This window comes from Bactrocera tryoni, chromosome 2 (assembly GCF_016617805.1).
Source record: "Bactrocera tryoni isolate S06 chromosome 2, CSIRO_BtryS06_freeze2, whole genome shotgun sequence".
Taxonomy (NCBI): Eukaryota; Metazoa; Arthropoda; class Insecta; order Diptera; family Tephritidae; genus Bactrocera; species Bactrocera tryoni.
This window is the reverse complement of record NC_052500.1, coordinates 64,555,366-64,627,454: the sequence shown is the minus strand read 5'-3', so window position 1 is coordinate 64,627,454 and position 72,089 is coordinate 64,555,366. Positions and strand designations below refer to the sequence as shown.

At 37.4% G+C, this 72,089-nt stretch overlaps 3 protein-coding genes across 13 annotated transcripts in view; 2 read left to right on the top strand and 1 right to left on the bottom strand.

Annotated features, from left to right (window-relative positions):
* The first annotated feature begins 8,992 nt into the window (after positions 1-8,992).
* Positions 8,993-9,436, top strand: LOC120768838. The gene has a single exon (XM_040095590.1). The coding sequence runs from the start codon at positions 8,993-8,995 to the stop codon at positions 9,434-9,436; it is 444 nt and encodes a 147-aa protein (XP_039951524.1).
* Positions 9,437-20,359: 10,923 nt separating this feature from the next.
* On the top strand, positions 20,360-45,025 carry LOC120767781 (rap guanine nucleotide exchange factor 2). Of its 11 annotated transcripts, none has more exons than XM_040094032.1 (8): positions 20,360-20,683; positions 31,381-32,076; positions 32,957-33,154; positions 33,223-37,024; positions 37,175-37,234; positions 40,391-40,786; positions 41,069-41,194; positions 44,250-45,025. In XM_040094032.1, the coding sequence occupies exons 2-7, from the start codon at positions 32,047-32,049 to the stop codon at positions 41,149-41,151; spliced, it is 4,569 nt and encodes a 1,522-aa protein (XP_039949966.1). In that variant the 5' UTR covers positions 20,360-20,683; positions 31,381-32,046; the 3' UTR covers positions 41,152-41,194; positions 44,250-45,025. The 11 variants fall into 11 exon arrangements, 9 of the variants coding, with proteins under 9 accessions (XP_039949966.1, XP_039949960.1, XP_039949969.1 ...); XM_040094026.1 differs by having other exon boundaries at positions 37,091-37,234; XM_040094029.1 differs by lacking the exon at positions 20,360-20,683 and adding an exon at positions 20,694-20,833 and having other exon boundaries at positions 37,091-37,234.
* Positions 45,026-55,373: 10,348 nt separating this feature from the next.
* Positions 55,374-72,089, bottom strand: part of LOC120767723 (tyrosine-protein phosphatase non-receptor type 14) — a 23,220-nt gene continuing 6,504 nt past the window's right edge. The window contains exons 2-8 of the mRNA XM_040093929.1: positions 62,825-63,265; positions 61,935-62,761; positions 58,545-60,917; positions 57,234-57,452; positions 56,875-57,051; positions 56,488-56,811; positions 55,374-56,413 (exon numbers count right to left, since the gene is read on the bottom strand). Coding sequence (XP_039949863.1) covers positions 56,285-56,413; positions 56,488-56,811; positions 56,875-57,051; positions 57,234-57,452; positions 58,545-60,917; positions 61,935-62,761; positions 62,825-63,265 — 4,490 coding nt within the window. The 3' untranslated portion in view covers positions 55,374-56,284. The remainder of the gene's footprint in view (positions 56,414-56,487; positions 56,812-56,874; positions 57,052-57,233; positions 57,453-58,544; positions 60,918-61,934; positions 62,762-62,824; positions 63,266-72,089) is intronic.

Sequence of the window (72,089 nt, the reverse complement as noted above, 5' to 3'; positions counted from 1 at the left end):
TTGGAAGGTGTATCACCAAAAGAAATTCACGAATGAATGTTAAAAGTTTATAATGATTGTTCACCTACAATAAGAACAGTAGAAAGATGGGTTGCTGAATTTAAACTTGGTCGTACAAGCCTTGAAGACGATCCACGAGAAGGACGTCAAAAAGTGCATCAACACCAGAAATCATAGCCAAAATACGGGATATGGTTTTGAAAGATCGCCGATTGACTGAGAGAGATTTAGTAGAGGCTTTACACATCTTATTAGGCAGTGTGAGCCATATTTTAAGTGAAATTTAGGGTTTTTGAAACCTGTGTGCACAATTCGTACCGCATTCGCTAATAATGAAATAAAGACACATTCGAATGCGACTTTTTCAGCAACATTTGGATCGTTTTAAAGTGGATTTTGTGCGTCAATTCATCATTATGTGTGAGACTTGGGTCTATCACCATGATCCTGAATCAAAATGAGAGGCTAAAGAGTGGTTTGACAAGCAGGTTCAAACGAGTTCGTGTCCGGTCAAAAAGGTTATGGTACCAGTTTTTTGGAATGCGAGAGAAATTTTGTTTGTGGAGTAGTTTCAAACTGGTAAAACAATTAATACTGAAAATTATTGCAAACTTTTGGACCAGTTGAAGGAAAAAATTCGTGAAAAAAGACCCGGTTTGCAAAAGAAAAAAATCCTTTTTCATCACGACAATGCACCGTGTCACAAGAGCGTTTTGACAATGGCTAAAATCCATGAATTAAAGTTCGAATTGTTGGAGCATCTACTGTATTCACCAGACTTGGCCCCCAGCGACTTCTATTTGTTTCCAGAACTCAAAAAATTTATGTGTGGCAAGCGATTTTCGTCAAATGAAGAGGTCATAACGGTTGTTGAAGTGTATTTTGCAGACCTTCCGGAATCTCACTTCAGGGATGGGATCCACAGATTGGGGGATCGTTGGAGCAAGTGTATTAATGTTCAGGGAGATTATACTGAATAATAAATTGTATTTCGAATCATAAAATGCCGTATTTTTTAATATTTCTCCATAAAAGCTTTGCTAAATACTCTTTAAATGTTAAACTGTAATTTACTATTGTTTTTTAAAAATAGATTTTAATTGTTTCATAAAAAGTGATTTTATTTATCCTACTCCCTCTTTTAATTTAAAGACTTGTGCCTACAGTCCTCTTAAAGTAAAAAAAAGTACATTCCAGATTTCCCAATTTTTTTATAGTTACAAAATAGACCAAATAGATCTTTTCGGTAAGAAGCTGCTGAAACTACAACGATGGGTTTTGGGAAGAACTTCTCAAAAAAAGTTGAATATAAAATAAGGTTCCTTTGTAAATAATTAAGGTATCTAATAAGTTTCCTCCAATATTAGATACCTTAATTATTTGCAAAGGAACCTTATACGAGTATTCTTGGGTATTAATTTTAGCTAGAAGTATAAATTTTTTACAGTATATCTAAGGGCCTTGTTAGACTTAAATAGATTGCATTATTTTAGATAATAACGAAGCTTCCTCAAAGTCCCGATATAAACCCTATAGACCATCTATTTGTTTATCCATAAGATTAGGTGAGAAAATAGGATGTATCATTTAAAAGTTTACTTATAGTTTCGCATAAGAAATGGAGGCAAAATAGTTCGAAATTTTCTCAAATAATCTTAGTTGAATATAAAAACGACACTACTTGTCAACCGCAAGATAATTTTGGAAGCAATAAATACCATATTTTCTCATGTTTTGTTATTATATACTGAACAGGCTACATAACATGCGTCACGAAGTTTTTATAATCCTGAAGGAAACGTCGGAGACTTTATAACGAATTAGCGTAAAGAGCTTTGTCGAATTAGCCAACCGTCTGGCTGTCCATTTTGCTTACGTTCTTTCAGGCGCCCTCTGAAATTACAATTAAAATTCCTCGTGTAAATAGTACTTGTATTTCACAAAAATGTATTTTGCTAAGTTTGTAGGACTATCCTTAATTACTATGCCAAATATGAGCGCGATCTGTCAACCAGTTTGTTTACAGCAGCTGATTAAGTCGGTACACCTCAGTAGAGCTTTGCGATTTTTACAATGGATGAAAATTTCGAACAAAGAATTTGTCTAAAATTTTCTATTTCTAACCAATTTTCGTGTACAGTGATTCAGTTCTATTAGAAACACAAGACTACGAGTGGTACAAATCCTTCAAAGACGGTCGAGAGATCGGAGAAGGAAAATCGTATTGTGGGAAAAAACAAGGAAACTTCAATTTTAATAGGTAATCTCCATTCATCATTCGAAAGAACATTCTTTGGCATTTATTTTTTTAAGATTATCTATTTCAAATGTTGGCCACGGCTACGGCTCAGATGGTCAATCTGTTTAGCCTAATTTTCGAAGACTTGTTCGAGCATTTCAACTGGTAACTGGCGAATTGCACGCGTGATTGTCCGCATAGACTTTAGATTTTACATATTCTCGCAGGAAAAAGTCTAACGTTGTGATATCATATGATCTTTTGACCGGCCCAAAACGTTAAATTATCTGTTCACCGAAGTGTTTTCTCAATAAATCCATTGATTGATGTGATTTGTGGGAAGTGGCGCCGTCTTATTAAAACCAAATGTCACCGAGATCACAAACTTCAATTTCAGGTATCAAATCTTCGAGCGATAACGGTCGCCATTGACGGTTAAGTTTTCATCGGTATAATTTTTGAAGAAATATGGACCGATGATTCCACCGGCCCACAAACCCCACCAAGCCGTGTTTTTCTGGATAAAATGGCAGCTCTTCAGGTTGTTCTTCGTCCCAAATGAAGCAGCTTTGTTTATTTACATATCTATTGAGCCAGAAATGGGCCTCATTGCTGACAACAATTTGGCTCGAAAACGTTGGATCTTCTTAGAACCTTTCAAGAGCACAGTGATGCCGCTTTGGAAGGTCGAGCGGCTTCAGTTCTTGCTCAAACTGAATTTCGTAAGGTTTCACTTTAAGATCTCGACGTAAAATGCGCCAAGTCGTTCTATACGTCATTCCGAATTGCTGCGAACGGCACCGAATCGATTCTCCACGGTCTTCGTGTACACATCTTCATGTACACGCTACGGCTGCCATATTTTCTTCATAGCGTGTTGGACGAATATTTTCCAGTAATAAATGCTGGGTCTCAAGATGGGTGATGGTTTTGCGAATAGTACTCTCAGTAGGCCGATTATGTTGACCAAAAGTTGAACGAAGAGCGCGAAACACATTCTTTACAGAACGTGAATTGAACTTGAATTTTGTAAACGACTTGTAAGCGTTGTTCAGGCATAAATCTTTCCATGATGAAATGTCAAACAGTACTGCAAAAAGTAACATGACAGCTGGACACGACTCACACGTGATCTGTCAAAAACAGGGTATTGAAAAAAGTACTTCTAGTTGGATCACCCGTTAGAATACCCCTTTAAGACAAACTCACAATGTGTTTGTTAGAGTCTTGAGTTCAAAGTTAGTTAACATAAAGACTGCTTTAACAATTGGTAATCCCAAAAACGTTTTTTTTTTACCAGGGAAACACATTACTATATTCATATATAAAAAAATGTGCTCCATCAGGTCTGAAAGAAACTTACTAATATCATTATGAATAATTTCAATTCTCTCAAATAATTTTTTATTTATGATTTTTCTTAATTTGCGCACTACAAAGGGAATGAAAAATGATGATGAAAACAGAAAGAAAAGATTAATTGTTGCTTTAACGAAATAAGTCACTAGAAGCCCAAGCAAGCATTTTTCTTAAATAATTATTATATAAGTTTTCATTGCAGGCGCATTTCAAAAAATATATTAACTAATCCCTTGCGCCACACCTGTAATCCGCACGCGTCCGCCTAACGCCCGCCACATGGGTACACCTGGCTTTTGGCTTTCGACAAGGCACACACACCTCACACACTGCTCCTTGCATTATGCGCGCAACCCTCAAAGCAACTTGTCGCATTACGAACGCCCGGCGGTCATATTTCTTTTAACAACTAGCAAATGCATTTCAATTTAATTCAATGTGCACACTGCACGACCCCCTTTTTTACAACCACTTGCGCATATTGCTTGCATGTGTGTATGCGTGGCTGCTTGGTTGTGGATATTACAGCAGTCAACCCACATTTGCACTCTTAAAACGACATGCGACAAGCTATGATTTTTTATGCCTTGTAAAAGAAACATTAACAAAACCAAACAACTGACAAAAAATCAACCAAAGACAACACCAAAATAATCGCAATGGTGTGGATGCGGAGGGGAAAATGAAATGTAAGTGAAATAAAGAAAGCTGAAGACAGTAGCATAAGTCGGTGAAGCCGATAGCAGGCGGCAAGTAAAGCCTATCTTAACGCTATGGGTGTAAGCGTGTAGAAAAACGGGTGTCGACGCAACTAAGCACAGTGGGCCGGTGTCGTAAGAAAATTAAATAAAATGTATATACAGGGCTTTTTCATAAAAACGACGTCATATTTTTGCCGCTCTTTTGACATTCCACTTTAGTAAGGTTTGCCATTTCATCATGGTAAGACATACGATTCAACAACGAGTCGAAATTATTGAAATTTACTACCGAAATTCGGAGTCAGTGGCCTCAACTTTTACGTAAATTTTATGGTTATCATAATGTTCCTGTCAGATCAAAAATTTAGAGTCTGTTGAAAAACTTTGAATCCACAGGCACAATAAAAAATATTTCCGTGCCAGTGAGACAAAGAAGTGCCCGTAATGTCGAGAATATTGCAGCCGCTAGCGCATCAATTGAGGAAGACCCAAATCAGTCTCTGACACGTCGTTCTCAAGCATTGGGCATCTCTATGACGTCGTTGTGGCGAATTTTGCACATCCTTACAAGATCAAATTGAGGCAAGAACTGAAGCTGCTTGATCACCAGAATCCTCGTATGTTCGTGAATTGTGCTTGAAAGTGGTGCGGAATACGGATGGAAAAATCATCTTCAATGAGCCACATCATTTCTGGCTGAATGGCTTCGTCAATAAGCAAAATATGCGTTATTGTCCAGACAGCCACTACATGAGTCATCATTGCATTCCGAAAAAAATACGGTTTGCTGCGGTTTATGGACCGGCGGCGTCATTGGGCTGTACTTCTTTCGTGATGGTCAAAACCGGCATATTACAAAGATAACCGAATATTTTAACTCGAATTGGATTGGCCTTGGACAATATGTTATTCCAACCAGATGGCGCTACAAGGCACACAGCAAATGTCATTATCGATCTATTGAAAACCAAGTTCGGTAAACCTGTTATCTCACCAAATGACTCAGTCAATTGGCCGCTGGTCGGGCGATTTGACGCCGTTATACTATTTCTAATGGGACTGCGTTAAGTCTATAGTCTATGCCATACAAGTAATCGATGATTGATGATATCGGCCGATTTATACTTTCACAAGTCCAACTATTTGCAGTACAAACACCTGATCATAAACTATATTCTCAATTTACCCTGGCCTGGCTTACGTTTTCGCTTGTACCGAATAAAAAATTGGATAAGACTGTATGTAAGATACACAGGAATTTTCATTATAAAATCGTTCAAAAATGTTTGTAAAACTATTCTGAGGTCAAGACATCTTTGAGAACTAACATCATGAGAGTCAAAACAGATTAAACAAATCTAGTATCGAAGATGACAAGAGAAATCGTCATCGAGAATATATTACGAAGATTTTCAGTATCTTTTCTGGATCAACTTCACACAATTTGATTGATTTTATGCGTATTAAGCTGAGTGACTTAAGCCAAAAGTTCGGTTTGTCAAAAAAGTGATGTTTACTAACCAAACCCAAACTATGTTAGTATAACACCAGAGTTTTCTCCCTCTGATATTTTCCAGTTACCCAAGCTAAGTCTTCATGGACTGCATTTTGAGTCGAGTGCAACCATAAAAAACGGTGTACGAACTTGGAACTAAAATAATCCCATCAATGAACACTACAAGTCTTTCCTAAGTTAAATTAAACATTGATAGTTATTTTTCAGTCAAAAAATGTCCAATTTGCAAACTCAACCAAATTTAAGTAAATCACTTTCGCATGGAGAATCCTTCAGCATTTCCAGGACCATCTGGTGAAAAAATCTAATTCTCTAGTGTTCTAAACATAATAGTATCCAAGTGTGCTAACTTTACGCGCTAACTATCGAACTAGTATCTTCAAAGTATGTTTCAGAATTGCTATTTCATAAATACTTTACAAAAAAAGCTCTGAACTTTAGGTTGGAAAACTATAAATATTCCTGGGAAATATCCCACTTGAACGACTAGAGACGCCTGTGCGTTGTGATGTTCAGAGCTCCGAAATATGGATCAATGAGACCGTCGCATAGCGAAAAAGCACCTTGAGTATACAAATAGTTGGTTCAATAAGAGGTGTCCAGTTAGAAATTCTATCAATGCGAAGAGATGAACTTTGGTAAGAGCTAGTAATTTAATAAACCTCAGAGTTTTCACTTGTTCTGATTGCGGAGCAACGCTTGCTAAGCTTGCGCGAGGTCATAGAGCTAAAGCAGATTGCAAGAACACAATGGAATACTGGCTCGTCTTCATCCTGATAGAATGTTTCTACAACAGTTTTTGGGTAGGAGTTTCTTGCACATTCATTAGCTTTACAGTTTCCGCCAATTTAGCCAGGCACCCAGACGAGTCTAATATGGAAGGACCTTGATGCTATTGCTAATACGAGGTCATACTCTCCTTACTAGCTGTGAGCGCATTGTCAACGAGCTCTTATTAACACAGCCTAAGAGGGCTTGGAATTATGATTTTAGATAGGCTTGGCCAGTAGGCGTCTCTTTAAAACCAAACAAAAATCAGGAATCTCATCTATTCTGTTGGTGTTCCCAATATTTATACTGGGGTCCAAATATTTGGTACCTAAGGTGGAATACTCTAAAGGCATTATTCGTGCAAAGTGTTATCCCGTTATATTAATTGCTTCTTGATTTGTACACTGGAAAAAAAAGAAGTGCGATGGAATTTAAAATTGTGTTATGTGGAAAGTGAGCGTGGTTGTAGTCCGACTGTTACATGAGAATGTTAGATGAGTATTCCTACAGAATTTGGTTGAAATCGGTCGAGCAGGAATATGTGATTTTTTTTCAAAATGGGCGGTTCCATCCCCATCGTTCAATTTTGACCCCAGCTCCATTAAAAACCACAATATTTACAGGGTTTGTCCGGAAAATAATAGGACTGAGTCGATTTAAAAAAAAATATTGAACTAATCGTTACAATTCTTTAAAAACTTTCAAAATAGGATAAGCATTGAAGGCGTCACGGAAGGATTCTCCGGAATAGCCTTAAGAGCCGAAGTGCATGCTGCTTGGATCCCCTTCCGTCGGGTTTTTCAGGCAAGGAAACAAAAAAAGTCCGTAGGCCACATTTGGGCTGTAGGTCGCCTGCGGATGCGTTGGGATGCCGTCTTTGGTTAGGTAGCTGTTCAAGAAAGGCGACGGCTTGTCCGAGAAGAACAAATTCATAGTACACGATATCTTTGAAGACAATGAGCATCGTTTTCACTTTGGATTTGCTACTTCTTCCGGTCTTCATCAGCGACCTCTTCCTGGACCCCCAAAAGTCCTGGTGCTACCGAAACACACCACTTCTTGATAAAGCAACATCTGGGTAAGCCTGTTTAATCATATCAAACGTCTCTGAATTTAATCGCGTACCTCTGCTCTAACGAACGCTGCGTTTTCGGCTTGCACCACTCACAGAAACACAGTCGTGTGAGAATGTTTGTCCTAACTCTCCACGAGCTCGGAGAAAACTGACCAGCCGCTCGTTCGTTAGTTAAGAACGCCCTCTACCGAATCCAATCGGTGCGCGCACGCTCCGAAGTACAGTCGCGGCGGAAAAATATCAGTCCTATTACTTTCCCGACAAACCCTGTGCGGTGGTAGAATTTAGTTGTTGTATCTTTAGTGGATTAGGAGATATATACATTGAACTTATTAGAGAAGAACATCAAACTTAGAGGAAGATACGGACAGACAGAAAGTCAAACGGATTTCAACTGTTCTCTTCATTCTGATCTTTTATATATGTAGGGGATCCCGGGCCAGGGAATCCCGGACCAGCGCGATATTTTTTTCCCTAGTATAGGTGGACAGCTGCAACCAACTGTCATCGGCTCGTCTCATACTAAGCTCAGTTTCTATATAGCACTCGAGCTGTGAACACGTGTTATAACCTTTCTGCGACAACAAAAAGAAATTCGACACTCCGAAAGTTTTTTTTCAACTCTGTGTACAGTTGATTTTTTTCACATTTTCCAATAAATTCATCCAGGTAAATATGTTTGTAATATTAGATGAGCCTTTAGCCTTCGACACACAAAAGAAATTTTGCACGAATTTACATTGTGTTCATTATCCACCGCCATTTTGCAAATATGAGCGTTTGGGGAATCTCGAGCCAGTACAGTATAGTTTTCTACATTTGACATGCTAACTTCATATATTTGACGTGTATAAGTGATTTTTCGTGCAGAATTTCAACAACACAATAGTTTTTCAACATTTCCTGATAGTTTCGTGCTCCGAAAAATTTTGTTTAGTCATTATGCCGCGGTACTATCCCAAACAAGAGAAAATTGTTGATTTCGACAACATTTTGGAGGCGATCAAGTCGGTGAAAATACATCACAACAGCGTTCGACAATCTGCGACGGCACACAAAATTCCGAGGGCCAACTTGATGCGTTATATTGCAGCATTTGATGGTGCGAGCATCGACGTCACTACTGCCAATGCCGATGTAATGAAGAATTTGCTGGCTGAAAGCACGACGATGGGCACAAAAACAGTGAGTTCTGCTGGTTTCTTTCTTTTTCTTTCATCGAATAATAAATAATTTTTTTTTTTTTATTTCAGATCTTCAACATCGAACAAGAGAAGGCGCTGATAAGCTAAATTCTCCAGGCCAGCGACATCAACTATGGAATTAGTTTGATGGAGCTTCGTAAGCTCGCGTATGAATTTGCTCGGAAAGTTGGCGCGTCGTATCCGGATCCATGGAACGACAATCAACAGGCGAGTAAGGATTGGCAGTTGGCGTTCATGAAACGCCACAAAAATTTGTCACTGCGAACACCAGAGCAAGTAAGCCAGAGTCGTGCGAAGCGATTCAACAAAGAGAATGTCGATGCATTCTTTGTTAACCTTTCATCCGTTCTCGGTAAGACGCCGTTTGAACCTCACCGAATATGGAACATGGATGAAACCGGGTGGCCGACCGTGCCAACCAGACCTGTCAAAACCATGGCGCGCAAAGGACAAAAGCAGGTCGGCTCATCAACATCTGCCGAAAAAGGCACCAATGTGTCTTTGGCCTTGGCCGTCAGCGCTAGTGGCCAGTCTATACCGCCATTCTTCCTCTTTCCCGAGTCAACATGAAAGAGATTTTACATGACTCATGCGAGTCATGGCGCTGTTGGTGTTGCGAACGGTTCTGGTTACATGAACTCTGACGTATTCCCTCAATTCATGCGTCATTTCATCAAGCGCACCGGTGCTAATGCCGATTCGCCAACCATGTTGCTGCTGGACAACCACGGTTCGCATTTATCGATCGAGGCGATAGATTTGGCGTTGGATCATGGCATCACGTTGCTGTCTTTTCCGCCGAAATGCACGCACAAAATGCAGCCGCTAGATGTTGCGGTATTTGCACCATTTAAAGGCATGATGACCGTGAAGCATGATGCATGGAAAAAGTCCAACATTGATGTCACTTTCGATCTGCATCATGTGCCGCTCCTTGTCGATCAGTGCCTCGATGTTATGTTAACGCCGAAAACCATCAAATCCGCCTTCCGAACAACTGGCATCTACCCGTTCAACCCGCAAATTTTCACTGAAGTTGACTTTGTCGCTTCGGAACTGAGCGGCGAAAATTTGTTCGGTGACGAAGAGAAAGACGCCGACAATCAACGTCGAGTTCTTGCCTCTGGTGATGACATTGTGACTGCTGCGAATGTGGAGGTGTCAACGTCGGCGGCATCCACAAGTGCCCCAGCTTCAACAAGTGGTGCTGCATCATCGTCGTTGTCTCTTGTTTCGGCTCCACAGCTCCGTGATGCATTGAAATCGGTTGGCCCGTTGAAATTGGGCACACCTGCGCCGAAATCAAAACGTGGCCGCAAGACAATGGAGTCAACGATTTTGACATCGCCTGATTTTGACATCGCCTGAGATCTGCGTGACAAAGCCGAAAAAAAGCGGCAAAAATTGACGAAGGCAGCCGATGAACCAGCAGCCAAGAAGCAAAAAGGCCGAAGACGCCACGGAAGAGAAGCCCATCTCCGACCGAAACCGACATCGAAGAGGACTTCGCTTTTTGCACGATTTGCAAGAAAAAGATGCCGAAGCACGAGAATCGTCAAAACACGGCCCATTGCATCGTTTGTGATCGAGGGGTTCACTTGAAATGTGCCGGACCGAACCCGAACACTTACACCTGCATCCACTGCGAGTCGGAATAATTTTTTCGCCAATTCCTATTTTTCTTATTATTTATGAATCTCTTTTTCATTTCCATTGATAAATACACGTTTTTCATCGGTAACAATCATGTTTTAATCGATTTACAGACTGGCCCGACCTTTTTGCGCCAATGGCTATAACTTTTAAATTTTTGTAGAATTTTATCAAACAAATGTTATCAAAAGGAAGGTTACGACTCGCACTACAAATCCATGCTTTGGAATTTTCACAAAAAATAACTTTTATGTGACTTTTTAACCGAAATCAAAACGTGGCCCAACATTCCCTATATATAACCCGATATATATCTCGTTTAGTTTAAAGTGATACGTAGATAGTAGTTTTCGTATTTTAGTCAAGGAGTGTTGGGGTTAAGCCACAACCATTTACTAAAATGACAAAAATAGATGGACATGACCCTCAAATACCCCACAGATCTCTTAGCACATTAGTCACAAATTTTTCCTTCAGATTTTTTGTGTAGTGTTTTTAGAATAAACTTCAGAAAGACTTCTTAAGTTTAGTTTGAGGTATCCCTAATACTAATGAGCTTCTTATGCTCCTCATTTAGATAGTTTGTCTTAACCTGATTTATCATTGAATACACTATTTTGGTTTGAAAATTAGTAGCGTTCCTTGAAACCTCGTGTGCAATTCTACACTCCTAAAAGTATATACCTGAATAGTTCAGCCCCCACTGAACGTACTTTGTACTCCACCATTTCATAAAATAACCCATTATTTTATTCACCACTTCACTTGCCGCACTCACCACACTGTGCCATTGTAACTCACAAACTCTGCGAGCTATTAAAGCTCGACGGATTGGTCATGTTTGCGGTGTATGCCATCTACATTTCAAGCTCACTCTGTCTGATTAAGACACGGTGTCGAAACAAACCAGCCATCACAAGCCAATGCAACAGCGTCGTAATACTATTTTAACACCTATGGGAATTTTACTACCCCCAAATGGTAATGGAAATGAAAGAAGAGATGCTGACTTGTGCCCTTCTTATGAACATACATAACAAATGTGCAAATGTAGAAGTGTAGATATGTGAGTGAGTGCCGCACCTTTTGGCAGACGCTGGGGTACATTTGCACTTGGCCATGCCTGCATGCTTGTCGTGGTTTTGGCTTTCGTACACAACGAGGCTAAAGGTTAAATTTCACCTAAGTAGCGTATATCGACACACATTTACGAGTATTTAAGATTATGTGGCGATGCGTTCAAATGGCATAGTCTTCGCATATGTTAGTCACATTTTGAGTGCATAGCAAAAAGAATTGGTTATGGTAGTTTTACACATGTCACATACACACAAACGCACGCAGTGGCATCATCGCATAAGCACAGCCTTTAAGCTTAACGAGGCAGCACAGGACATGCAACCACCCCTGCTGCGCCGTGTCGCAGAGTCACCCACTCACACTCCTACATCTATTTGCACCACATGCTCGTTCCTTTTGCTATTACCCTCCCCATTACATGTTAGCCCAATGTAAAGCCTCATCAATAACACCCGCATATGCAGAGCTTAAAGTCAACGCCCTTCCCTCACAAACCTTCTTCCAGCAACCGTTCCGAAATGCACTATTTGACCAGCAAAGCACTTCAGCGCCCTAACATTTTGTACGACTTTATTTTTGTTTGTTGTCTTGTTAGCTGCCATATTTGGAATTGGAACATATTTTTATCCTTTTGCCCTCTGGAGACTCACTATTTTCAATAAAAAATTTGTTTTCTTACCCCCAAATGCATTTCTTTTATTCGTTTGTTGCATTACATTGTTTTATTTTTATTTGAATGCTTATTTGTGTTTGCTATACACATAGACATCCATACAAATAGACTACGGGCTTTGGTGGCAGCTAGTAAGGCAGCCTTTTAGGCTTTGCGGCTGATTGGCAGCATGTACCCTTGTTTGTATTTTGTTGTTGTTTATTTTTCTATTGAATGCAAACAAGTATTTATGTATTTCCATACTTAATGTGACTGCGGTTGCCATTTTGCTTTAACATCTTTAGCATCAAAAGCCTTGAAGTTGACAAGCTTCTATTGGATTAAGGTTATCACAATTGAAGGTGGCGCATTTCTTTAGAGTCCTTTAAATATTTGTAAATTCTGTTTTTTCAGTTTCTTTAAAACTTCTTTTCCAATAAGAATATTAACAAAATAAAGTCTTAAACTCAGAAAAAATCAATAACCACTAAACTATGTCGTCTATAAATATGCAATACTCAGATTTTTAACTGCTTGTTTTACCATTTCTTGATTTCCTGATAGGTATAAAATCTCAATGTCTCAAGCAAAATAAGCAACAAGTAAGGAAGGGCTAAGTTCGGGTGTCACCGAACATTTTATACTCTCGCATGATAAAGTGATAATCTAGATTTCATTATACGTCATTTACATATTTTTTTATTTTGCTGTAAAATTAATTAGATTAGTAGTTCCTGAGATATGGTTTTTGGTCCATAAGTGGGCGACGCCACGCCCATTTTCAATTTTTAAAAAAAGTCTGGGTGCAGCTCCCTTCTGCCATTTCTTCCGTAAAATTTAGAGTTTCTGACGTTTTTTGTTAGTCGGTTAACGCACTTTTAGTGATTTTCAACATAACCTTTGTATGGGAGGTGGACGTGGTTATTATCCGATTTCTTCCATTTTTGAACTGTATATGGAAATGCCTGAAGGAAATGACTCTATAGAGTTTGGTTGACATAGCTATAGTAGCTTCCGAGATATGTACAAAAAACTTAGTAGGGGGCGGGGCACGCCCACTTTTCCAAAAAAATACGTCCAACTATGCCCCTTTGTGCCAAGTTTCACTTTAATATCTTCATTTATGGCTTAGTTATGACACTTTATAGGTTTTCGGTCTTCGCCATTTTCGCCATTTTGTGGGCGTGGCAGTGGGCCGATTTTGACCATCTTCGAAATTAACCTTCTTATGGAGCCAAGAAATATGTGTACTAAGTTTCATCATGATATCTCAATTTTTACGCAAGTTACAGCTTGCACGGACGGGCAGACAAACATCCGGATTTCAACTCTACTCGTCACCCTGATCACTTTGGTATATAACCCAATATCTGACTCTTTTAGTTTTAGGACTTACAAACAACCGTTATGTGAACAAAACTATAATACTCTCCTTAGCAACTTTGTTGCGAGAGTATAAAAACAAGAAAAGCTCAGTTCGGGTGTAACCTAATATTTCATACTCCCAAATTATGAAAAAAGACGGGAAAACAACGGGTGATTTAAGTAGAGATACTTTTTTCAATAGCCATTTTTTGAGAGATCACGCGTCAGTCGTGTCATGCACTTGGTTGGCACGTATCCATGGGAACTGGATAAGGCTGGGTTACATCCCGGGGGCCTGGAGACGAGTCAGAGTCACGTTTATCCCGAAGCACTTCAGGCACATCAGCCTCTTCTTCTTCTTCTTACTAAAAACTCTGAAGAGACTGATTTACTGGTATATATTGGGGCACATTCTGAGGGACTATTTAACCGGAGCACAACATGCTTATTGTAAAGGCAAGTCAGTGAATACTGCCCTGCAAACTATCCTGCCATGGCATGAGGAAGCCATTAGGCTTAAGGAATTCGCTGTTGGGACCTTCCTTGATATAGAGGGAGTTTTCAATAATGTCCTGCCAGAAGCAGTCTTAACTGCTATGGACGGTTTTGGGGTTGAATAAAACCTCAAACACATCATTTTCAATCTTCTGTGCGACAGAGTGATCGAAACAGAATGTTAGTGCGGCACCGCTGCCGCGAATGGGAGACATCCGTCTGCAACCAGCGGACACAGTGAAACATCTAGGGCTTATCCTTGGATAGAAACCTTTCATGGAAATTAAATATCCAAGAGAAAGCAAAAAAGGCATGCATTGCCTTGTACTGCTATAGAGGAACCATTGGCAAAAGGTAGGATCTCTTACCGAAAGTAGTCCTCTGGCTCTACGACACCATTGTTACGACCATTATGTTCTATGGAGTCTTTATAAGGTGGAAGATTTTAGAAAAGACCACACTTGCCTCACAATACAAGGCATCGTAAATGTAGTCCACGTGCAATCTTCCATCAGCCATCTAACCTAACTTATGCGTAACTCGTGTCAACCTGACATGTTATTTTTGTTCAGTATTGTTTGGTATTTCAACATAGAAATACTTACGCTTGAAAAACGTTTACAAATGTTCAATTTTATTACGAAAATTCACGTTCTGTAAAGAATATGTTGCGTGCGCTTCGCTCTACTTATGGCCAACATAATCTACCTACTAGGTGTACTATTCGCAACACCATTACCAATCTTGAGACCCAGCATTCTTTATTGAATAATATTCGACCGAATAGACCACGTCCAGAACGCAGTGAAGAAAATATAGCAACAATAGCTGAGAGTTTACACGAAGACCTTGGAGAATCTATTTGGCATCGTTTGCAGAAACTCGGACTGACGTTTGGAACGACTTGACGCATTTTACAGAGATCTTAAATTGAAAGCATATGAAATACAGCTTGTGTAAGTTCTAAAACCGCTCGACCTATCCAAGCGGCATAGCTTCGCTCTATGGGCTCTGACGTTTTCGAGCCAAATTTTGTTCAGCAATGAAGTCCATGTCTGGCTGGTAGGCGAAGAAGCAAAATGCCGCATTTGCAACGAAGAGCAACTTGAAGAGATTCAAAAGCCGCCATTTCCTCCAGAAAAAACAACGTTTGGTGTAGATTGTGTGACTGTGGAATCATCAGTCTATATTTCTTCAAACATGATGCCGTTGAGAAGGTAAGTGTGAATGATGACCGTTATCGCGCCCTGATATCTGGCTATTTGATGCCTGAAATTGAAACACGTGATCTCGGCGGCATTTGTTTTCAACAAGAATTCCCAGACATCGCAACAACCAATGGATTTATTGAGAGAACACTTCGGTGAGCAAATAATTTCACGTTTGGCCACCAAGATCGTGTGATATCATACCGTTAGACTTTTTCCTAACGGGACAATCCCGCTTCGATTCAGACCTTGGCGCAAAATATCACGCGTGTCATTCATCAGTTACCAGTCGAAATGCTAGAACGATTCATTGAAAATTGAACTCAACAGACGGACAATCTGAGACGTAGCCGCGGCCAAATTTGGAAGAGATAATCTTCAAAAAATAAATGCCAAAGAATGTTTTTTTTTCGAATGATAATATACTTTTTAATAAGTTTCTATGCTTTTTTTGAAACCTCGACAATTTTACATTAACTCTGATGACTGTCGATTGGACTTCGGAGTGAAATTAACGAGTCATGTTTCATCCGTTATCACATATCGACACAAAACCCCGTGTTTATTACATGAGCATTTAAACATCTCCAAACACTGCTCCGAATCATCAATTTGTCGTTGTTTTTGGTCTAAAGTGAGCTCGCGCGGCACAGACTTTGCACAGAACTTTCTACCACGCAAAACATCTACAGAGTGCTTGCTATATCGATCAACTTCATCAAAAATTATCTTATGGACTTTTATGATATTTTCGTCGGCAACAGCCTTTTTAGGGTGTCCACTACCTTCATCGTCTTCGGTGCTCATTTCACCGCCTTTAAACTAAACATACCAATCCATGATGGTTGGTTTTACTGAGACAGTGTCCGGAAATTCGTTATCAAGCCAAATCTTTGCTTCAGCGTGTTACTGCAGGTACGTATGCTGGGAATGATTCGGCAACAAAGAACTTGAGTTCATTACCAGCAGAGGCACGAAAAAATGATTCTGCTGCATGACAAAGCTTGGCCTCACGTTGGGAAACTTGTGAAAACCTACATGGAAACTCTTAAATGAAAAGTGCTACATAAAAAAAATTACACGCCCCAGACTGAAAGTAAAGTTGCTCGGATTGTCTAGGAACACCCAAAATATTCGCTGCCGCTAACGCCAAGAAGTTGGAGGAATCTGGTATTGCAAAAGTCCGTCCTCAAACTGTTCGGAACTTCTTGGTTTCGCTTAATTCTACAACGTAAACACCAAAGCCACGTTTATCAAAGAGCAATATTCCGCACCGGATTTAGGAGATAAGTCACTTAAAAGTCAAGCCATTGCCCTGTACACTATTCTGGTTTTCTGTATATGATATAGGAAAACTTAATCAAAACATCGAAATTTAAAAGGTGGATTATAAAGGGTGATCCATTTGAGGGGTCCTACCTTAAAAAAAAACACAGAAATTTCAACTCCAATGGGGAATGTTTATTGTCATTCGAAATCAAATTTTTTGGCATTTATTTTTGCAAAATTATCTCTTTCAAATATTGGACGCGCCTACGTCTCAGATGGTCCATCCGTTGAGTCCAAATTTTGATGCCTCAGATGGTCCATCCGTTGAGTCCAAATTTCGATGCCTCGAAAGATACGCATGATGCTTTGCTCCAAGGCCTGAATAGCGCGGGTTTGTCCGCATTAGACTTTACATATTCTCACAGGAAAGAGTCTAATGGTTTGACATCACACAAACTTATTAATAAATCCATTGATTAATGCGATGTGTGGGAAGAGGCGTCGCCTTATTGAAACCAAATGTCGCAGAGATCACAAGCTTCAATTTCAGGCATCAAATAGAGATTATCATTGCATCATATTTGAAGAAATATGGGCCGATTATTCCAGCCCACAAACCACACATCTTCATATCATATCTTACATTTTACTCAAGTTACAACTTGTACGGATGGGCGGATGAAAGACAGTCAATGGAATTTCAACTCATCTCATCATCGTGATATACATACATACATATGTATGTATATAACTCTATTCGGTGAAGCAATCGTAGTAAATGTTTTAATCCCAAAATTGTGTATCGTTAGAAGAACTATATTTCTACTTACCCTAACACTAACAAATTTAATAACCGAAATAGCAGGTCTTAGGGAACCAGCTGTTGTGGAGATTGAATGATTCTATTACGGACACTCTTCCATAAATGTAGTTTAATTTCAATTAACAAAAACCTAAACAGAAAACAACAAAATATTCATCCACTCTCTCTATTTCCATGCTCTATGCCAATTATCCATACCTGTTCTACTCGGAAATACCTCTAGAGGGTCATGGTATAAGCATGGAAATCACTTCTTGATGTACCATTTAAATAAACTTTGAAGTCCGACTCAATCAATAAGAGTTAACTTTTTTTCTAACTCCTATAAAAGTACTTTTCGGTCATTTATTCTGAATTATGAGGAAATTTATGAGAATCACTTAGCTCACATCATGACAAGCAATCCAATTACAGGAAACATTATTTGTTCTACTTTTTTTCCACACAGTTAAAACTTCTTTGTATCCTACTCAGTAGACTTCTCAACAAGAACCTTCCGGTATAGCTCGATAAGTTCATGCAATAGATCGGTTACCCTTACGTTTTTTTTTTTGTGATAGAAGGTTCAAAGCCACACTAGATGAGGGTGGAAGGCGCAGTAGTATGCCACTGAAAAATTGATAATGCAGTCAGCGCCGGAATCTATTGCTCTGCGCTGGATTTCAAAAGAGCCTTCAAGCTTCTGCACTACTGCAGTATTTTCCAGGCGGATGACTTTGTGGTTATAAAGGCGGCTGAAATAGCTTACAACGTTAATAGCTCATAAAATTGCCAAAAATGTCATTCGCCTGTCTACCGGACCAGTACTGGAAATACGTAAGTAAAGTAAAAACGAAAAACAATGAATTTTCCGAAAGGTAAGATGGAATGTCTTAAGGACATGCAGGATCGTCAAAATCATGTACAAAGGTTCCGAAGAAAAACACGCATGCTTTTTATTCACATGGTCTAAAAATGATTACAGGCCTAATGGCAGGTCACAACTTATCGGCACCACATGCGAGCGGAATGAACGGGGTTAGATTTTCAAAATAACAGCCCTTGGGCGGTCAATTCCGGTACGTAGAACCAACTGTTGTGGGCTACTAGTTCTGGATACTGTAGCAGGTTAAACTCCTACTTATCCAGAATAGACCCCGACATATCCAACTTATGTCCTGCGGGCAATGAGTCTCCGCACGACACTGAACACGTCTTTGCATGCCCCATCAACCTCACTCATCTGACACCCTTCTCCCTTTGATCCGACTCCTTCAAAACAGGATGTTTCTTGAGCCTTTTGTTGGATGACGTCCACGACAACTTAGCTAATCATTACCATCCTAACGGGGCTTAGGTACCCGTTACAACAACGGTACGAATATTTCAACACGAATTAAATTGAAACACCATCTGGTATTACTAAGGATCAGTAGATCTATCAATGGCCTAAAAGGCAGACAGTTTAACCTTACCTAAATACCCAGAAGTTTCAAACCCAGCCATTAATTATACTCTCGCAACAAAGTTGCTAAGGAGAGTATTATAGTTTTGTTCACATAACGGTTGTTTGTAAGTCCTAAAACTAAAAGAGTCAGATATAAGGTTATATATACCAAAGTGATCAGGGTGACAAGTAGAGTTGAAATCCGGATGTCCGTCTGTCCGTCCGTCCGTGCAAGCTGCAACTTGAGTAAAAATTGAGATATCATGATGAAACTTGGTACACGTATTTCTTGGCACCATAAGAAGGTTAAGTTCGAAGATGGGCAAAATCGGCCCACTGCCACGCCCACAAAATGGCGAAAACCAAAAACCTATAAAGTGTCATAACTAAGCCATAAATAAAGATATTAAAGTGAAATTTGGCACAAAGAAATTTGGATCGCATTAGGGAGGGGCATATTTGGACGTAATTTTTTTGGCGTGGCCCCGCCCCCTACTAAGTTTTTTGTACATATCTCGGAAACTACTATAGCTATGTTAACCAAACTCTATAGAGTCGATTCCTTCAGGCATTTCCATATACAGTTCAAAAATGGAAGAAATCGGATAATAACCACGCCCACCACCCATACAAAGGTTACGTTGAAAATCACTAAAAGTGCGTTAACCGACTAACAAAAAACGTCAGAAACACTAAATTTTACGGAAGAAATGGCAGAAGGAAGCTGCATCCGGGCTTTTTATAAAAATTGAAAATGGGCGTGGCGTCGCCCACTTATGGACCAAAAACCATATCTCAGGAACTACTCAACCGATTTCAATTCAATTCGGTATATAATATTTTCTTAACACCCTGATGACATGTACGAAATATGGGTGAAATCGGTTCACATCACGCCTTCTTCCAATATAACGCGATTTTGAATTCCATCTGATGCCTTCTCTGTATAATACGAGTATATACATTAGGAACCAATGATGATAGCGGAATAAAACTTTACACAAATACGGTATTTAAAAAATAAGTAAATGACGGATAATGAAATCTCGATTATCACTTTATCATGCGAGAGTATAAAATGTTCGGTGACACCCGATCTCAGCCCTTCCTTACTTGTTTATTTTTCTTTACTAACTTCAATTAACTTAAAACTTTGTTCTCATTTAATACTGGCAATACTCTATGTTGTTTCACTTCTCAATTGAAAAGAGGGCGCCACTTGCGGTTTATCTTTAAACAATAATTAGTGCTGCCATACTTTTAAGAAACAACAGTCGTACTTAATTCAATTTGTATTTCAGTAATTACATTTCTATCCAATACTAAAAGTAGACTGATGGTTTTTATTTCAAATTATTTATCAATATTATAAACTATTTTATGTTATAACATTGCATTTTTACAATTTGACACGATCAGATTGTTTCGCAAATTCGGTGCGTTCCTTACTACCAGCAGTCTATTGGCAACACCACCAGTGCAGACAGCAGCAGTGAAAAGAAAACGAAAACGTCGACGCGTACGGAAAGAATTTAGCTGCTCTTTTCGTTTTTTATTTATTTATTTGCTTTAAATGCATTTTAAAATAAACAAATTGGATGAGCATTGATGCATTTCGGCATAATGCAATACAATAAATTGTAGTGAAATTGTGCAAAATTGAGTGTATATATTTTAAAGTGAATTTTTACTTGCGTTTCCTTGCTCATTGTCTCGTCGCGTAGTCCGTCTCGTTCGGTTGATTGCAGTGGCAGCGAAATAGCAGCGCAGCAGAGATAGCGACAAATTGTGCTCCGAAAATTGTAACTCCGCGTAGATATCAAATAAAATATGCAATTGAACAACGGTACGAGGAAACTTAAATAATAAATAGTTAAATTTGTTTTAAAAAATATATTAAATTTGCACTTGGTATAGTGTGTTGGCAAAGTTTTTTTGCTTATTGGATTGGGTACAACCAACAACAACAGCGACAACATAGGGACCATCTACCTGCGTACGGTGAAGTTTTCCGATTTTATTCGCTGCATGCCTTCGTCATTATTAACCCATTGTGCGTGAAACAAATTGTCACAAACATATTGCATTGCATAGACAAATATAGAGAAAATTCAAAATGTTTTAATAATTGTTTGGTGCGTTTGGTTTTTATTATTCGCATAAAGTTCAACTATTTGTTGCTGTATTAGTTGCCTTATCTTTTGTGTACAATTAACAAAAAGACTGAAAACAAAAACATGTGTGTTGTTGAAATTTACATTTGAATGGTAATTAATTTATGCACAGAGAAACTTAATTACTTCCGTTTTCTCTTCAAAAAAGTAAAAAGGTACCTATTCACAAATCGTAAATTTTGTACGTATAAAGTAATTTCCTTTGGTGAGTTTTGAGTTTCGAATGTTTTCGGCATTTTACGCCCATGCAGTTAAAGAAAAACACAAAATTAATTCAGTTAAACGGATGCAGTGACGCTATGGTTGTAAAATCAGTTCTCAAACTTAACGCGGTCAATTGCAAAACGTGCAAAATTTTGTGTGAAAATGACAAACGTGCAAAAAAGTACTATCGTGAACTACTTAAACTTTATACCCTCTACAAATCTGTATAAGTCATGCTTATATTTAACTTAACAATATATCTAAATTTTATTTCACACGCATAAGATACCCACAAAAATTGACACAATTATTGTTATTTAACATTTATTGTTATGTATCATTCCTCTAAGTCTGACATATGACATTTAAGCATTATAACATGCACATAATATTTTAAATGTATATAAACAAAATGTTATGGAATATAGTTTAAAGTAAATGTCAGTAGTTCGCCCACTTGTTTTCCCGTCAAATAGCGATATACATACATAAATACTTACAACAGCACACGAGAGCATACAAATAACGCCCTCGTTCTGTTCCCCTTTGTACTTGTACAAGATTTTATAGCTCTAGTGTTTGGATACGCCGCCCGTACCGCACCGCATATCGTTCACATGTTGCGCAGTGCGCAAGCCAGTCATCCAAACAACCAACCATCGCCCCATTCCATTCATTCATACATTCAGTAGCGCAGCACCAACGCCAGTGTTGCTGCTGTACAATTTAACTCCCACTTCATCTCACACGCTACAAGTTGTTTCTGCTGCCGAGCAGCAGCTGTAGCGAATTGCCCGTTGAAACTTTTTTTTTTGTTCCACTGTGTTTATATTGTTCTCTGTTAGCAATAACGACGAAATAGTGCCACAAAAAACTTTCAAATGCATTAAATGAAACCAAAACTTAATTGCACTAAAAGAAATATTTTATTGCGCGCACAATGTGACGTAGTCAGTAAATTGAAGTTGTATAAGCAAAACAAGAAAACATACATATTTAAAAGTTTAGTCGAGATGCCTATTTGGTAGTGGGTGTAATGACAAAGGTCAAATTTGTTAAATGTTAAATGTCAGTATACTAATTTTGAAATGAAAATGATATGAGTATGTTAAAATTATTTTTTTTTTATAATATAAAATCTTCATAAAATGGCAACTATTTCACAAGGCGCCTTCAAACCTATAAGTTTCCAACAGCAAAAATTATTTTAAACTTTTTATAATAAACGATAATAAAATGAGAAATACAAATTACACAAACCTCTTCCTGATTTTTTGCAATTACTTTTAAAAAGTTGTACTATGTAAACTACTTAATAGGAAAACCAATAAGGAAGAAAGAAAAACTACAAAACCTGGATTTCCTGGGAAAATGAAAGTGAAATTTTGTTAAGGGGAAAATGTAAAACAAATTTTTTTTGTTTTAGTTCGTACAGAACATTTGTGTTGCTGATTAAATTTTTTTTATTGAAAACCTTGGTAGTAGCTACAATACATAAGTATATGGTAAAAGCAAACAAAAAATAAACAAGTAAACTCAATGACAAAACGAAAAAAATATACTATAACAATATGCATATACTAAGTAAAATACAACACGAAATTGCAAGTAAAAAACAACAAACAAATAGTATGACTTTCGCACTTAATATAAATAAAAAAATAGAAAGTATGTGTATTAATGATTGTCAACTTATGACGTACATATGTATATTGCTGGTACCATAGCTGTTTTTATAAGTATAGGTAACAGCCTACAATAATTAACGCTACCATCACCCCTTCCACATATCTGTGCTTGCTATAAACATCAGGTGTGCTCTGGACGTCCTACTGTTGTCATTGCCACCACACTGGTACCACTTGATTATATTGCTTATTTGGTGTGGCATGCAGTCAGTCACACTGCGCGCTAAGAGCATTCAACTGGTACAACTTAGTGGAGGGTACCACCAATCGAACAGGCTAAACTTGAAAAAATATAGTGATTTTTTGAATTTTCTCCGCTGCTTTACACTTACTCTGTTGTAGTTATTAGTTTGGTTAACTATTTGCCTATTTGGGCGGCAAGTCAAGTGGAATGCCTTGGAATATTGTTGATAAAAATGCACTTTGTATAGATCTCACGGAGAGAAAGATGTGGGCACTTATTTCTTGAAGCAATTGCAGTGTAAGCTTTGATTAACTGCACTATTAAAACTCATATGTTATAATGCATATACAAACAATATACATAGATTTAATGATATAAATGTATCTTACGCATAATATAAAGTTACACCAACAACTTGGGTTACAAAATTGCATTAAATTTTAAAAACAATACTTGAAAGTATTGCGTGAATACATTTCGTTTGTAATTCACTTACGACTTTATTTGTGAGTGCATATTTCAAACGGTTTTCAGATTAAGCCGGCTTCGAATTTAATAATGCTATATAAAATGTTTTTTATTCGATAATTGCTGTTTAAACTTAGCAACAACGAACATAAGGTCTTCAGAATTTTTGCTGAGAAAATATTTGAAGAGTAAATTTCCCATATTTGAAAAATGTCGATGTCGAAGGTTTGCAAAATTCCACGATGACGTTCCTCATATTTGTTAATGTGATATCTTGAACATAAAAAATGCTTATTTTCTCGGAAATAAATATGTGTAATAAGTCATACATTGAATTCCCTTAATTTAAAAGGGTTCCTATTATGATTTATATGACAAGAAAACACGTTAACTATAATACCCTTTACAATTAAATTAAAAAAAGTTCTATATACAAAAATTTAATTTAGATCCGGCAGCTTGTATGGCAACCACATATGTATGTATGTATATGATATAGCATTTTAGTCTGAACAATTTATTCGAAGATTGTAGCGTAGCCTTGGACAAAAATATATCTCAATTTTTGTAAAGCAGCTTCTTTAGGAAAAAGTGACTTGAGCAAAATTTCAAATCGATATCTCACTGATGGACTAGTTCACGTACAGACGGACAGACATGGTTAGAGCCACTCAGCTTGTCATGCTGATCATTCATACATACCATTCTAATACAATAGAGGGTCTCCAAAGTTTTCTTTGGGCTGTTGCAAACTTCATGACAAAAATAATATACCCTGTTCAGGGTATAAAAAGTAAATATACGTCAATGTGTTATGCAAAATATTTAAACTCATCACGTCAAAAAAAATCTTGTTATACTGCGACACCCAATCAGTTGTTGTGCGTTATCAGTACGGAAAAACAAGGAAAACAAAATATTTAAATTGCTTGCCTATTACTGCCTTGTTGAACTACAAATGTCACACATTTAATATATACATATAACGTACATACAAACACATTTTTTATATGACTAAGGGAACATTTCTAAACAGATTTTTATTTTATATATATTTTTTCAATTCCATATTTTATCTCCCCCTTATTTTCCATACTAGTCCGACTAAATAGCCTTGCTTGTCAGTCTGTCAATGTGGTATAAAACTCAGTTGTACAAAGAATCCGATTGAATACAAGCGCGCGGTTAATTTTCGCGTGCTGATACATGTGATCCGATATAATATTGTACTAGTTAGTACTAGCGTAATATAAAGTGATTACTTTAAGTACTACATGCACATGTAGATAACCACATATACATATATAATGTATATTTTTTGTATGTATGAATATAAAATAGTATTGTACAAGCTATCTAATAAGCTATGAAGCGCTCAAAGTTGAAGCTGGTTGTCAGTCAATGTACAATGACCGTTTTTAACATCTATAAGATATACTTATATATAGGAAAATCAAATGAATGTATGTATGTGTATCAAATAATTTGTGTAACGCAATTTAGTGGTTGTGCTTAAAAATTCAAAAAGGAAAGAAAGAAAGCTGTCTAAATGACTGTTGTTCGCAATTTTTTATTTGGCGCTGCCTGTCCAAATATACAAAGTCCAGCTTATTAGCGCCCACTCGTATGTCATAATAAATAAAATGCGAAGAGTTGCGCTGTCAGATAGTCTTATTACATATTTTTTCATGTGATATGTTTAAAATTTCAAAACTTTTGTTACTATTTGTATGTTTGTATATACTTATAAATTTATATTGTATACATACATACGTAATAATATAGCTGCATACTCTGAAATAAATGTGTTTTTGGGCGTTTTCATTGTGAAAATGAAGGTTAAATAGCGATTTTTGGACAACAATTAAATGTTTAAGGGAGTTGAGGTTAGGCCAAATTATTGTGGCTTATATAAGTGTAAAGTGTGTAACACTTTTTCTACAAGTAATATAAACTTGCATATTATTTAATAAAAAGGAGCTAGCGAGTAAGATGACTGCCTCTATATTAAAAAAAAAAAAAAACTGCCTCTATAGCTCGTTCCCACGACTGTCGAGTCTACGTAATTGGAACGGTACCGGATTGTTTGCCCAAGGACTGTCAACTCGACAGAATTCTGCCGCTACAACAACCACAACAACAACTGTTTCTATAGCTTTTCTTATTTTTCGTTAACCAAATTCTCTTTTGCTCCCTCTACTCGACCTTCTTTCTTTCAAAAGGCTCTGTGATGCAGCGCTTTAAGCAGTAAACATCAATAAATATAAATTTTTTCAATCTACATATAAAGGATCTGCGATCGTATGAAATCTTTCTAACGGCAACATGACAATTTTCGGCACAATTTCGATATTTGTTTTTTAAGTACACTCTCTACACCAGTTTTACAACATTTTAAACAATTCTAAAACAGGAACTACCAAGCCGACGGCACCAGAACCCTCTTATACAGTGGATCCACATACCTTAAGGGAATTATTCCGGAATGTGGAAAGGACAAATACATCAAAGTTTTGGCAGCGCGAACCGGGATTGCGTCAAGCTAAACTGCTACTGGGATTGTGCAACCTCAAGAGGTTAAGTGTTAAGTCTAAAGTTAAATTCAGGTAAATCCTTGTCTCAAAATATACAGGTCATTGCAGGGTCAAGGTATATATAGGAATCTATATATTATAAGCATAGTGTAAACTGGAATGTGTAGATTCTGTGAAATAGAGCCGGAAACTCTCGAGCATCTGCTTCAAGAGGGGCGTAGCAGTCCGTAAAGTCAGTAAGAAAGCCCTGAGATCCACATATCCTAGATGCGAACTCATCTACTCTGTACAACATATCACGATCCTTGAATATATAAGAACTAAATGAGTATTTGTGAAAGAGTGGAGGACACTATCACAAGCAGCAATGCATATCTTATTAACTTTCTATTCTATACTAAGGCCGTAACTTCAAGACGAATCAATCTCAAGCAAAGATTTTTTTTCATATCAAAATCCGTATTAGTCTACTTCATAATTATTTTTTAAGAGCTTGATAACTTTTTTTAAAAAAAAACGCATAAAATTTGCAAAATCTCATCGGTTCTTTATTTGAAACGTTAGATTGGTTCATGACATTTACTTTTTGAAGATAATTTCATTTAAATGTTGACCGCGGCTGCGTCTTAGGTGGTCCATTCGGAAAGTCCAATTTTGGGCAACTTTTTCGAGCATTCGAAATGTTGTCTTCCAAAGCTGGAATAGTTGCTGGCTTATTTCTGTAGACTTTAGACTTGACGTAGCCCCACAAAAAATAGTCTAAAGGCGTTAAATCGCATGATCTTGGTGGCCAACTTACGGGTCCATTTCTTGAGATGAATTGTTCTCCGAAGTTTTCCTCAAAATGGCCATAGAATCGCGAGCTGTGTGGCATGTAGCGCCATCTTGTTGAAACCACATGTCAACCAAGTTCAGTTCTTCCATTTTTGGCAACAAAAAGTTTGTTAGCATCGAACGATAGCGATCGCCATTCACCGTAACGTTGCGTCCAACAGCATCTTTGAAAAAATACGGTCCAATGATTCCACCAGCGTACAAACCACACCAAACAGTGCATCTTTCGGGATGCATGGGCAGTTCTTGAACGGCTTCTGGTTGCTCTTCACCCCAAATGCGGCAATTTTGCTTATTTACGTAGCCATTCAACCAGAAATGAGCCTCATCGCTGAACAAAATTTGTCGATAAAAAAGCGGATTTTCTGCCAACTTTTCTAGGGCCCATTCACTGAAAATTCGACGTTGTGGCAGATCGTTCGGCTTCAGTTCTTGCACGAGCTGTATTTTATACGGTTTTACACCAAGATCTTTCTGTACGCACTGTACGCATTCGTGTGGTTGGTTTAATGTCCAATAAAGTAAACTGAGTGCGAAACTTGGTCACAATCGCATTAATTGTTTGCTCACTTGGTCGATTATGTAGACCATAAATCGGACGTAAAGCGCGAAACACATTTCGAACCGAACACTGATTTTGGTAATAAAATTCAATGATTTGCAAGCGTTGCTCATTAGTAAGTCTATTCATGATGAAATGTCAAAGCATACTGAGCATCTTTCTCTTTGACACCATGTCTGAAATCCCACGTGATCTGTCAAATACTAATGCATGAAAATCCTAACCTCAAAAAAATCACCCGATATAAATACTTAGTGTTATTCATATATCACATATTTTTCGAGATTTTTATGTCAACTATATAAAATATAACTGGAAATCGTCCACAATGGATATTGAAAACTTTTATATTTGTTAAAATATCTTCACGAAATTTGGTGTAGGTTATTATTCAAGCCATCTCTACATCCACTGATTACATTGTTCAAATCGGACAGCTATACCATAATAGCTTACCGTCCCACAGCAAGGTCATGTGTGGACCGTTCTCAGGACAGGCGGGCCAAAGTAACCGGAACGGACCCGGCTTATTATCCGGCCAAGGATTGTTAACTCAGCACCAATCCACGAAATTTCTTCTTTCTGTTTTCTGCCGCTACAACAACAAGAAACTCTTTTATTTGTGAAAATATAATGCTTCGGTGCAAACGAACTTGACATTTTTTTTGTTTGTCATAATATTTATTAAAGTGCCAGTTTATTTCCAAGTTATGTTTAAATTTGGCACAGTAACGTATTAGTTTGCAGAAAATGTTACCTAAATCATTTGAACAGTTGCATTGCTTTAAACTCAGACCACAAAACCGCAGCAAAAAATATACAAATATTTTTTTATCATCATTTTAATGTTTCTCATTTTTAAAATACTTATTCTTAAGCATATTCATACATATGTTTGTAAGTAGTTGCCTTATCAACGTTTGCATTTCTTACTAATAATTGCGAAATTGAATTTCCCACATATTACAATTATAATTATCAATACAAATGCATAACAACAATTAAAGGTAATTAATGCAACAATTATTTTACTCAATATCTTATGTTTTCTCTTTCGTGGCGGTTCCCACAAGCGCGTTGCGCAATTTGAAGTTATATAATCACGTGCGACTGATTATTATAATTTAAAAGTGTGCTCAATTGCATAATTAATTCGACACGTCGAATTTCGATTTTTGTAAAGTAATAAAATTTCATTGATTTTTGTGAAGTAATAAAATTTCATTGAGATAAATTTTCAAATAGTACTATGAATTAATAATTTTTTTTATTGAAACTAATTTGCAATTTTTAATATTTTGACACAGTTTTTTTCAAGTTAAATAACGGTTAACCCTCTGAAATTCCCGCAGACACTTTGAACCAATTGCACGAAGTCAATCATAATTTGGTGTCTTTGCGGCATGGTCGCACAACCGACACAGATCTGCAGAACAGTATCTCAAACTGTGCATATGTCATGTTAATGTTGTTGTTGGTTGGTCTTCCAACGGTAGGCCCAGGAAACGTGCTGATTCAACGTGGTCAGAGGGTAGGTATCAGATGAGTAGAGGTACATAGTTAGAGTCATGCGTGGACTCCTGCATGCTGGACATACAGATTTAGTTTAAACTGCTAATGCATCCAGCATACATACATATGTCATCTTAGTCTACAGTGACCTGCATAAAGCCCTACCAGCTGTCTTAATTTTACTCTGTAGAGAACAATCAAATACTTGTACCTTTTTGTATTGAACTGTTCCAAAAGCAGTTTCGCGGGGCCCACAGCAAAGAAAGGTTCCGATCCTATTAGCTTGGTTTCCTTCTTTCGCTAAAAAGACGGCATGGTGATTACCATGACATTCTTGCTAAGCTTTTTGATGCATTCAACTAACATTGTGAAGCTTTATTATCACTAGGACTAGACTACTTCCTGTGGGGTTATTTGAAGTCATTGGTCTTTAGCAATAATTTATACGCTCTTCAAACTTTAGAAGTCAAAACATGCTATTCATGACATACGACTTGAACCCTTGTAAAGTATTCGAAAATTGAGTTCATGGAATTCACTATTTAACGATGTTATGTTCAGAACTTAATTTTTTCGATTGTAACTCACATTAAATAAAAAACATTTGAATTTCTATAACAATTATTGTTTTTTTTGCTGCCTGTCGGCACTGACAGTTTGGTGCGTGGTCCTACTATCTTAAGTCCAATTTCTTTGTCACCAAAATACAGCTTTTGTGATGGTCATGGATATCAGCAGAGAATTATCTACCACAAAAATATCTGTAGAAACATAGCAAACACTAGAAGTTCTTTGAACCAGCATCGCCAATAAGGAACATAAACTTCCATTTATTACCTCCACAAGAAACCGGCAAACTTTCAAGAGCTGGTTAATATATTCCCTCATTTTAGCCCAATCCCATTGAAGCAGCTACTTTCTGGGCATATCTTCATTGCATGTGATGACAACTCATCGGGTTTCGTATATCATTATAACAACAACAACAACATCGAAGTAGATGTGATTCAATACTCAATTGAATTGACTCTGAGAAGCATTTTCAAAACTTCACAGTTCGTAAAGTTGTTGTTCGCTGTTATTTTGCTATGCCCTAATTGTCACTGACCGACAACAATACACACTTGGCAGCGCTGAGCTTCCTGTGATCTTATGCTCCAGTCAACTGCGTCTCATGCGGCGCATATACATACATACATACTCATCTATGGATATGGTGCACTATATAGATATACATAAGTACATATTTAAATTTATACCCTGAAATATGTCATGTATTAAGTATGCCACGAAGTTTGTAACAACCAGAAGAAAACATTGGAGATCCTGTAAAATATATTTATAAATGTTTAGCAGGATGAACATGAACTGCATGTCTGCATATGCTCGAACTAGTCCTTCAGTTTTTGAGATATCGATCTGAGTATTGACAGACGTCCTTTATTCTCTAAGGAGCTGTTTATTTGTGGAAACTGTTGAACTCGGAACAGTTTAGCTTACAGCTGTCATGCTAACTAACAGATCCAACTCAAGTCCTTGTAAGAAAATGGTTTTTATTGACTTCACGAAAATGGACATGGATTATTTGCCTAATGGCCGATTACATAGACCCGACTGTCGTGTTCAGATCGAGTTGCTATACCATATAACTGTCATATAAACTAACCGACCACAAGTTCTTTTAAAGATAACTTTTTTTTTATTCGTGAAGGGTATCATAACTTCGGTGCAACCGCAATTAACGCTTTCTACTTGGTTTCTATTTTTTTGCTCTTCGGTATTACAAGAATGTTGCTTTTGTGATAAAACGGAAAAATGCAAATCAATGTTGACGCTCAATGGAAGGTGGCCTCCTGATGTGTTGGAAGGGGAGATGAGTATATTCATTGCATAGCAACGCTGTGCAGGCAGTCAAGTGGCACCAGACAAATAAGCAATATAGGGCCTGACAAATTTCTGCTTGTATGTGTGTATGTGTGTGTAGTGATATGCTAAGCGTGTGTACCACAATGGAAACACCAGCTAGGCACTGACTACAACACGCAAATATGTATTTATGTCCTATAAACTTGAGTGTGGGTGGTACTGTTACGGCTGCAGCCACAAGTGGGCACACAATATTGGTTTATTTAAGCGCTCTATTATGATATTGCTCATCCCTATCACACAGCTGCCTCAATGGTATTGTAAATTATGCCTCCCATCCACACATTGCAATTTGTCGGTACTGTCTGTATCATGCGCCCAAATAAGTTTATTATACAATAATCATATTATATATTTATTTAGCTACTTAATGTGTTAATATGCAATATACATACATACATATGTATGTTTGTATGTGTTTATTAATTGAAAGCACTTTATTTCGTATTTTTCGCAGAGCTTCAAATCAACAGTCGACGGTCAGACTGATTGCTGACTGACTGCTGAATGCCGCCCTAGAAAGTAAACATTATAAACTAACAACAACTACAAAAAAATAACAAAAACGGACTAAAGCAAAGCTATAAGTGGAAATTAAAACCGACAATGATGGCCATAACAGCAGCAGCAGCAGCGACAGCTTAGTATTAACCATATACACAAACATATATACATACTGGAAGAAGTGCAAGTACTGCTGAAGAAAGTCTCGAGTCTCCAATGCAAAGCCAAAGTCATCTGCATATTAACTGCAACAAACACACATATAAATCATTCCCATACATGCAAACATATGTACAAATATACATATAAGTGTGTGTAAAAAGTGCGACGAAAGCGCTGTGCAGAGAATTTTCAAGCTTAACGCACTTGCAACACAACTAGCCGTAGGTGTGTGATAAAGTGAAATACATATCAGACACAGTTTTAATGCATTCACGTTATCAACGTGGCCAACAACAACAGCGACAAGCACATCAGCAAAACATAATCATAATATATTTAACTGCATTAGAAAACGCATAAATTTAGAAGAAAAAACAGTAAATATTTACATTAGTGGCACCATAAGTGCCAAGTTTGCGACAATATTAACAGCTAAAGTGATATTTGTTGGCAACTAATGGATCCATATCATCATATCAGACATCATGTAAGTAGTTTTATTGACCGACTATAAAGTAGAAGAAACGTTAACTTAAAATATAAATATATACATATATCGTTAAATAAAAAAAGTTCTATAAAAATCTGCTTTTTTAACGTTCAATTTGTACGGGAGCTGTATGCTATAGTGGTTCGATCTTAACAATTTTTTCGAAAATTGTATCATTGCCTTAGATAATGATCCATGCAAAATTTCGTGTAGATATCTTGTCAAATAAAAAAGTTTTCCATACAAGACCGTGCTTTTGATCATTTACTTTATATGGCAGGTATATGCTATAGTGGTGCGATCTTAACAATTTTTTCGAAAATTGTATCATTGCCTTAGATAATGATCCATGCAAAATTTCATGTAGATATCTTGTCAAATAAAAAAGTTGTCCATACAAGACCATGCTTTTGACCGTTTACTCTATATGGCAGCTATATGCTTTAGTGGTCCGATCTTAAAATTTTGTTTCGAAATTTGTAACCTTGCCTTAGACAATAATCGCTGCCAAATTTCGGGTAGATATCTCGTCCTACAAAAAAATTTCCCATACAAGGACTTGATTTTGATCAATCGGTTTGTATGGCAGCCATATGCCATAGAGATCCAAAGTCAGTGGCTCCGACAAATGAGCAGCTTCTTTGGGAGAAAAGGCAGTATGTAAAATTTCAGAACAACATCTCCAAAATTGAGGCACTAGCTCGCGCATATAACGACGGTTGTGGCTAAATCGACTTGGCTCGTCAGACTAATCATTTACATACATATATATTTTATAGAGTCCTGGACGTTTCCTTCTGGGAAACTTCGTGGCAAACTTAAACCTCTTCAAAATTTAAAAAAAAACTATTAATATATGTCTTTTTCTATACCGCAGTATCCACCCACGCGTCCCGAATTGCAACAAAAATGCAATCGCGGCTCACATTCGAGTGACACAAGCTCAGCGTATAGTGGCAGCGATACAATGGCGTCTGTATACGGCTCCTCAATGGATGCGGAGGAGATCGATCTCTCCGGTTTGGTGGAGTCGGTGGTGGACTCCGATGAGGAGGACTTGGCGGAGAGTATGGATGTGAGTTGCATGTATTTATATACTACTTCACACTTACTTATAAATGCAAATATTTATGGTTGTTTTAGAGTCTAAATGTGCGCGATGCGGTGCGTGATTGCCTGGAGAAAGATCCCTCCGAACGCACAGAGGAAGATGTCGAAATACTGCTGGAATTCACACAAGGTTTGAAGGCCTTCACCAATATAACGTTGGCGGTGCGACGCGCACTCTGTGCCGTCATGGTGTTTGCTGTAGTCGACAAAGCAGGCACAGTGGTGATGTCCGATGGTGAAGAGCTCGATTCCTGGTCGGTGCTTATTAATGGCGCCGTCGAGATTGAGCATGCGAATGGCACGCGTGAAGAACTGCAAATGGGTGATTCCTTTGGCATACTACCCACCATGGATAAGCTATATCATCGTGGTGTAATGCGCACCAAATGTGACGACTGTCAGTTCGTTTGCATAACACAAACCGATTATTATCGCATACAGCATCAGGGTGAGGAGAATACGCGACGACACGAAGATGAGGATGGGCGCATAGTGATGGTCACGGAATTGCGTCAAATCGGCAGCAATGAACATGGTACAACGGGTAGTAATGCGAGCGCCGCCAGCGCCGCGGGCATGAAGCGTGGTCATGTGGTGATACGCGGCACACCCGAACGTTTGCTGCAACAGTTGGTGGAGGAGAATTCAATGACTGATCCGACATATGTGGAGGATTTTTTGCTCACACAACGTATTTTCATCAAAAACCCACAAGAGGTAACGCAAAAGTTGCTCGCCTGGTTCGAATGTGATGCCGAACCGCCAAAGGGCAGCACAGCGTCACCGCAAGAGATACGCGACCGTGTCACACGCGTCGTCTTGTTGTGGGTGAACAATCATTTTACCGATTTTGAGGCTGATCATGAAATGATGGAGTTCCTGGAGGTATTCGAGGCTGGTTTGGAGCACACGCGACTGCTGAGTCAGCTGCGTTTGCTGCATATAGCATGTGCGGCCAAAGCGCGCATGCGTAGTTGTACATTGACACGTTCGTCTCGTGATGAACCTTTAAACTTCAATATTATTGGCGGTTATGAGATGCGCGGCATTACCGCAGCAACCGGCGGTGGCGGTTGTGGCATATACATAGCACATGTAGTGCCCGGTTCGAAGGCGCAAGATGTGGGTCTCAAGCGTGGCGATCAAATACACGAGGTGAACGGTCAGTCCTTCGAACATGTGACGAGTAAACGTGCAATGGAAATACTAATGGGTAGCACACATCTGAGCATAACGGTAAAAAGCAATCTGCTTGGCTTCAAAGAGATGATGTTAGCCATTGAACAAGGTGGCAATGGCAGCAGTGGTAGCAATGGTGCCGGCACGCCTATCGGTAGTGGCAGCGGCAGCAGTGGCGGCTCGCTAGGCAGCAAATCATTGCGTAGTCCACGTCGTATATGCGCCAACGACATTGCCAAATTACATGGACGCTGTATGTTGGACGATATGACCACCACAAATCGTTCGCATATGCTGCGACTCAGCTCAGTCGATATGTTATTGCCCACGGACCAAACAGACTGTTGTCCGCCAGCCACGCCACCGCCGATTATGCCGCAACAGCCGAGTAGCGGTGGTGGTAATATGGCCAGTAATTTTATGTCGAATCTTTTGCAAAGCGTTAGTAATGCATCGGCGCGAAAAGACTCGCAAGCTAATTGCCATGACGGCGGTGGCGGCTCAAAAGGTGGCGGTTTTATGACGCTTGCGCCAAGACGTCGCATACAAAAAGCGCTAGCGAAAATGAATTTGTTGCAGCACAAAAGCATCGGTGGCGCCGGTTTGAATGATTCTGTCGATATAGCCACGCCCACGGAGACGATGTCACAAAAAGCCGGCAAATTAACCACTTCCTCTTCCAGTTCCTCATCTACCTGCGGCGGTGTTGGCGGCGGTAATCGCCTATACCAATCGCAATCCAATCCGGATTTGAGTTCATCACTGCTGTATGAAGATGCCACTTCTTTAACAACCAGCACTGCTACAGCGCCTACGCCAACACCCAACTATCTGACTGCCTCCATGCATCGGCCATCGGCCGTTTCCACAACAAGCTCCGCTATGCTTCCCGATTATCCCGAGCATGTGTTGAAAGTCTTCAAAGCCGATCAGTCATGCAAGTATTTGCTCATCAATAAGGAGACGACGGCGCACGAAGTTGTTATGTTGGCGCTGCAAGAGTTCGGCATACATGACCCCAGCTCGAATTATTCGCTTTGTGAGGTTAGCGTCGGTGAGGGTGGCATGGTGAAACAACGTCGCCTGCCCGATCAACTGCAGAACTTAGCCGAACGTATTGGTTTTGCAGCGCGCTACTATTTGAAAACAAACGGCAGTACCGAAACACTGGTGCCCGACGAATTGGCGCTCGAGTTGGTGCGTGAGTCGAGTGTGCATTTTCTGCAGCTGAACGCCTACGAGCTGGCCATACAATTGACACTGCAGGACTTCGCCATCTTTCGGCAAATCGAATCGACTGAGTATATCGATGATCTGTTCAATCTGAAGACGAAATATGGTGTGCCAATGTTAACGAAATTTGCCGAACTCGTTAATCGTGAAATGTTTTGGGTCGTCACCGAGATCTGCAGTGAACACAATATTGTGCGTCGCATGAAAATTGTCAAGCAATTCATAAAGATTGCGCGTCACTGCAAAGAGTGTCGCAACTTCAATTCCATGTTCGCCATCATATCCGGACTCGGACATGCGGCTGTATCACGCTTGCGTCTTACCTGGGAAAAACTACCGTCTAAATATCAACGGCTCTTCTCCGACTTGCAGGATCTCATGGACCCCTCACGCAACATGTCAAAATATCGCCAACTTGTCTCTTCCGAGCTGCTCGCACAACACCCCATCATACCGTTCTATCCGATTGTAAAGAAGGATCTCACCTTCATTCATCTTGGCAATGACACGCGTATCGAAGGTCTCATAAACTTTGAAAAATTACGTATGCTCGCCAAAGAGGTGCGTCTACTAACGCATATGTGCTCATCGCCCTACGATCTGCTCGCCATACTCGAACTTAAAGGTCAATCGCCCTCGAATGCGCTCTTCTCGCTCAATCAGCTGTCCACTTCACAAAATGCCGGTGGCACACACAGCACCGTTATTGCCGCTAATGCCGGCCAATCGACTATTAAGCGTCGCAAAAAATCTACAGCGGCACCGAATCCAAAGAAAATGTTCGAAGAGGCACAAATGGTGCGTCGCGTCAAGGCATACCTGAATAATTTGAAAATCATCAGCGATGAGGATGCACTGCACAAATTCTCGCTTGAATGCGAACCGTCATCCAATTCACAAACACATGGCAGCAGCGGCGGTAGTACGCGTGGTGAGAGCGGTTTGGGTCGCGATGGCACCGGCAACTCTTCGACACGCAGCGGTGATCAGCTGAGCATCTATTCGCACACGTCATCCTCATCGGCACCGAATTCATCGTTGTCGCTGCGCAAACGTCATCCCTCATCGCCCACACTCTCCACCACCAGCTCAACATCGTCAACCAGCGATCATCATAATCGCCGCAATATGGCGCACAATAATAACTCAAAATTTGGAATCGCCTCCCCGCAAGCCGTCAAAAAGATACTGGCGCTATCCGATCCGACGAAAGTGCGTCCACATCAGCCGTTTACAGCGCGTCATTCCGGCATGCCACCACCACCGCCACCACTGCTAGTGAATACGCCGCATCACATGCTTGCGCATGCGTACAGCAACACGCCAGCGGGCATGCCTTTAACTGCCGCTACTGGCACTTCCACAACGCCAAGTCCGTGTACGCATCGACGTCTGGCATCCGGCAGCAATTCAATGCCAACAGGTGAGACTGCAATAATTCTCATTTCTTTTAACTTTTTATACTAATGAATGCGCAATTCACACACAGGTAATATGGTACCCGTTCGGGCCATACATGAACGTTCAAATTCGGATACGCCAACGCCACCATTACCATCTGTTGATCTCTCAGTTGAAAGCAGCAGCGTTACAACATTTCGTGACTTGCCTCTGCGCAAATCTGTGACTTCGGGTAAGCAACAGTTCTTTGGCTTTTCATTTATACAATATTTTCAATATTGTTTTGGTTGAGCGGAATTTTATTATCACAACTCGTATTGCTTAACTTCCCTTCTTGCTTACTAACAACAATCTAGTATAGAAAGATATTAGTGATTTGAAATTTAAATTGCCAGCAGTAGCTTGCTTGCATTGAGGTAAAGGGTTGAAGCTCCGGTTAAGGAAATAACTGTTTTAGTGAAAGTAATTACCTTTTTATAATATATTATATTTAAACAAGGTGTACTCAAAGCTTAATAATAATATGTACTGGGATTATTTAGGAGCAGATTTCGTTTTTACAAAAATAGCAACGTATTAAACTAATTATTTAATATTAATATACTGATTAGCGAAAAAATGTAGCAACTTGTTTAATTTGCATGTTCTGGTGTTGGTACCTAATGAGCAATCAGTATTGCTGCGAGATATCCCCTTATACATTCATAATTTTGGTTTTTTAGTTTTCGAAATTCATGACAGCTGAACAGCTATTCCAAGCAATAAAAAGAATGGCAGCTCTAATACTAAGACTAATAAGTAAGACTTCATTCATATTTTAAAATTTTGAATTTATTCTTCAAAATCTAGGTCGTCCCCCTCAAAGTAATGGCCCAAATACACTTGCTCGAACTTTTCTCCAATTGACAATTTTCCCGAAGCGGTCGTTTGAGTTTGATGATTAGCCAGAAGTCACACTTTCTGCACGATATTGGTTGAAAATTTGGTGCAAAACTCACGAAGAATCAATGCAGCAAGCGACGGTGCATTGTCGTGGTGCAAAAACCAAGAGTTGTCGCCTCATAATTCCGGCTAAAGTATAGCTTCGCGCAAACGACGCCTAGTATTCCAGTTGACAGTCTGATCGATACTCGAATAAAACTGTCAACACTTGATTTTTACTCTGCTTTGACTTGTTTTTTCGACTTCGGCTCTCCGTTGTCACGATATTCGGACGATTGATCGCCTGTTTCCGGGTCGTAAGCAATAATATGTTTCCTGACATCCTGGTAGTTGGAAAGCATTGTTTCACAGACGTTAACGCGAGGCTGTAGTATTTCGAAATTGAGAGATTGATTGAAGATTGAAGCCAATCATGCTTACACTTTTCTTAGGCCTAAATGATCTCTCAAAATGGTTTTCATTGTTCCTTCCGACATTTCAACGATGTCAGTAAGATCTCTCTCTGTTATTCTCAAGCACCAATTGCTTTAGTTTATTGACGTGTTGATGTTGATGGACGTCCTGGACGTGGTTCGTCTATTAGCAGGTGTCCTGGAGTTTCAGGCTCCTTGTCGCAGAACCGGCTAGGAGCAAGAAGCTTTTCGGCTTGCAGTGGCCAATGCGACAAGTAATCTGCATTTGTCCCTAAGGATGTTGATTACATATTTAAAACTCCTGAGGTTGTAACCCCCATTAGCAACTTGTAGTAGATATATACGTTACAACCAGCCAGGTTCATTGGTTCAAAATTTTAAGGAAAAAAATCTAAAATTATAGCTATAAATTTAATTTTAACTTATGCCACGCCCATCGTCCAATTTTGATCCCAACTCCATTAAAGGCCTCCCATACCATCTCGGAGGTAAAATTTAATGTCTCTCACGTAATTACTTATTGATTTATTGCGCTTTTAGTAGTTTTTAACAGTACTGTTATATGTGGAGTAAGCGGTGTTATCTTCCAATTTCATCCGTTGGGTCCAATTTACGATGACTTGTTCGAGCATTTCATCGGGTAACTGGCGAATGACACGCGTGATATTTTGTTACAAAGTCTAAATCAAAGCGGGATTGTCCGCATTGACTTTAGACTTTACATATCCCCACAGGAAAAAGTCCTACGGTCTGATATCACACAATCTTGGTGGCCAATCGACCAGCCCAAAACTTGAAATTATCTGTCCTCCCAAGTGTTTTCTCAATAAATCCGTTGATTGATGCGATGTGTGGAAAGTAGTGCCGTCTTGTTGAAACCAAGTGTCGTCGAGATCACGAGCTTCAATTTCAGACATCAAACCGTCGCCATTGTCAGTTACGTTCTTAGCGGCATCATTTTTGAAGAAATATTGAGCTATGGTTCCACCGGCTCACAAACCACACCAAACCGTTGTTTTTTCTGGATGAAATGGCAGCTCTTGAATCTCTTCAGGTTGCTCTTCGTCCCAAATGCGGCAATTTTGCTTGTTTACATAACCATTGAGCCAGAAATGGGCCTCATCGTTGAATAAAATTTTTGTTCGGAAACGTCGGATCTTCTTAGAACTTTTCAAGAGCCCATAGAGCGAAGCAATCTCATTTGGGAAGGTCAAGCGGCTTCAGTTCTTGTGATACAAATTTCTCCAGTGATTCTTCAATTAGAAAATTATGTGCATATTTCAAATTTGAAAAATTATATTAAACTTATCACAAATATTATATATTATTTAAGGAAGTTAGGTTAGGTTAGATGGCTGATTACTCATAAAAGCGTGGAATTAAAGTCAAACATTTAAGAAAGTTGCTTTAATAAAATTTCAATACCCTATCTTAATTAATATGCTACTGTCGAATTTACATACTAACAACGCTACATACATACATACATATACATATATTTTACTACTTTAGGTGTGTGATTATAATTTGCTCTTATTTTTTATGATTTACTATTCTTTTGTTTATTTTGGCTTTTTTCCCCCTTCCATTCCCGAAACGTATGTAGACGCCGATCATCTAATTTAATATGTATAACAGCGTGTCGGCTTACAAACACACAACCACTACGTAGATACGTAGACACGTAAACACGTTTACATACATTCATACACAGTAGTTTTGCAAAAATTGAGACGCAACTGTAGTTGGGTATTTGAACAATTTTTAACTTTTTTTAGTTTTCAATACATAATTTTCTGTTGTCTCATCATTATTTCACACCGATCACACCAAAAACCAACCAAACAAACCAAACGACGAAAAAACACCAAAAAAACCATAACAAAAACAAATGCAACAAAAAATTGGATAAAATAACACGCTACAATTAAACACAATGCCGCTGACGTGCCAACAATGATAACAACAACAACACTACACGTACACTGCACTTGCACATACATTCATTATCACATCAACATCATCCATCATAGGCTCGGTGTCATCCAGCGACAGCGGACACGGCTCATATGCGCAACAACATGACACTAGTAGCTCGGTTTACACCGCCGCCGATTGCCGACTGCTCCAGCAAATCTCCAATACGGCGGCACGCAATTTGAGCGGAAGCGGCGGCGCTGGCAGCACCAGCAGCAGCAGTAATAGTAGTAGCGGCAGCAATGGCAGCGCACCAACTACACCGGTACCACCACCGCCACCGTATCACATGTTGCGCAGCGCTGCACACAATGCCGCCAATAGCATGTATCACGCGAATGCAACAAGTGCGGCACCGTTGCCGCCACCGCCCTACACGCGCTTGCATTGTGGTGAGACCATGGTTGCGCCGCTGATGCATCCGGCACACACACGACATTCCAATATGCATGGTAAGTCGACACACGTACGCGGGGGAGAGTGGGCATAAAGTGAAAGGAAAAACCGAAAAAAGTGCAATAAATTTATGTGGGGGCAAGCAATGGCTAATGTAAACTATTACTAAAACAATACAACAACAAAATGTTAGTAAGCAAGTGCGCAAGTCAAGTCAATAGCAGCGAAAAAAACTATTTTTTTAAGAATTTTTTTTTTACTCCACATCACTTTAATTTATTTTCAGTTCTGCTTTTTGTACTGTATTTATTAATGATTTTTTTTTGTTTATCTTACAGGTGGCACACCGAGTTTCGTTGATGGCAACAACAAATGCCCAATGTGCCCGACAATGTCGCCACCATCAAATATGAATCAGTAAAGTGTTTGAAAAACATGTTTTGAGATTATGTGTAATTTTTAGAGTAAGTATTGCCATCATAAACCAATATATTTATATAATAACATAGCTCAGCTAATAATCTAGTATACAAGTTCCAAAGTAAACAGGACTTAAAAAAAAAACAGAACAAATGGTTTTTTCGGCAAAATCAATTTATTTTATTCAAAATAGTCTCCTTCTGCTTCAATACAGCTTTTGGCACGGTCCAAAAGCATGTCACGTTCGTGTTTTAGCTCGTTGGCCGGTATGGCCGCCAGTATGCCGGTGCAAGTCTTTTGAATGGCGTCTACGTCTGCATAACGCTTTCCTTTCATAGGCAAATACATTTTTCCGAAAAGAAAGAAGTCGCACGGTGCCATATCAGGTGAATACGATTGTGATTTTTGGTAAAATAATCGGTCACAAGCGTCGATCGATTGTTGGATACTGAGCAATTTTTGGTCGTCAGTCAATTTGTGCGGAACAAATCGTGCACACACCTTTCGTAAGCCCAAATGTTCGGTCAAAATGCGATAAATCGATGTTTTGGAGATATTTAACTCCATTTCCATGAATTTCACTGATGATTTCGGTTGATTTTTGATGAATTCACGCACAGATTCGATGGAATTTCCGGTGATCACAGAATTTGATTGGCCAAAATGTTGATCGATCTATGTCCTCACGACCTCTTTGAAAACGTTGAAACCACTCATGCACTCTGCTATAGGCAATCATCGCCATAAACTTGTTTCATCAATTGAAACGTTTCCGTAAAAGTTTTACCAATTTTAAAACAAAATTTAATGTTGGCTCTTTGTTCGAAATTCACTTTCGCACCGATAACACAAACATACTGACACTTAAAACGCAATAACTTCACTTCCAATCAATGAAATGTCATGAAATTCTCACTGGACAATCGATAAAGATAGCACATTCTAACGCACTAGTCGACATATAGATGTCGCCACCAGGGGCGCTAGATTCAAAACGTTCTTTTTACTTTAAAACACATCTTGTATACTCTTGCCACTTGCAAGAATTTAAGCCAGAAAAATACCGTAAGGTGCAAACCGTCTATCAGAGAATAGAAATCCAAGCAATTTTTTATACATTTGAACTCCCCTCACAACCGCACCGTCGTTAACTTTAACAAAGCTAACTGGGTCGGCTTCACAGAATTTACCGAGAGCACCTTCATCGCTTTACCCATTTCTATGGACATAGTCGTCGGCGTGCGTCAATTCCGCAAGGTGATACACTACCGCACGCTTCATCTCGGCTGGAAGAATCTTGGTAATCCGCTTTAATTTCCTAGCCGAAGCAGCATGTCGATCATTGTGATCATCGAATAAGGGATCTCAATTTGGAGATTCTGGACTACTGTGTAGGCGCTTTGTCTAATCCGAAGAGACTTGACCGAATTGAAATCCAGTAGCGCGAGCTACTTTAGCCGGTAACTTATACTGAGCCAAATGATGCGTTACCCAACGGCTGCACAAAAGGCTGCGCGCCACTTACTTTCACCGATGAGCAGGTTCAAAGTATTTTCAACAAGGCGAAATCATCCAAATCCATTGGCCCTGATGTGCACCAAAAGTGCACAGCACCACCACTGCACTTAGTGCCATAAACGCTCAGATAGTTCATGGCCTTAACCAAAAACCGCCCTGCGAAAAGACGATCCTCTTAGTGTTAGACTCGTCAAACGCCTTTGACACAGTCAATCACACAACGCTACTTGAGGACATCGAAAAATTTACGCTCCCTCAAGCACTGAAGAGGGGGACTATGAACTACCAGAGCGGTCATCAATCATTCGAACTATTTCGAGCTAAAAACTTCAAATTGAGAAGAATTAAACAGGGAATTCAGGGGGGTGGTGTCCTCTCCCCGTTACGGTTCAACTTCAACATCTCGAAACTCATGGAACCACCAAAAGAAACTTCTATCATCTCGTCGATGGCATGTGTTCAGACGTAAACGGCTATCTTTCCGACTTTTCTCGCTTCCTCGCTGCACGGAATTTAACACTCTTTCCCACTAAATCCATAGAGACCATATTCGCAAACTAGCCCAAGGAGTACAGACTTGACCTTGAAATGCAGTCGATGACGTTAAGATTCCGACTGTTAATAACTTTAAGATTTTAGGTGTGACTTTCGACAGTCTGTGCTCCTTCCCTCCTCACACGTCCGCGATTATTGCCAAAGTACAGAGTCGCAACAAAGTCCTCAAGTCGCCAGCCGGCAACACAAAAGAAAATGAAACGCCTGGATGCAGTGAAACGCATACGAGAAAGCTACAAACATGTCAGAACACTGCACTCCGGACTACGACGGGATGCCTGTTGATGTCTCCCATCGAACACCTTTACAGTGAAGCCCATATGCTCTCAGTAAGGAGCATAATGAAATCTTCTCCAAGCAGTTTCTGCTGGGGTGCTTTCGGAGAAATCTTATATGGGAAGTATATATGATGGGAAGTAGGCGTGGCTGCGGTCCGATTTCGCCCATTTTCGCAATGTCAAATAAGAATGTTAGAGGAATGTTATGTACCGAATTTGATTGAAATTGAAATTGTTTAAAAACTAGTACCGTTATATGGCTAGTAGTAATAATTCTTATAAGAATTTTTCTTATGTTACTTTATAAGTTTTCCATTAATGGCGTTTTGTGGGCGTGGCAGGGGTTCAATTACGCCCATCTACGAACTCGTAATATTTTGTGCTTTTGCCTAGGAACGCGCATTTCTTTAAGATATCTCATTTTTTACTCAAGTTACAGCTTGCACGGACGAACGGACAGGCAGACAGTCCCTCGGGATTGAACTCGTCTCGTCATCATGATCATTTATGTATATTACATCGAGCCAAAATTATCATAAGGACAAACGAATGTTCTTATAAAACAAAAATTTAGTAGAAAATGCTTCAAAAAAAATAGTTAAACAACAAATTTTTTAGAAAAAATAGGTTCTTATAAAAAAATTACTAATTTTATTTATGAAGAAATACACATATATGTATATTATGTCATATATTAAAAATGTTTTTGAAATATTTTTACTCAATTACTTATTTCTTTTCTTTTCAGTTTAGGATAAAAAAAAACCAAAAATGCCAAAACTACTTTTTGGTTGTGTTGAAAATGCAAATAAGTGACAACCAAACTATTTTAGAACAACAACAAACAAAAACACACTGGAAACCAAATTGACTGCAAATTATTTATACCCCAAAAATAAGCCAATCTGTTCTTCCTATTCGGTAATGAGATGCTAAATGAAACTTTGTCGTCCATTGAAAGTGAAAAACGCAAACAAAAAGCCTACTCCGCAAGATGCCACCACCGTTTTTGAACGTAATATACACAAATATTTATTTTCGTATGTATTTAACTGAGACTAAAGCAAAGTAACCAAATGAGAGAAAGTAATACATACCTACTCATATGTATGTAGTATATGCTGACATCAAGTGCAAAAAAAAAAATTTAAAAAGTTGAAGAAAGCAAACTAAATGTTTTAAAATTAAAGAATTGCTTGTTAAAGTTTATAAGACATGCGTGTAAATGTACATAAGTATATAGCTAAAGTAAGGAAATTTATTGAAAGGAAAGAAATTACTAAAAACTACAAAATTTACACACATACACACTTACCTTTATAGACACACCCACATAATCAATGGCATTTGTGCGATCTTTTATATAATGTATACATAATATATTTACAAAAACAACTTGTTTTCTTTTAAGTTTTATCGCTATGGAAAGTAATATATTTATACTTTCTACCATACTTTAACTTTTTACCTTTTTGAAAGTAAACACACATTAAAAAATATTTAATTAAAATAATAGTAATTCCAAAATTATTTTATTGCTAATAAAAAATAGTTAGTTGTAAGTTAAGGTTTAATAAATCAAAGTGATTTTAATTTTTTGTTTCTTTCTTAGTTTTTGCTTATAATTAAACTGAAATATTGCGCTTTTAGCACGCTATTTTTAATATAATTAATCAATATTTTCTTTTTGTCGCATTGTATTTTAGGTATGTAAAGAAAAAAAAATACAAAATAAATATAAATATTTAAAGTTGCTAAAAAACAAGTGCACATTGTGAAAAATATTAAATTATTAATATAGTAATAAATAATAAATACTAAATGTACGCGAGTATTTACCCTCAAATCAAGAGCCAGTGCTACCCGTGTGTGTATACGAAAAGCGCCACAGTAAGCGAGCACACTTTTGATAGGCTAATGAGAAGCCTTTGAAAATGGTAAAGCTGAAAAAAAATTCATAGTAGTATAAAACCCATTGGAAATGAAAGATAGAGTAACAAAAATGTAAGGCACAATAATTTACGGGCGATCTGTGGTCGGGTAGAGGAAGAAAGCGTAGAATTTTTAACAGTTAAAAATGGTTTATCCCGATTTTCTGCGAAATTGCGACTTCGGTAGAAAAACTTTATATGGCAAAGTTGCAGGTAATAAAAAGATAAACATTTTTTGTACTAACACCTTCTTCACATAACCTCAAAATTTTTGTGGAAAATTCAAATAACCATAAAATCCAAATTTTTCACCTTTTTATGAATTTTTTTGCGAAAAATTACAGCGGTAACAAATATATTTTTTATACCAATTCAAGATAGAGATTTCAACGAACATAAAATGTATTTTTTGTACCAACACCTTTTTCACATAACCTCAAAATTTATGTAAAAAAATCAAATAAGCATTATATTCCAAAACTTTCACTTTTTAGTGTATTCTTTTATGAAACATTTTTTTTATAGCAACTCAAGGTAGAAATTTCATTCCACATAAAATGAGTTTCTAAAAAAAAATCGAATACTTTGAAGCGTAAATTTTTCATAGAAAAAAATTTTTTTTTTGTTATTGAGTGAAAATAAAGATAAAAATAAATATTTGTAACACTATTTTTTTTGAGGTATAAAAAAGTAAACTTATACCAAATTTCGTGAGAAAAAACTTTTTATTCAAGATCCAAATATTTTTTTATGAAAAATTAACTAAGTTTTTATACCATCTTAAGATAGAGATTTCAAAAGTCCGAGAATGACTTTCTTAATAAATCTGATATTTTGAAGTAACAATTTTGCAAAGAAAATTTATTATTTTTTTGATTATTAAGTCAAAATGAGATAAAAATTAATATTTGAAAGAAAAATTGTTTTTGGTTCACCAGAAGCTAAGCTTATACCAAATTTCGTGAGAGAAAGAATTTTTTGTTCAAGATGAAAATAAAAACACTAAAATTTAGTGATTCCAAAATTTCACACAAATTTTGGGGTTATGTGAACAAAGTGAGCTTTCAAAAGTTAAAGACCTTTTTTCACTAATCTTAACTAAAAAAAATTTATACTTTGAATTGTAAATTTTTAAAAGAAAATTTGGTATTTGGTTATAAAGTCAAAATAAAGACAAAAATAAATTTTTAAATAAATATTATTTTTTGGTAAAGCTTATACCAATTTCGTAAAAAAATTATTTTTGTTTAAGATCAAAATAAAAACAATAAAACTTGGTTATTTCAAAATGTCATACATAATTTGAGGTTATGTGAAAAAGATGACCTCTAACTTTGCCATATAAATTTTTTTATGCTATTCTTTATTATCCCGGAAATCGCGATAAACCATTTTTAACCCTTAAAAATCCACCAAGGCTCTCTCCATCATCTTTCTGATCAAAGATCGACCGTAAATTATTATTTTTATTTATGTGTAGATAAAAATATATCATTTTTTTTAATAATTTTTTTAATCTTTGTTATTTTATCTTTCTTTTCCAATGAGTTTTAACTATCATTATTTTTCGCTTTCAAAAATTATCTACCCTGGTCTAGTAAGCGGGTAATATACATTCTTTGGACGCAGCTGCGTTTAAATAAAGTCACATAATGCCTAAATGTTGTTTAGCTCTGGAAACTCAATAATTAATCATGCTTTTATTTACGCAAAAGACAAAAAGTTGTCATTTTGCAACTAAGCTGACTGACAATTTATAACTATTTATAATCCCAAGCAAATAAGTAATCTCTGACGCGCACATTTTCATGTCGAAAACCATAAAACTGGCAACAAACCTTCATAGCATTTACAAATTTTCATCAATAAGTTTATTACAAAATATATATTATATGTATATATTTCACAACATTGCTAACTGGCTAGCAGCATTAAATGCAAGCATTCAATATTTATAAAAAACAAAAACAAGAAATCATATATTTTATTAGTATTTAAGCATGCCAACATTAATGTGTCTGTGTGTGTGTGGTTGAGCAAAAGCGAAAAGTAAACTGCCTACATACAAATATGTAGGCTATAAAGTACAAGTGTATAGCTTAATATTTAAGTGAAGTCAATCAAGCGAGGGCCAGGCCAGTAGTTGAGCACATAGCACGCATGTGCGTTGCTAATTTTCGAAATGCAATCAAAATTGTAATTTTATTTTCTGCACTGCTTTTTAATATCATAAAAAGAAAGAAATATGGAATATCTTACTAAGCAGTTGTTAAGTAGACAGTTGGTTACACTACATAAATTAGCAGGGCACGTGCTAGCTAGCGCTCTCATATCAAGCAAGCAAAGAAGAAGCTCTCAATAATACATACATATAATTTGCAACTTAGTGTAATTGAATGTAAAGCCTGAAGGAAAAACATTGTTATTAAGTTTATTTTTCTTTTTAATACTTCATTTTAATTTATTTAAAAAAACAAGTTTTCGAATTTATTTTTATTTTTCAAAAAAGATTTCGTTTTTTTTGCATTGTATGCAAAGTTTTGCACTTAAAATTAATGTTTATTTTTCAAAAACGTTTTTGAAATTTTGTTTTTGAGTGAGTAAGAATTTTTGCTTTTTTTTGCAAAGTTTTGCACCAAAAATAATTTTTTTTTTTCAAAAGCGTTTTCGAAATTTTGTTTTTGAGTGAGTAAGAATTTTTGCTTTTATTTTTTGCAAAGTTTTGCTCTTGAATTATTTTTGTGTGAGTAAGAGTTTTTGCTTTTATTTTTAGAAAATTTTGGCATTAAAAATTAATATTTTTTTGCCATCGAAAAATTTTCAAAAATGTTTTTGAAAAAAATGAATTATACAATTTTTTAATTATATAATTTTTTATCTGCACAAGCTTCTATGTATGTATGTATTTCATTTTTCATCACTGATGTTTAATTTTTTTTTAATTTTGTCGCCAAAAAACTTTTGAAAGTGTTTTTGAAAATACTTTGGGGAAATTATTTAATGCTCTTATTACTACACAAGTTACTTTTGTATTTTGCATCATGGAAGAATATTAAAAAATTTGTATATTTTTTATTAATTTATTCTATTTCATATTTTTTTAAATTATTATATAAATTAATTTTTGCAAAGTGTTGAACTAAAAATTAATATTTATTTTTATTTTTCAAAAACGTTTTCGAACTTTTTTTGAGTGAGTAAGAGTTTTCTTATAAATGTTTAAAGTAAGTTTTGGCATTTCGTTCTATTTTCGATAAAAAAAAACATATGTACATATGTATGTATGTATATCAAAAAATTTATCATCAAAAAATGTACTATTTTATTTTTATTTCTGTTTTTATTCTATTCAAATCCTTCATTATTTCTTTAGCGTTATGGATAAATGATAAATAAAGCTTTACTTCATATATTATTGTAAGACAGTGTGAGAAGATACTTAAAAAAATTATTATATTTTTTAATCAAATTGTTTACAATATTTTCGAAATCTTCAAAACTATTGCATAGCAGCATAAATCACAGACTTTTTACTATTATTTATATTTTTTTTTTTAGTTTTGTGTATATTAAATTTTTACTCCGAAAATTGTAAGGATTTTTTGTTTCAATTATGCTTTTTGACTCAGGAAATTGAATTTAATGCGTATATTTGTTAGTATTGTTTTCAAGTCATAAAAATTTAAATAAAAAAAAAAAAAATTTTTAAATTAAAATAAAATTTAAAAAGTATATTTTTTGGAATCATAATTACAATTTTTAAAAATATTTGTTTTTGGATTTTGTAAATTTATTTTAAAATTTTAAATATTTGAAAATATATTTTTTGTAATTATTAAAACATATTTTTATTTTTTTTCGAATCACAGTAATATTTTTTTTCTCACAACCCCAAATATTCTAAAATATAATTTTACATTTTTTTTAATGCTACATATTAATTTAACTAATGTTTAAATTCAAAAAAAAATTATATATCGAAATTATTTTTATAAACAAGCGAAATTTATTTTCAAAAAGTTCCGAATTTTTACTCAACAAATGAAATTCATAAAATAGTTAACACCAAAAATTTCAAAATCATCTCATTTTTTAACAAGTTTTAACATTTTAGAAGTTTTTCTCGACAAAAGAAATTCCTAAAATATGTATGTTTGCTATCAAAAAATTATGAATTAAAAAATATATGTACATACTTTGTTTTGGAATCATAAAAATATATTTTTTTCAAATGACAGTATTTCTTTTCTCATGACCCCAAATATTCCAAAATTGAATTCTGCGAAAGCGCTGCTAAATTTTAATTTAACTAATGTTTACATTCCCAAAAAAAAATGTATATATATGTATGTACATATATAATATATCAGAATTAATTATATAACTAAGCAAAATTTAAGAAATAATTTTGAATTTTTACTCACCAAGTGAAATTCCTATAATATTTATTACCAAAAAAATTTCTTTTTAGCAGTATTCGATTTACCGGCCCACCAAACAAAGCAGAAAAGTTTAAACATTTCAGAGGTTTAGAAATTAGAGCTTTTTCTCGACAAATTAATTGATATGTGGATTCCTCTAGCTGGCTTTACATTCAATGTATACAAAAAAAGAAAATATTTTTTAAAAATATTTAAATATGTTTAAAAAAACATCTTTAAGCATAAGCGTTAATATAAAACAAGCAGACAAAAATGAAGTTATTGTGTCGTTCGATTTAAAAACAAAGAAAAATATTTAAGGAGTTTATTGAAATTCAATTTTCTTTCGAACAAATTTATACTTGTAAATATTTAAATGTAATGAATTTATTGTTCAGTTAGTTAATTGTCGCACAGCAAATACAAATAACGGAGCATAAAAAAAATCAAATCAAATGCGTATATAATAATGTTGAAAAACGTTAAATCATGACTCAAATATTAGCAAGAATCTATATTTTACACATTTATGAAACTCTAAAAAAAATAAAAAAATAATTTTTGAAAAAAATTTAAAAAAAAACAAGCAAACAAATTAAAAATGAATGAAACATATTATTATGTTATATTATACATACTATATAAATATATTTATGAAGGTACATATGTATGTAATTTATTAATATTAATATTAGTCGCATTTGCTGCACACATTTTTTGCCTTTCGCCACTACTATCACTACGTGAATTTTTTTTTTGTTTTTGGTAATTTTGTTTTTATTATTTAAAATTTTTTTTAAATTTTATTTTTTTTTTTGTTTTAATAAAAATAATTTTTTTTAATACAAAATTTATTATTATTTTTTTAATATTATGTTGTTTGATAAAAATGGTTTTTAAAAATAATATTTTATAATATAATAATAATTTCTTTACAAGCAATTTTGCATGTTTTAATAAAAATTATTTATATGTATTGTGTTTAAATAAGAAATATATATTTTTTTAATTCCTTTTTTTAATATAATGTTTTTTTTGTGAAATTATTATTTTTGGTTAAACATATTTTTTTTTACAAGAAACTGTTACAATATGCAAATTTGTTTAAAAAAAATATTTTTGTTTATTTTTCTTCCAATTCTATTATTTTTTATTTATTTTTTTAATAATGAAATTTTTAATTATGTATTTTTTACTTTTTTTTTGTTTAAAAAAATATATTTTTTTAACTAGAAATTTTTACAATTTTCGAAATTATTTGTAAAAATTATTATTTGATTTAATTTTATTTTCGTAGCCCTTCTTGGTTCCATGCATTATAGTCATTTTCTTTTCATGTGAAAATTCATTTTAAATTAGCTAATTTGTTTAAAGCAATTAATTACAATTTTTAATTATCTTAGTTTAATTTAATTTAGTTTTTTTTTAAGCATAAGTATAATAAAAAAAGACCTAATTATATGTACGTCGCCTGTAAAATTTTGCTAAACGCGCTCTCTCGCCTTCAATCGCTAACCATTTCGTTTGTAGTAGTAATAAGTAAGTTAATCTTTTAAATTTGCTCTCGCTATTTAATTAATTATAACATTGAATAAATCAATAAAAACAATCAATATACAAATATCATAAATGTATTGGAATTGTGTTTTCCATTTTATAATATACATCTTCTTTTTCTTTACTGGCGTAGAAACCGCTTACGCGGTTATAGCCGAGTTAATAACAGAGCGCCAGTCGTTTCTTCTTTTCGCAAGGTGACGCCACTTGGAGAATCCAAGCGAAGCCAGGTCCTTCTCCACATGATCTTTCCAACGGAGTGGAGATCTTTTTTTTCCCCGAGGGGTACTGCGTCGAATACACAGAGCTCGAGTGTTTTCATCTATTCGGACGACATGACCCAGCGAGCGTGTCCGCCGTCTTTTAATTCGCTTAAATATGTCAATGCCGTCGTATATCTCATATAACTTATAGTTCCATCGAATGCGGTATTCGTCGTGGCCAACGGCAAAAAGACCATAAATCTACCCGCAGAACCTTTTTCTCGAAAACTCGTAACGTCGACTCATCAGATATTGTCATCGTCCATGCCCCTGCACCATATAGCAGGACGGGGACAGTTCCCACGACAGTTGAGTCTACGTAACCGGAATGGACCCGGATTTTTATCCGGCCAAGGACTGTCAACACGGAAGAATTCTGCCGCTACAACAACAACAATAGGGATGATGAGTGACTTGTAATATTTGGTCTTTGTTCGTCGAGAGAGGACGTTACTTCTCAATTTCCGATTCAGTCCGAAGTAGCAGCTGTTGGCAACAGTCAATCTGCTTTGGATTTCGAGACTGACATTGTTGTTGCTGTTAATACTCCAAGATAGACTCAATTATCCACTACTTCGAAGTTATGACTGTCAACAGTGACGTGGGTGTTTACAGGAGATATTTCGTCTGGCCGCCATTCACTACCAAACTCATTTACTCCGCTTCTTTGTTCAACCTACAGAAAGCAGAACTAACGGTACGGTTGTTATGGCCAATGGTATCGATGTCGTCAGCGTACGACCACAATTTTACACGTCTCTAGAATATTGTACCTTCGCTGTTCAGCTCGAATTATTTTCTCCAGCTCGAAAGGGGTTCTTCCCGATCCTGACGGAGCTTTTGGTATTGCTTAACGACTGCTTACACATCCGTAATAGTTTTGCGGGGATACCAAATTCAGACATCGAGGCATTAAGGCAGCTCCTTTTCGTGCTGTCAAAAGCAGCTTTGAAATCGACGAAAATGTAGTGTGGGTCGGACTTATTTTCAAGCGTATTTTCCAAAATTTAGCACATGGTGAAAACCTGGTAATTTGTTGATTTTCCCAGCCTAAAGCCACACTGATAAGGTCCAATCAGTCTGTTGACGGTGGGCTTCGGTCTTTTACACACTACGCTTGATAGAACCTTATATGCGATGTTGAGGAGGCTTATCCCACGGTAGTTGGCGCATATTGTGGAGTCTTTTTGTGTAATAGGTAAAGCACACTTAAATTGCAATTGTCTGGCATGCTTTCGTCCGATCATATTCTACAAAAAAGCTTATGCATGCATCGGACTCTGCCGCTTTGTTGTTCTTCAGGCGGATAATTGCTATTAAAATCTCATCATAGTCACGCAATGGAACATCTATTCCATCGACATCGATTGGGGAATCGGGTTCACCATCTCCTGGTGTTATGTTTTCACTGCCATTCAGAAGACAGTTGCCTTCATAATTTCAGTTTGCTCTGGGCATCAGTCACTAGATCAACTGTGGGGGTTCTACAAGGCTTTTAGGTCACTGCCGAATCAACTTCACTTCTCCTTAATTTGGATTCCCGGCCACAGAAGCATTTTTGTTAACGAAAAGGCAAACGTGTTGGCGAAACTAGAAGCCTCTTTAAATAAATCCGAAGCGTGTTCGCTGTGAATGATCAAAAGAGAGGTCTACGTAACCGGAACGGACCCGAATTTTTTATCCGGTCAAGAACTGTCAACTCGACAGAATATTGCCACTACAACAACATCAAAAGAGAGCTTCATACTCACTGAATAAATAGCTCAGTGTAAATGGAAAACAATAACCAACTGCAAAGTAACAAAGCAGATATGACCCAAGTATGATAAGACTAGAACCAAGGGCTTATTACATAAGTCCGGGAATAGTATTTTCAGACTTACAGCAACTTTAACGGGGCAGTGATCACTTGGAGAGCAATCGCTAAAGTTGGATACTTGAAGGGAGTAAGGAAACCGTTATTTACTTCCTCTTTGAGTACCGAGCTTTATGACAAGTTCGACATCGGAATCGTGGAACTCATCAGGTACAAAATTTTTAATAGTCAACTATACAAATTTCCCCTACCGATTAACGTAACTAAAAAGCCGGTATTTTCTGCTATTACAAATTTTATTTATATATATGTATGTATGTATGACGTATATGCAACACAATATTGCTTTCAATTACAAATACGATACTGACTGACTATAATGATATGTAACTTTAAAGTTAAAAACAAAAGAAAAAAACAAAATTTCTCTAATCAGCTACGCTGAGTTAGCATGACGCTGCCAAAAAAAAAACGCCTTACTTAATTCATAACAATAATTTTCAATTTCTTGTCTACGGATATGTGCCACTAATGCGGCTACAGGCACTTAATGCACTTAAACTAAACGCTAACTAAATACATGCATACGTGCACACATACATACATAGAATACGTCATATATGGAAAACTTCATAACTTTAACAATTACACAAATCATACAATTAAGTTAATTTTATGTTGATAAATGGGCTTTTTAAAAGCGCACAAGTAAACAGGCTATTAAATACATAACTTATGTTTATGTGTGTTTAGTGTTCAATAATGCAATGACATAATGGCTATAAAATGGTATGCCAATTTTCGTATAATTCTCGTATAATTTTGTATAATGTGTAAAGTGATTGCGTTTAATGCTATATAAATTTGTTTATTAATATAAATAGTGGTAAAATGGTGTGAAACTTGCATGAAAGGTCAGCAGTACAATAATAACAAGTTTTATAAATTTCAATATAATTGATTTAGGAAATTGTAGAAATCTTTGAAATGGTGAAAAGTGTAAAAAAAAAATTTTTTAATTAAAGTAAATTGAAATGCATTGGAAAACGAAAATAAAACAACAGAAATGAAAGCAAAAATAATTTACGGCAGATCTATAAGGTCGTGAAGTGAGAGCTGCGGGGTGTATTTGAATTTGGTTAAAAACGATTTATTTCGATTTACGACAAAACTACGTGTTCTATAGAATAAAGTTACATGAAAATGTTGTTGGCAATGATGAGATCTACTTTTTTCACATAACCTCAAAATACTGAAAAATTCGAAAAGGTTTGGAATTTCTATTTTTAATTTAAACTTAAACATTTTATTTAATTAAAATAGTTTTGGAGTTTTTATTTTTAACTTGAATTTTTAAATTTATTTTTTAAAATTTAAATCGTTTTGAAATTTTTATTTTTAATTTCACTTTGTGTAAACTTCTTGTGTAACCTTTTTATGTACTTTGACTTCATATCGGAAAAAAAATCCAAATTTCAATTATCGCAAAATTATAAAAGTTTTGGAATTTCTATTTTTAATTTCAACTTTAAAAAATTATTTTTTGAATTAAAATTGTTTTGGATTTTTTATTTTTAACTTTACTTTGTGTAAACTTCTTGTGAAACATTTTTATGACTTTTATGTTTTTTGACTCTCTCTCAAAAACTCTTGCTTTTCAAAAATGTCGTCTCTGAAATTTAAACTCTCTAATACCATGAAAAATATATATGCACTACTATGGAAAGTTTTCTCAGAAAAAGCAAAAAATATCATATACCTATTATTCCGCAGTATTATTCGAACTTTTCACATAAATTTGTAGGTTATGTGTGAAAAGTATTAATAAAAAAAAGCCGTAGCTCTTTTCATTTCCACTTCCGGACTTCAAATCTTCCGTACTTCTTTTTTTTTGGTATTTTATTTTGCTTTTCCAATGGAAAAAAATAAATTTTGAGGTTATGTGAGAAAGGTGTTAATACAAAAGTCGTAAATCTCTAGGTTTACTACAACTTTGCCATATAACTTTTTCTAAAGGACTCATAGTTTTGTTCGAAATCGACATTAAACGTTTTAAACCTTAAAAATTCAACCACGGAGAACTAATCTTCCACTTCCGGACCACAGATCATTCGTAATTTTTTTTCTCATTTTTGATATTTTATCTTGCTTGTTCAATGGCTTTCATCGCAGTAATTATTTCCTATAATTTTTGTTATTATATTTTATCTTGCTTTTCAATGAGTTTCATTGTACTATAATTTTTTTCCACTTTTTCGCATTTTCAAAAGTATTTGGCCTAATAATTGGTTTTCAATATTTTCAACAAAGCTTCGTTATCAACAAATTTTTACGTGTTTTAGGGTGTATAGTGTCTTATCAACAGATTATTTATGTGTTTAGGGGTCTACAGTGTATTTATCGGTCAGTCACTTTTTCGATGGAAGCACCATATATCATGTATGTAGGTTATAAAAAAAATATATTGTATACAATGTTGCTTAATCAATAGTTTATCGCATATTTTTAATTGTTCGTTTACATTGTGTTCTAAATTATTATTGTTTTTGTTTCGTTTCTCTTTTTTGCTTACTCATTTTGTTTTGTATAAATATAAATATCGTCACTTAAGCTAACTGTAAATTAAAATTAAAAAAACTGCGATACGCATATTATTTCGTTAGCGCGCTGTTTTAAAACTAATGCAATTTAGAATTGCTTAAATTTCTTAATAATGGCCACAAGTGTGGGGAGTGAGGAGTTTGGGATTTGGAGGGCTTGTTTTTCTTTTGTTTTTATAAGGCACATTTTGGCGCTCAAATTAAACGCGTACGCTTTAAATATGTTATGAGTAGACTATAAATAAATTTATACTGCGCTAAGGACGGTATTATGCTATCGCGCTGATCACGTAGTTGACCTATAACGCGTGGTATATCCAAATCCTGAAAACACACACGAAAATGTTGCATTAAAATAATTCTGAAGTACAACGTACCGCAAATACACAGCAACCCACCTCATTATGATCCAGCGTGTAGAGTAACAAATCAGCGGTCAACGTTACGCCCGAGCGTCCACCACCCTCCAGACAATGTATCAACACTGGCGGATTGGTGTTATGTCCCGGTGGCACTTCGTTTGCCGAAGCCATGCGCACGGAATTCAGTTCTTCGAGAAAGTCCAAAAAGTGATTCACCTCTAATGGACAATTCTGTTCACCCCAATTAGTGTAGTTCAAATGCCAAACGGAGCGATAGCGACGCGATGGTATGTGAAAGAGACGCAGCTTGCTGGTAATGCAACGATCTGTGGTTTGTGAGAATTCCTGATACACTTGGAACTGTAATTAAGCGAATGTGGTGAGTAAATGAAAAGTTATCGGATGTATTTGGGGCAAACTCACTTGATCAAACTCGAGCCGCTGGTTGCTATTCGGTGGCATGTAATTCAGACCCTCCGATAGCTTTACAATCAAATAGACGTCTGCCTCCCAGACACACTGCCAGAAAATATTTGTGGTCAGCTTGTCCTGTGGTGATTGAGCAATTATGTAGAAGCGTTGATTTGTGCCAACTGTGGCCTGTAAGAAGACAATTAGTGAAATTGTTAAAGGTCGGAGGTCATAAAATGTGTCCAGTTGTTCTTCAGTTACATATAAATGCTGATACTTTGCTTTACTTAACCTGAGTATAATTAATTAATTATATTTTATTTAATTATACTTTATTTAAATTTTTAATAACATAATTTTATTCTGCTTACCGAAATGCGCGACGCATTAACATAGCCCGTTTTATTCTCCCACGTCGGCGTTATGCTAACACGATTATAATCGTATGGCAAAAAGTTAGGATCGGAATTTTTCTTCGCGTTTTCTTCCATCAGCGCCCAGTCATAGCTGGCATTTTCGCAACGCTTCGGTATACTTTCAAATTCCATGAACAGTTGCGGATCATTCAGCTTCTCAGTGAGTATTGGGCACTGTAAATACATATATGGGTAACAGTTTTACATAAAATTTTTTATAGATAAATGTATTAAATAAGATATATATAGAACAAAAAAAACGTTAACTTCGATTACACCGTTGCTATATAATACCCTTCACAAATAACGGAGTTCCCATGCAAGAACATTACTTTAAATATTCAGTTTGTATGACAGCTATACGCTATAGTCGTCCGATGTGAACAATTTTTTCGGAGATTTTATTGTTACCTTGGAAAATATTCTGTGCCAAATTTCGTGAAAATATTTTATCAAATAAAAAAGTTTTCCATACAAGTACTTAATTTTCATAGTTCAGTTTGTATGGCAGCTATATGTTATAGTCGTCCGAACTGCACAATTTTTGTGGAGATTAGAGCGTTCTCATGAACATTAATCGCTGCCAAATTTCGTCAAGATATCTTGTAAAATAAAAAAGTTTTCCTACAAGGACTTGAGTTTGATCGTTCAGTTTGTATGGCAGCTATATGCTATAGTAGCCCGATCTCAAAAATTGATTCAAGTGTTGTAGCTTTACCTTGGACAATAAGCCTTGCCAAATTTCGTGTAAATATTTTGTCAAAAGAAAAAAATTTCTTATAAGGACTTGAGTTTGAGAGTTCAGTTTGTATGGCAGCTATGTACATACATATATGCTATATTGGTCCGATCTAAAAAATTGCTTCAAGTGTTGTAGTTTTGCCGTGAACAATAAGCCATGCCAAATTTCATGTAAATATCTTGTCAAAAGAAAAAAAATTCTTATAAGGACTTGAGTTTGAGCGTTCAGTTTGTATGGCAGATATATGCTATAGTAGTCCGATATGGGCGGTTCCGACAAATAAGTGAAGACTTGAAAAAAAAGTGACGTGTGCAAAATTTGAGATCGATATATCAAAAACTTGTACCTCAGTTCATATATATACATATGTATAGACCGTCTGGCTGTCTATATGGACTAGTTCCTGAGATATTGATCTAAATCGACACAACTCGTCAATAGGATTTTTTACATTTTTATACGGTCTCTGACGTTTGCTTTTAGGTCCACTGTTGGGGGATGATACCAGATACAGAATTACTCACCAATTTGTCCTTTGAGTACTGTCCGGAAATGGGTTGTAGCCGCGACACACCGGTCGACCAGCGATGCATCAAATTCAGATCGTCCTGTGCGAGTTTAACTTTCGCCGCTGTCTTTGCCGCATTCGATGACGACGCCTTCTCCCGTCCGAGCGTGGCGGATTTCTGTTTGTCCGGCGTTTTGCTGCGGCCCAAAATATTCCAAATTTTCTTACGTTTACCCTCCTTGCCGGTGGTGTTTGACGAATTCGTTGTGTTCGAGCTTTGTGTTGTGTTGCTAGAGTTGGCAGTGCTGTCGAGTAGCGATGAGTTGTGTGAGCGATGATGATGATGTTGATGATGCGACGCAGAGTGCTGCATGGTGGCGGCGGCCGAAACCGAGACATTAGATGATATCGAAGAGATGTTCATGGCACTAAATTGTTGCTGCGCTGCATGCAGCATTGAGTCTGTGGTGTCGTCGTGCAGTGACGAAGTTGTATGAGCGCGTGCGCCCACATTATTGGGCGACGTTGCAGCTGTAGCATCTGCGACGGAAGGGGAGCCGGACGCGGCGTTCTGCATTAACTGCTGTGTCTTATGCGCATGATGATGTTGCCTAGGCGGCGGTGTTTGCATCATTGATTGTTGTTGATGATTGCTGCCGCTATTATGACCTATGGCCGGTGCTGCGGAGGCGGCACGCACAGCACGTTGCGGTGGCGTTGGCTCTAAGAATTGCAGTTCAGTGCTAGCGGCGCGCTCAGCATATTTATGCATGTTGAGTGCAGCCGCGGCAGCTGCTTCCGCTTCGGCTTGTTGCTGCTGTGCTTGTGCTTGCGCGTGCGCCTGCGCCTGCTGCTGCTGCAGAAGCGCTTGTTGCTGTTGTTGAAGCGCTTGTTGTTGTTGTTGCTGCTGCTGCTGTTGTTGGTGCTGGTGATGATGATGATGTCGCACTGCAGGCACTGGTGGTATTTGTTGCTGCGCCTGCAGCTGTGGCTGCGTATGCGTTCCACCCGGCGCCGATTGTATTGAAGCTGTGCGATTACGCATCGCTTCGCTGGTTGCCGAAGAGCCCGACGAGCGTTGCTCCATATTCCGCTGCACTACTGGCTCTGCAGCTACATAGCGTGCATGTGGCACATTCTCATAAATCGGTTCGATAGAACCGTTTAAAGTGTTGCGTTGCAACGAAGCATTGGAGGCGTTCACTTGCAACTGCTGTTGTTGATGTGTTTGTGACTGCGGCACCTGTGGCAGTGGCGCTTGATGCTGCGCCTGCACTGATGGTGATGTCTGCCGGTAAATATTGTTGCTGTTGCTGGTAGCTGTGTTTTGTTCTGCATAGCTGGGTGGCAAAAAGAGATAGTCCTGCCGCAGCTGCGACAGTATAGATGGTTGTTCTTCAATCATATTTAAGTTTTCGAAAGTGCCATGCGGCAAATATGGCTGTGAATGACCGATATGCCCGGCGCCCATGTACGAGGAATGCGGTTGTATCAAGGCATGGTTGGTAGCAGCCACGCTTCCAACAGCTTGTGCTGCGCCGACGCTACTGCTGTGCACATACGGATACTGTGGATTGGGTAAATTACGATTTGACACCAGATCCGGCGATGAACCCGACACATATGAACGATAACCCATGAGCGGTCGATGTGATGCGACCGCCAAGTCGGGGGTGGACGAAGAATTCAAACGGTTAACCGGATACGGTGGCGGCGGTTTGCTGCGCACCATTTGCAAGCGATGTCCCAAATCAATATAAGCGCCACCACCACTCACACTATTACTATGACCGCCTGGCGCCATTGTAACGCCCGCCGCTGTTAGATGATGATGCTGCGCATGCATAGCGGCTGCGGGTTGCGCTACGTCAGGGTAGCGGTGCGGCGCTAATTGACTTAGTAGCACACCATCACCGTAAATTGCGGCCGCATTGTGTACATCAGGCTGTGAGCCGGCGTAATAGATGGCGCCACTAGCGGCCGGCGTCCCAGCCATAGCGACGGCAGAGGCGCTTGACGCCAATTGCGGTTGATAGTTGGCGTAACTGTTCATTTGCGGATGATGCAATTCGCTGGCAGGTGTGTGATACTTCAGCTGTACTGCAGTTTCATAGTCGGGTGCTGGGCGATATGTGGGCAACATGGCTTTCAGCCGCTCACGCTCGTGCGCGTCCACGCCGTGCAGTGCGACATTGCTGCCGTTGTTCGTTACGCTGCCACTCAAATGTCCGTGTACAATATTATTACTGCTACTGTGGAAAGCGGCGCCGCCGCCGATATTATTGGCGTTATTATTGCTTAGATCCAAACAGGAGCTGCTTTGCTGCAAGCGTGTATCCAACATGCTATTCGATAAATGCTGCGTCGAAGCGTATTCATGGCCATATTCCTACAAAGACAGTTAACAAATAAATAAATATTTATTTAACAAGACAAAATGTTAACTTCGATAGCGCCGAGGTTATAAATACCCTTTACAAACAGAGAATATTTCATACAAAAACTTGATTTTGATCGATTAGTTTCTACACCCTGAATTATTTATTCGAATATTGTACCGTTGCCTTGACCAACAATTCATAGCAAATTTGGTGAAGATATCTCGTGAACTAACAAAGTTTTCCACACAAGAACAGGATTTTTATTGATGTTGTTGTTATTGCCCGTTCCAGTTATGATGGTAAGATTCAGATAAGTTATAATCGAGGTCATCCAACGATAGTTCCAGGAAACTGCTGTTTCGACGGGGTCGGACCATAGGTTAAAGGGTGTCAGATGTGTAGGGCTAGTCATGTGGAGACTCGTTGTACGCTACAATTGTTTGTTATGTCGGGGCTGATTCTGGATAAGTAGGAGTTTAACCTGCTACAATATCCAGAACGAAGCTGCGCAAGGGTCGGATCTAACCACGTTTAGATGGGATTTTGATCGATCGGTTTGTATGACAGCTACATATATGCTACGGTGGTTCGATCTGAACAATTTCTTCAAAAATTGCACCGTTGCCTTGTACAATCAACTAAAAAAGTTCCCCATACCTTTGTACCTGCATTTTGATCTATCAGTTTGTATGACAGTTATAAGCTACAGTGGTCCAATATCGATTCGGACAAACGGGAAGTTTTTTGAAGAGAAAAAAAACGTATATAAAATTTCGATCGATATTTCAAAATTATTGTATATATTACCGACAAACGGATATGGCTAAATTGATTTTTATCACTTGATCTGATCATTTAACTATATATGTATTTTATAGAGTGTCCGACGTTTTTTTCGGAATGTTACAAAGTCCGTGTTTTTCTTCTTCTTCTATTGGCATAGACACCGCTTATGCGGTTATAGCCGAGCCTTCGTGTTGAGGGTATAAAAAATACCCAGTTATATATATTAAGGTATGACTCACCTTTGCCAGCCAACTCGGCGCTATAGCACCCACACTATGTGAATGCATAGCGCCATTCGGACCGCCACCGCCGCCGCCAGACTGATGACTGGCCGCTAGCGATATATTCGATGACATTAACGCATTGGACGCATGTGTGGAGGCGAGCAAACCATGATGTAAAGCCGGCGCTGACATGAATTCTGGATTAACCGCTGACAGCGCACCAACACCGCCGCCACCGCCACCACTCGTTATCGCATTGGGATTGTAAATGGCACGTTGTTGTTGCTCAAGCAGCAAATCTTCACGTGAATCATTAAAGTCACCATAAGCGTAAGCATCCATACCGCCCGCTAACACGCCACCACCACCAGTTACGCTCATCGAATTGCCATTCGCGCTCTCCGCATCACCCACAGACGACGCTGATTCCTCGTCTATGTAGCGTTTAAAGAATTTATGCTGTGTTACGCACAATTTCCAAAAGTAACGCGCAGTTTCGGCATCTGGAAATATGAATGAGCCCACAATCGAGCCATCCGTTTTGTTTTGTTCGATTTTAATGGTACGTTTGTCGATCGACACCGTTTGTGACTCTTTCCAGGGGAAATATTGGCGCCCATTGTCGGCCATCACAACCATGCCGTTAATAGCTAGACCAAGCAACAGATCGTTACCCAGTGTGTCTTTTGCGGGGAAGCGCTCCTCACCATAGCCATCCAATTGCTGGCAACATTGTATGTACATTTCTTCAGCCTTGGATTGCTGCAGATGCTGAATGCCGGCATTCTGCTGCAACACTTCTATAATGAGACTGTCGAGCAGATTGTCATCGTTGGCGAGACCTGCAAGGAAATCATATATGTATTTTCCAAAAAGTATAGACCAGTTTGTTTAATTCCTGCTACCTTGTAAATTCTTCGGCAACACCAGTGACTTCTTCAGATTATCCTTTGTCTGTTTGTCATTTTGATGACTATCGTATTCGGCTTGTCGGCAGTAGAGCGCTAACAGTATGGCAGTGCGTATATCGCAAATAATTTTACCCTCATAAATATCACTTTTCAATTGCAGAAAATAATAGCAACGTGTCAAGTCATCACTGCGCAATGGGTCGACATAATGGCGCACGCGTAAATATATTTTCGTACTCGCTGCATATTTTTCCAGCTGTCTGCTCAAGGACCGTTCCAAATCAACCCATTTCAATTCGTCCTCTTTACCCTTCACCACATAGCGTAGACCGAAAAATTCGGGTTTTTGTAGATTTAATCGCTGACAGACATTGTCTAAACACTCTTGTCCTTTGCTTTCCGAACTAATTGTACAATCAACGGTTGTGGATGTTTCTGTAAAGTGAAATTAAATGTTTCGTATTTAATTAAATCTTGACATGAGTATTTTATGGATTCATATAAGAAAAAAAATAGAATGGTCAAGCCTGAGCTGGATCAAGCCATGCCCATTGATGACTCCAATATCAATTCCCACGACAGCCGGTTGTACCTTACCAGAATTGGTCCGGCTTTTATCCGGACAAGGGTTGTTTTTTCGGCTATCTAACCAAAAACCAAAGGCTCCAATATACCAAAGCCATTTCCCTAACTGAACAGCGAAAACAGCATTCGAAAGAAAAGCAAGAGGTGGAGGATTTATACCTAACAGTTGAGGATCTGATACCATATCAAATTCCGTTATTCAGCCAGTATTTTGCAAAGTATACCTCGAACTAAAAAGTAGCGAACTCATTCCATTTCAAAAGTTATAATGTAAAGGACACAGAAAATTTACCGAAAAATTCCGAGTATAGCTCTGATCAATTTTGATTCGGACTGACTGTATTTTAATACATAACTTTAATATCGCCTTCAAAATAGGTTCTATTTAAACCAACTCAAGCACGTAATCCAAATTTCCATACTCATATTATAAGCCTCGGGTGGGATGACTTTTAGTGCTTTCAGTAAGTTTTAGGTTTTTCGTTTTCGGCTCATTTTTGGACCACCATTTGCTAGATTATTGAAAACGTTTCGACCTCATCTTCAGAAACCCAAGTCTCGTTGTTGTTGTTTTAACGGTTATCCAGCTCCCGTTAGGATGGTAAATTTGAGATAAGTTGTCATCAAGGTCTTCCAACGATAGGCCCAAGACGTGCTGTAGAATTAGCTGAGCATGCATAGAGGATGTTAGTGTTATACAGGGACTCGTTGCTCGCTGTACAAATATTTGATATGTTAGGGTCGATTCTGGATAATTAAAAATTAATCAATTCCTACAACAGCCCGTTCCACGTTACCGGATTTTATCCGGCCTGTATTTTCGGAGACTCACCTCGTTTGAATCAGTAAACCGTTGTCAAGCAACTATTTTGCCACCTCACTAGCAGTAGGATCAAGCTACTTACATAGTAAATTTGTCCGGCTGCCAGGCCACAGCGGAATCGTCGGTAACTGTAAAGTCGATGAGCTTGCAAGAAGTAATACCGTTACCCAATTTCATAACGATGGGAACTGGCTCGGAATGGAACCTAAAAGTTGAATTACTATCACTTAGCTTAATTAAATGTTGGGCTGGCTCTAGGCGCTTTGTTGATATGTGACGGTCTTTTTAATCCATACCAAGGAATTCAGGGCATAATAACGGTCAAGCATCTCTAGCTGTTCAAGTGGAATTATTCGTGGCCGCACGAAAAATCAATCCTTCCTAACCAAACCAAACCTGTTAGAAGTGTAACGAAAATATTAAAGGAAATTTTTTGAGACGATCTATAATATATGATGCCAACACGACAGATTTAGAGAATCCGACCTTTTCGAACCAAATTTCGTTCAGCGATGAAGCCAATTGCTGGCTCAATTGGTATGTAAACAAGCCAAATTGCCGCAATTGGAAGGAAGAACAACCTGAAGAGTTGCAAGAGCTGCCTTTTCATCAAGAAAAAACAACGATTTGGTGTGGTTTGTAGACCGGTGGAATCATCGGTCCACAACCACCAACCAGCTGTTTGATACCTGAAATTGAAGCTCGTGATCTCGGCGATATTTGGTTTCAACAAGACGTTGCCACTATCTACACATCGCATCAATCAATGGATTTATGCAAAGAACATTTCAGTTAGCAGATAATTTCACGTTTTGGGCCGATTAGTCGATTGGCTACCAAGATCGTATGATATCACACCGTTAGACTTCTTCAGTTACCAGTCAAAATGCTCGAACGAGTCATCGAAAATTGGACTCAACGGATGGACCATCGTCCCTAAAAAAAATTAGATGATTTTTGACCTTCTAAAATTACATTTTTAATACAATTGAACGAAACTGATCACAACCGGCTAATAGCTGATGATACATTTCACACACAGATGGATTGATGAAGGTAATTTCAATTAACTTCCAGCTGACAGCAGCAGCAGTAAATTGCACTTTCAAGTAAAATAACGAAATTCGAATTACTTAAGAATTTTCAATAAGCCAATTAATTAGCAGCATATGACTATTGGAAAGTAACATATAGTATGTATGTATGTACATATATACAAGCAAACTATAGATGGATATACCGCGCGAAGGAGAAACATAGCTGCCATTAACTTTAATGACATATAATAAAAATTACTTAATTCAATTAAAAGCGAACAGTAGTACAAAAAAGTTCTTTTTTAGCTGGAGTTGAAGATTGAAAGCAACCATAGTCATAGCTACAAAGATATACTTTATAATATTTTTATAGGTCGACCAAAGCACGACAGCTGTTGTGTGAATCCGTCTGTTATTCCACGCTATTGCTGCGCCCACTGCCAATGCCACGCGTTTTGTTTATAATAATAATTGTCATAACCAAAATTGAAATAAAAAGCACACAAATGTTATTAGTATGCCATAATTATTATTACCAACAATACCAACTAGCGTTTCTATGCATATAAACAAACGTTTATACTGGATGTAGACAAATGAATTTTTATATAAAAGAATATTAGGGCAATAAAAAGTTGACGGCGAAATTGTCTTTGCATACCAATGAGCAAGTTGCCAACGCAAAGACAAATATTTTTAAACAAAGTTTAAAAAGTATATACATATAATATATGAGCGCAATTTTCTGAATGATCTATGACATTATGAATTGAGAATAATATATAATTTATTTTTTATTTTATTTGCTTTTAATATATTGTCAATTTCATTAAAATAATAATGTTTATAAGGAGTATATCGTGGTGTTGTCATCACCAATTCGATTAAGTAACAACAGCTCCATCTTTGACCATTGGGATCCCTAAACTTTTCTTGTCAAAAATAATTTTTTGGTTAATTATTCATAATTTTTTCTATGGTTTCTAAACTTTTCTTGTCAAAAAGAGCATGTGATTAATTATACGTAATATTTCTTGAAAACGCGCACTGGAAGAAATCATCTGTTAGCTGCTAGACAGATGACACTAGTCTACGCTACAAAAGTAGACTGACAGGGACAACAAACAACGCCATATTTTCCCGCTTTTTTGACATTTCTCTTCAGTAAGGTTTGCCATTTTTCCATGGAAAGACATACAATGAAACAACGAGTCGAAATTATTAATATTTACTACCGAAATTCGTACTTAGTGGCCTTAACTTTAAGAGCGCAACGTCTAACTTATGGTCGTCATAATCGTCCCGTCAGATCAACAATTGAGTGTCTAGTAGAAAAATTTGAATACAAATTGATCTCGTGCCGGTAAGACAGAGAAGTAGTGCCGAGGATATTGCTGCCGCTAGCGCATCAATTTAGGAAGATCCAAATCAGTTTCTCACACGTCATTCTCAAGCGTTGGGCATCTCTGTGGCGTCGTTGTGGCAAATATTGCGAAAAGATCTTGGCCTACATTTTTACAAGATCAAATTGACGCAACAACTGAAGCCGAGACCAGAATCGTTTTATGTTCGTGAGTTGGTTTGAACAAAAACTTGAAAATGATCCGTATTTTCATCGAAGAAACATCTTCAGCGATTAGGCTCATTTCTGGCTGAATGGCTTCGTCAATAAGCAAAATATGCGTTCTTGGACACGCAGCAATCCACGTACACGTACTCCATGAGTCACCATTGCATTCCCAACAAATTACGGTTTTGTGCGGTTTATGGGAAGGCGACGTCATTGAGCCGTACTTCATGCGTGATCAAAACCGTCACGTTACTGTAAATGGGAATCGTTACCGCTCAATGATAACCGAATATTTTTGACCCGAATTGTATGATATGGACTTGGACAATATGTAGTTCTAACAGAACGGCGCCACAAGCCACACAGCGAATGTCACAATCGATTATCTCACGAAATGTCCAAGTCAATTGGAGGCCTCGGTTGTGCGAACACCACCAAAATCTTCTTTCAAGTCGTCAAACGTCTCGAGCTTTTCTACGTAGACCAGTGACTTCACATAGCCCCATAATAGTCCAGCGGTCGCACGATCTTGGAGGTCCACGACAAGATATAATGCGCTCACCAAAAGTTTCCTTCATTAAATTTTTCCGTTGGCTGTATGGCAAGTAGCGCCGTTTTATTAGACCCAAAGCTCAGTGCCAGGTAACTTGTAAGTGGTTTTATAACTTCCCTAAGATATTGCTATAAAACGAAAAGATCTAAAAAATCAGTAGCTGACGCTTAAGGGTTATCAAGTTTATTGTAAGGAATTGGGGTATGCAAAAGCTCCCTCTCATAACAAGCCAAGCGATCGTGTCACAAATCAATTAATATATAATATCAATTTTCAAAATGCCTCCACAATCCCTGTATTTGTATATTTTATGATTATAAATTTGGCAGTTGACAGGGACTTAAACGTATAAGGTAAATCGGATCCATTCTAGTTTTTATATATAATTTGTGCGAGAACCGAAAAATGTACTTAATATTAATTAATATTAATAATTAATCACCATAAAACTGTTGAACTGCGGTGTTTAGGAGCATAGCACCATAAAATAACGGCAATTTAGATTATAAGATAAAAATTATTAATCACGAAATTTAAATAGGACAAGAATAAACAAAATAAAAAACACATCTGACGACAAACAATGTGTGGCAGAATGAAAGAGATAAATTATGCGTGCAAATAAACGTTAATAACAGTCGACAACAAAAATATGGCAACGGAAAATGAGTACCAATTATGGCAATATATTTGAAATCGTTCAAAAAAAAAATGTCAGAATACCTTTTTCGCAGTGAGAAATGATCACAAAAAATTCTTAATATTTGATAGACAATTTGGTGAGTTTTTGTCAGTACTGAGAAAGCTTCTGTATAATCCTAATCTATATATATATATGCTGAAAAATTGCTAGTCAGAAGGTAAGACAGCAGTTACGTTACGATATTGTATATCGCATTAACGAGTTATAGGCTTGACAGACGGCAGCATTATAATAATAATGGATGATCCGCAGTTAATCCGGATTCATTCAAGAGTTAGTGAAGTTAACTCCGTTGCTCCGGTTAACTGCAAAATCCAAGTAATAGTTTTGGAGATACAGCCTTGGAAACTTGTGCGCTAGAGGCCAGCTAGGCTAAGTGCGCCGTCTTTAAACACTTTTTTTTCGAAACTGTGTTTTTGAAGTCGGTTGGCAAGATTTCTCGAGAACTATTCAACCGATCTTCATGAAATTGTACACAGGTCTTTGAGATACAATTCTTAAAGACTATGACTTTTTACAACTATTTCAAAAAAAAATGTCGCTTATTTTTCATTTTTTTGAAATAATGTCTGCCAAAAATCCACTTTTCAGCTTTTTTTCATTCATCCAAGTTCTAAGTTAAGGTTTTAAACTAAAACACGTATTTTTTCATCCGCTAGGATGATATTACCTTACCTCTGCCACATCCTTCTGCTGTCATTTGGAGTAGTGTATGTTTTGCTACCTGACCGATTACGAGGTGAAGGCATGTGCGCAGTTGCATGTAAGTCCTTGCAGCCTCGTTAGTTGGAGCCGTACCGAAGTCTTTGCGATGCTTTTGAGACCCCAGCCACGGCCTCATAGTGATTATCGGTCACACGATCATGGTGTACAACCACCTGACAATCGATTGCACACCATTACTGCTTTAGTCGCTTTGACCATGGTCAGGTCAACATACTGCTTTCACCGCAATGTGGAATCCAGCGTTAGACCAGGATATTTGACCATGTTAGTCATCTATACCTCTCTAACCAGGTTCCTTTAGCCGTGTTGGGACCGAAAAAATCCAGTCCTTTGGAAGAAAAATTTTTTATTTGACAAGGTTTCTTCCTGAAATTCGGCATGTATTGCTATCAAAGACAATGTTAAAATCTCTGAACATAACACAAAGGTATAGCTGGGAATGAACTGGCTGATGAGCTCGCCTGCTCCGCAGCATCCAGTAACATGGTAGTTCCTGAATCCTTCATCGTCGTCGGTCCTCATACTACAAAGGAACTGCTCTGTAAGGACGAAGGAGTATGTAGAGAGAGGTATTGGCAACAGCCAAGACCTAATTTGCCAATGGGTATAGGAATTTACCTATAATTGCATTTAGTGAACCTACTATTGACGCACAGTGTAACATAATTAAAATGAAAAAGTAATTTTGAAAAGAATATCAGCTGGAAACGCAAGATTTACAAATACATATATTCATGAATAAATGATGGCAAAACGCATTGCCAAATGTGGCGACCAATGAATAAATTAAATTAGAAGCTAATAAGCAATAAATATTAGATTTTTTAATTGGACATATATAGATATTTCCTATTGGTGTACAAAAATGTAGATTAGAATAAAAATATTTTGCAAGATAAGAGCGTAAATTCTTAAGATAAGTTGAGGCACTTGTTGGCTTAAAAGGTAAAAGAACATAATAAACAATAGACTTAAGCACGGACCGGAAATGGCGGAAGGTAATCACAATATTAGGAAACAATAAACGATAAAGCTATGTGATTTTGTTTTTGTTATTAAATTGGTTACAAATATTACATAGAGATATTTCGCTTAGTCAACTTTCAATACATACACGCAAATAGTTTTATAACTTTCTTATCAAGTGCTTCACGCGAATTCTTAATGTTTGCCAGATAACTAAAAAATGCGTTAGAAGAGTTGAAAATAATTAGTGAAGTAGTGAAGTAATTTGGGGAAAAAAGAAAAACTTTGCAAAACCAAATTTTTACACAATATTCAATCGATCTTTAATATAAAGTTTCCTAAAATAGAATCCAGTTAGAACCTTTTAACCCTCGAATAGTCTGTAAATGTAGAAATATTACATGCATACACCCTACAAAACATTTTCTGTAATCATAGTTCCAGAGTTGCAAAGGTATGAAAAATAATAATTTAATTAACATTTGAAAAAAAATTCTTAAAACAAAAATAAACAATTTTAACTAAAAATAATTTTTAAATTTTTAATCCCAAATTCCGGATTGAAAAATTAAATTTAACGACAATATTGGTATTAAGTCTCCTAAGTCACAACGACTCACCTAGCCCCAGCATATTAATAAATTCCAATATACTGATAGGTGCTATTGAAGCGATGTGCTCCCTATTTGGAAACATGGATCCAAGGGCCTTTATCCTACATCTGCAGACTGTTATGCAGTCTTTTTGCAGGTGTTCTGGTGCTTCAAGCTCTCTGGCGCAGAACCGGCAATTTACGCAAGAAGCTAGGCCCAAGTTGTATAAGTGTTTTCTAAGCTAACAGTGGCCAAGGTAGAATGCGACAAGTAGTCTGAATTTGTCCCTAGTGAGGTTAATTACATATTTAACGTGCTGTGCTTCTATAAAAGTTAATGTGGGGTAGCAACTTGATATGTTGCATGACTTGGAGTTGTTGCCAATATCTCTCTCTCTGGCGACTTCTTCTTTCTTGCGGAGCAGCTCTTTATGATAAGAGGACCTACCGCAACAAAGGGTTCAAGTCCTACCATATTCGTGGTTGCTGCGGAGTGGACGAACACATCAGTCAGTTCATTCCCGGCTATACCTTTGTGACCGGGCACCCAGTTAAGGTGCACTATGTTACGAAGTGATGACTGTTCAGTCATTCTATACACTTCTGCACCAATAGCAATTTGATCTCGTACAAAGAGATCACTTTAAGTGCCGCTTGACTGTCGCTAAGTTCTTTACGATAGTTGCGTTGGAGGTTTATCTCTACGCACTGACTTATAGCAAAGACCTCTCGGAAAACTACCCCTCCCCTCCGACGTTTTCAAGCCGTCGATATACCACTTGATTGTACTATCCCTATACAATAGCTTGTGAGCGGAATCGTTCCAAAGGGCCTTACTGATGAGGGTAACCTTGAACTTCTTAGTGAAGTTTTACACTTTTGGTAAAGCTTTTCCTTGGGAGAAGAGCCAGTGGTATTAAGTCCTTCATGCGCTGAAAAGAGATTACCTTACCTCTCCCAAACCCTTCTGCTGTCATTTGGAGCAGTGTGTATTTGGCAACCTGACCGATTACTAGGTGACGCGACGTGAGATCCAGCATGACAGGTGCCGCCGTCGGACATGCGCAAGCCTACGATGCTTTCAAGGCCCAAGCCACCGTTCCATATGTGATATTTGGTCTCACGATCATGGTGTACAACCACCTGACAATCCTTGGCTTGCAGCCCCAGGATCTTCCAGTTGACCGATTGCACAGCATAACTGCTTTAGAAACTTTGACTGGTCAGATTAACATGCTGCTTCCAAGAGATATCTCTATCTCTCTACCACAAGGATTAGAGTCCTGAGGTTCAATCCAACCACACTGCACCATCCCTTGACTAGGCCTAGTTCCATTTGTACGATATCGTAGAGAATTTTTCTCTAGCTATCATAATAATGTCATCCACATATCCGCACAGCGGATTTCATTGTTAGAATTATCAGTTAGCAACACGAACGGTGTGTCCACGAAAAGACTCCATAACAGGGGGAATAGCACTCCACCCTGCGGGCAGCCTCTTCTAGGCCCGAGACAAACCTGGTATCCCCTACTGTGGTTTCAGCTATTTTGCACGGCCTTTATCCATCTGCGCACCAGTGCTGTCACATTTTTTTCTTCAGTGCCCTTACTACGCTCATATGAGACCTGCTGTCGAAGGCACTTTCGATGTCTAGGAAGACGTAAAAAATTACCTCCTCACTTTCCTGCGAACTCTGTATCT

What these genes read in the sequence shown, in the direction of transcription:
- LOC120768838 (XM_040095590.1), top strand. Translation starts at nt 8,993, where the DNA reads ATGGAGCTTCGTAAGCTCGCGTATGAATTTGCTCGGAAAGTTGGCGCG.
- LOC120767781 (XM_040094026.1), top strand. Translation starts at nt 32,047, where the DNA reads ATGGATCCATATCATCATATCAGACATCAT. An exon ending in ACTTGGCGGAGAGTATGGAT is followed by an intron (nt 33,155 to 33,222) that starts GTGAGTTGCATG and finishes TGGTTGTTTTAG; the next exon opens with AGTCTAAATGTGCGCGATGC. An exon ending in ACGACATTCCAATATGCATG is followed by an intron (nt 40,787 to 41,068) that starts GTAAGTCGACAC and finishes TTTATCTTACAG; the next exon opens with GTGGCACACCGAGTTTCGTT.